Source organism: Polyodon spathula, chromosome 19, assembly GCF_017654505.1.
Source record: "Polyodon spathula isolate WHYD16114869_AA chromosome 19, ASM1765450v1, whole genome shotgun sequence".
In the NCBI taxonomy this organism is placed as follows: domain Eukaryota; kingdom Metazoa; phylum Chordata; class Actinopteri; order Acipenseriformes; family Polyodontidae; genus Polyodon; species Polyodon spathula.
The window spans coordinates 3,203,008-3,254,535 of record NC_054552.1 but is presented as its reverse complement, the minus strand read 5'-3'; the positions used below and the strand labels follow the sequence as shown (position 1 = coordinate 3,254,535).

Genomic DNA, 51,528 nt, shown 5'->3' with positions numbered 1-51,528 from the left:
GTTTACTCGATAAGTGATTTACAGCTGCTCACCTCAGATTCATTCCAGGGGGAAACTTTGAAGCATTTCACATAGTTTTAAAAAACATTTAAACTTAACAGTAAAAGTGGAGTGGAGAGGGATATACAATATAGAAAATACAAAAAATATCTCTAAAGACATGAGTGTTTTTGACAAATGCATAAAAAAAAAAAAGTCATCATTTAAATGCACATAGTACTGAATTATTGATGCCAATGTTACACTTTTGGAACACAGCAGACCTTCAGATTTTAAGTAACTTGCATATATTTAGCATAAATAGCAGGGAGCAATAAAGCTTCTAATATAAATGACACACCTTAAACCTATGCATATAAACCTAATTTACTGTAATCCCTAGCTTGGATTAAACAGTTTCACACTTGGTAAGTGACATATTCCAATGGTTTCAAAACAACCAGGATTTTTTTTTTTTTTTTTTTTTTTGCAGCCTTTAGAGTTTTTTTCAATAGAAGTTATTTCAATAGAAGTTATCAGGAGATCAATGTGCCTTATCTATCTATCTATCTATCTATATATATATATATATATATATATATATATATATATATATATATATATATATATATATATATATATATATATAAAACCTGTAAAAGTGCTCACTTCTATCCCCGACACTGTACCTCCGCTTAGCCATAACTCCTAAGATAGAGAGTAAAGGGTTAATAGGTCGGAATCTATGACCTTCATGTAGCGATTCATTAAAATAAAAAAAATATTTTTGCATGGAAGAACAGTTTTAAGAGATGGAAACATTCTTGATTACAATTTGTAAAAAAAAAATAATAATCTGAAAAGGACAATGCATTTTATTTTTTCCACTGTTATAGTATTGTTTAGTGTTTGGTCATTGATCAGTTTTTAAAAACTGTCAATTAAATCCTTGATTCCAAGATTAGCTTTTTTTACACATTTTAATAAGTGCAACAAAAAAAAAATCAGTTTCATAAGGATCATAACCAATGACAGCAATTTTTTTTAATTAAAAAAAAACAAAACAAACAAACAAAAAAATAGGTTATCAGCTCATGCCTGGAAATGAGAAGCTATTTCTAAAGGCTCATCCTTATCATGCTGAGTAAGCTGCATCTTTAAGATATATTAAACACATTTCCCTGTGCTGGATTGTTTTGTGCAAAAAAAAAAAAAAAAAATGTGTTTGTAATGTGGTCCTCCACATTTGTAAGATCATTGAGTTAACTGAACAATGACAGGACTGAGATCGGCAGTTACACACTGACACAACTCGTACTGTGATGCTTTCTTCTCAAGTACATCATTCTATGGAATGCCCAGACAAATAACATTTTGAATGTTATGTTTTTTTTTTTTTTTTTTTTTTTAAAGCCATCTCTTATACATCAATATTTTGTGAATGCAAAGAAGTGCTGCTCCCCTTGTGGCATAGGGGTCGGTTCATAGGACTGTGGTTGTTACAGTTCTCCTTGCTCTTGGGTTCCTTGCCCTTTGCTATCATGTTCTCCAGCATCTGCAGCTTGCCCCGTTCTTCTTTCATAAACAGCTCCACCATGAGTACCTTCTCCTTATGGATCTGCACGCTAATGTCCTTGGGAATGTCTGGGATCATCCAGTCCACAAAGTCACTCATGATCATCACCAGATTCTGGGAGAGAAAAAAAAAAACATTAACAAAACATTACATTTTATAAAGGTTAACAAGATTGTAAAATACCTTCAATACTAAACAATTAGTTATTTCTAAAGAGGGAGTGTTTTATCTGGTTAAGGTGCTGCCGCTAGGAGCACAGGATGAGTCACAGCCTGGATGGTGCCGGTTCGCGTCTGGGCTGCGCAAAGAAGGGGGATTCACATTGGCTCTGACGTTCCCAAAACTGTGGCATGGGAAACCGGCATGAACGCCTTCTCATCGTGCCATACACAGAGCAAAATTCAAAGTGAATAAAAAAAAAGCAGGGCTGATCTCTGTCCGCTCACCTCTGCTCTGGACTGCAGTAGGTTATGTCGCTACAGTGGGTATTATTGCCATGATGAAACAATTTTGTTTTGCATTTTGTATCAATATTTATGGATCACATTACAGGGCTTGAACTTTTCTTCTCCATTACTGCTAAGCTACAGGGTTTGATTTGATCAGCACATACATGCCAGTATAAGCCACAGCTGGATTTTTGTAGAGCATTGTACTGCACTGGGGAATCACCTTGTTTACACCAACCACCCATCCTTGGTTCTACTGGGATTCCCTGAAAAAAATGTCTCAAACCAGGTGGATTCCCTTGCACTGCAAAACGCTCTTAAAAAAAAAATACACACACTACAGCTGCGATTTGTCCCCGTCGGGTATACAGCTATGGCCAAAAGTTTTGCATCACCTAGAATTTAAGGATTGAGACTATAAAGCTATATCAACATAATTTAGATATTTTATTTAACATCCTGTAATCAAAGAAACTACACAATGATATTGCTAAAGTCTACCGGAAGCCATAACAGTAACACAGGATTTCATGTTAGATTTCAAAATGTTAGCCTTACGGTGAAACATTCCTTCTCTGTCTAGTTTTGCTTTCTTCTCCTCTCTGTTTCTTGTGCCTTTGCATTGGTCTCCTCTGGAGTGGTAAGTGCGGATCCACTCGCCCGACCACAGGTCAGCCGAGCTGCCTCGTCCTCGTTCTAGGGGAGTTCTCACCGAGTGAGTCAGAGAGGACCCCCTGCCACACTATCTTTGAGCAGCTCATGCATCTATTCTACCCAGATTAACCCATCTCTCTCTTTGCAGGTTCCCTGTGGGACGCCTTCTCGCTCCCGGCTTCAGAGGCCTGTGTCTCACCTCATGCGAGGGCAGCACCAAACCAGTCAGGGTACCCTTTACTATCTCTCCTTTCAGTCCTAAGCTGCTGGACTATTCCTATTGCTGTGAGAGGCGCCTCTGCCAAGCAGAGCCCTTTTATATGTTTTCAGATCCACAGGAACGTGACCTTCGGCCAAGCTCTGTCTTCGGCAATAGGAGAGCTGTCACATATTTCAATTTTCGTTGTTTTTTTGTTAAGCATATGAAAACTACAAAGCTGTATGTAATTCAATGTGTTAATGTAACATTATTCAACAGGTTTAATTCGACTTTATGAAGCAAAATTAGTTTATTCTTCAGGGCGATGCAAAACGTTTGGCCACGGTTGTAGTTGAGCCACAGTCTTAAGCAGACATCCTCCAGTAAAACAGATCTTAACCACAACACTCACCTGGAAGACAATGACAAATGCTAATCTAGCTGCCAAGACAGCCCAGAATTGTTTAGAGATGTCGTAACCATTCATTGACCAAGGGGGCTCTCTGTAGTCTTTGAATCTGCAAAGCAAAGGATGCAGTAATTGTAGATTTTACAACAACAACAACAAAAGGCTTATTTTTAAAACGCTGTAATTTTCTTAAATAAATCAAACACATTATTTTAAATTACAATTCAAGCAAGAGACATGATGTTTGTTATAGTATATCGAATGTATAAAAGCATTTCTCCATTTAAACTAAAAATACAACGACTGCTTTCTTGAGCAAATGGTATTTCACTACAGAAAATGGAGCTTGCCCATGTTGAATCCCAGAACTTTTACAGTGTATTAATCAAACTACTGGGGTTTGGACACAATATAAAGCCTTTTTGTTGGCTGTGAACATCATCTAATATCTCATAAATTGCTTTAATTAATTTCCAAACAGAATTCCCCGAAAAGTCTGAATAAATCCTAGGAGCAGACCAAACGATGGAGATTGACAGATGGGAGTTACCTGCAAATTTCCACCTTGTAGCCCAGCTCCATGGGCTCAATGGGCTCAGTCCCTGACTTGAAGTCGCTGACATTGAAGTAGGACAGGGTGTGGTTGATGAAACCATGCATGGAGCCGTCTGTGCTGTACATGTACAGGTACACCAGGCGCGGGATGAAGTCAGACGTGAACGAGATCACAAATGCCTGGACAGTCAAAATGAAGAGTGACCAGTCAAACAGCAGCAGAATAAAACAAGTCACACTTCAACATGCACATACTTCTCTTGTAAACCCAAACCCACCAAGAAACTGCAAAGTAAAATCAGTACATCTTTCCTTCTCCTAAAAAAAAAAACAACCTTTTGTATTCCAGTCTGGTTTATGACCATGTAAAAGGTGCCAGGCCCTCAAACTCTTTCTGCTGAAGTCAACATAATTATCAGTGTTGTAGGATTAACAAAAATAAATAATAATTAAAATGTGTTGACATTTAATTATTGTTGATAGTGTCAGACTGTATAAGCATTGTTCCTTAATAAAATTACAGGGTCTGAGAATCTGACAAGGGTACAAACGGCACTGAATCATAGGTACGATAGCCAATCCAAACACTGAAATGCTACAGCCGACAATATGTCATTTGCTATAAGTGCGATTCCCAGAAGTAACGTTAATGGAACATGACTGTTCTTTTTCTTAGATTTACTGACAAACTGGAAGCAAAACATGCTGTCTTTGCCCATAGAAGGCTCTCTTCTGTCTTTTCAACATCACATTACTCAGATGAGTTTTAAGGTCATTTTAGTGTTGTCTTAAACAGCTTGGAGTCTGATCTCGTCACCTCAAAGGGCTAAGCAAGGTCGAGAAATACTTTGATGATTGACCTCCAAGAAAAGCAAGTGATGTTTGAAATGCTTTTGGTGACCAGTAGGTGGCACTCTTCCATTTTGTCCAGATTTCTGACAAGCAGCAATGTATGAGGGCTGGGTAAAGCTGAGAGAACACAAAGCCATTTTTTCAGAAAGTGGCTTGAAAACTGGTTCCAGGAGACCAGGACACCTAGTTTGAGGCAACTTTACTGTATCAGTGGCCTAAAACCACATTCAAGCTACAAAGTGGCTTTTTGTTCCTTTGGTGCTGGTGTGATCAAAACTGCGGCAGGTCTAAGTACTGTTTCTGAGAATTAAGATTTGTCATAAATCAGATGGGGAATGAAAACATTTTTCAAGTTTCTCTGACTTAAGATATGCACTGATGCTCTGACTGAAATGAGAAGTTGTTGTGGCAACAAGAATAATAATAATAATAATAATAATAATAATAATAATATAATAATAATAATAATAATAATAATAATAATAAATAAAAATAACACTTACATTAATGATGACTGCCAGTTTTGCCACTACTCTTAGAATATTGTACCAGATTCCTAAAATGCAGGAGGAATAACAGGTGAAACCCGTAGTCTGTTTGCACCTCTGAATTTGGGTGTGACAGTAAGTGAGTAACTGCTACAGGAATGGTGTTGTTTAAGGAAACCACAAATACAACAAGCTCCCAGATGATAAATAATATTAAGGTTAAAGGGTACATAAGGACCTTTGTATTTTATTGTGTTACGTGTGCCCATGTGTTGCTACAACTGTTTCTGTAAGGTGTGTGTGTGTGTTGTTTTAATTATTATATATTTTTTTACATTTTAACCACTTTTTAAAACTTTTATATTGCATTCCCTGCATCAAGATGGCTTCCTCACATGTACCCACATGGACCTCTCAGAACTACATTTCCCATCATCCTCCTGCTCACATATGTAACAGATGGATTTACCAGTTTGCAGGAGGTTGATGGGAAATATAGTTCTGAGAGGTCCATGTGGGTACATGTGAAGCCATCTTGCAATTTGGCAATTTAGTGGTCAAAATGTAAAATAAAAAAATTAAAACAATACACACACCTTACGTAAACAGTTGTAGCAACACAAGGGAACATGCAACACAATAAAATAAGAAGGTCCTTATGTACCCTTTAAGGCCCATTAGAAATAAAGGGGAAGTCAAACTATAACAGGAAAATAAAATAAAAGGATATATATATATAGACACACACACACACACACACACACAATTAGTGATCACTTACCAATATCTTTTGCTCGTGCAGCCACTGGTCTCCTGAGTTCTGCTACAAACTTCTTAGCATCCAAACGAATCTCAATTATGTTGTTTAACAATGCAAAAAGGGGAGCCAGCGGAAATGAAGCCACAAACAGGGTAACGAATCCAAACTGTATCACTAAAGAAAGGTGCCTTTAGTTATCAAGTCTGTAGTATGACAATACTCTTTTGCATGTATCGGTATAAACTGTACGGTACTGTAAATGCAAACAACATTAAACCAAACCAAAATACAGGAACACACAGGAAGAGGCTATCTATATTTAATATAACTTAGTCAGATGAAAGACCTTATCCAGTGTGATTATAACTCATACAGCCTAAACTGATATGCTCATATTAGCAGGATTTCAGCTCACCTATAACGTGACTCAGCTCCAGTTTGAGCATACTGAGGACACTGTATAAAGTGCTGTTTATCTATATGAACAAGGAAAGCTGACCTAATTAGACTGAAACCCAGGATCCCCCTTGATGCAGTGCCAGTGGCAAGAACTGCGGCATGTTTTTCACTAACACCACCAGATTTATCAGTCATGCAGCTGATGAGGGTAAGTTAACTGTGAGGTGCAAACAGCTGTGGAATAACCGCCCCTGTCCATCAGAACCAAAACACCAAAAATAAGTCACATCAGATGCTGAAGGAATTTAAAGTACGGACCAACCCTTATTTAAAATGACACAGTCTGCCTTGGCTTCTGAAGAACAGTTAGACCAATGCTTTTGTTTCACTTATTAAAAACACTTGACAAGACACTAAGTAGGTATCAAGTAATTGTTTAGATTTCTATATACAAACAGCCTTCCTTCTGCTGATTTAAGCTACACTTAAGTGCAACTAATTATATACAAATTAAATGAATAACTGTTTTCTTGGATTTACTCTACACACCCCACCCCCAGTTCATGTCGGGAATTAAAAACACAACATGAGATCAAATGAAGTTATAGCTACTGTAGTAGACTGCTTGTTTAGGTGAAAATGACATTGAAATTTACAATAAAATTACACCTGAAGACCTGCTATAACCAGTTCAAGTCTTAGCACTTATATGAGGATGTGTTTTTTTCTTCTTCTTTTTTTAGTCACTAGGTGTTTCACATCTCCTATAGGCATTCCACCTTCCTTCCCTGGCACTCGTCCCCCTTGTTCAGCCGAACAGCCTGGTCTGCTCAATAAGCAGTACCAAAAACCTATTCCAATCCACACTGAACAAGCAGAACATGTCTGCTCATCTTATGAAAGTCTGGGGTAAGCTTGTCCCATATTTATATTAGTGGTGTAAATGCCATGCACCTACACTAGAAGGGCACACAGTCACAACAAAGCCCTAGCAATAGCAGTCAGATTCATACAAACATCTTGATTATCACGTTCCCGTATAAAGGAGAACTTTATTAAGTTTTTTATTTTTTTATTTTTTCAGTCTAAAAAACAATAATTGTTACTTTTTGCCTACTTGTTCCAGAGTTCAACCTCTGACTGATAATTTCTATTTGGTAACCCTGCTTGGTACACCATCTGTTTAGTACATGCATGTAACCTTAGAGCTAAAACAAAATCTGTTAACGTCGTATTTTAACACATGCTGATCTCAGGACTTGTCTGCTCTGCAGGCTCCGAGTTAAAACAGGATGCTTGCTCAACAGCTCCAAGCCAGCTAATGGTTCTGTCATATGTAAGCTATGTGTGTTTTTGATCTGCTATTCTGTACACTAGTACAAGATTAATTGTAAACTCAACCAAAAGGTCCAGGAGTTCGCCAAGGGGCCTTTAGGGTCAGTGAAGACACCAAGGGTTAAGATAGCAGGGTTATGGATTCAATCACCTGACAGCTGGTAGCAGCTGGACTCCACTGCTCTGCTGATGTGGGGGGTCTGGATTGCATATATTTATGGTTTTAAAACGGTCTTGCCGATAACTGCGTTTCTGAAATAACTTTTACACAATTAGGACATTCTTTTCAAAGCTTTTACAATGTACGTTTATTATTGAATTGTGCATTTCTCAAACAAGATTTGTAATTAAAGAAAAAGAAAAGTTTTCCTACTGCAAATTACATTTACTGTTTACTCAAGTCGATGTAACTGAACCTAAAGATAGAAATTCAGCTGTGTTGTGCAACAATTGCTTGGATACTGCACTCTGAAGGCAGGCATGCAATACTTTGTTTATGACTATAATCTAGACAGCTACAAATCAACCTGGGTGTTTCTGTCACTGGTGTCATTTTCAATAAGGTTAACCCTTGTGATCTGAGAATGTCCGATGATGACCTGTACCCTTGTGGTGATTATTAAGAGCTGGGATGCAATGTATTTACAGGGGCTGGGTTTCTAGGAATCTGTGTGCCTGGATCCAGCACGTATTATCTAAAGATGTAAGACAGGGGTATCAAACACAGGGGACAAAACGGGCTAGAAAGACACCCCTGTAAAGGTTGGGCTGATTCGATTTGAAGTTCTTTTTTTAAAAGTCTGATAAAGGGTGCAAGAGGGTTCACAGAAAGTGACTGTTTTGTTTCCCGTTACTGTTAAGTGGTACAGTGCCCTCTGACTATGAAAGAGATGCCAGGTGGAATTTGAAAAGCTGGCTGAAATAGTTTCCCATGTGCTTTCAACAGCCTCCCTGTGGGTTTGACTCACTCATTTCCATGTACTCGGGCGTAAGCCCTGCAAATGGCTCCAGGTAGTAGTCAACTTCATAGCACTGTAGCTTCTTGTTGTGTTCCTCCTCTGGCACAGATGTTCTTTTTGACTTGAAGTATCTGATCAGTTTCTTCAGTTTGCTGCAAAGTCGACAGTGTGTCCATTTTAACATTCAAATTATTTATGTCATATTTCCGTTTGGAGAAATTCCTGAGGATTACCTACCTCAAATAGCCAGGAAAACGAGGTTGTATTAACAAAAGCATTACTGATACAGTGATATCATAATGGTAACATAACATCATGTTAGCAAATGAAAGCATAGCCTGGGTTTTCCTGTCATATTCCCTGTATACAGATACATGATGGAAGCTTGTTGTCCGTAAGATATGCAGAGTGTAGATGGAGGTGAACACATGTTTATATGTATCTGTATGTTATGGAACATCTGTATTGCTAAAGAAGCTGTATGGCTTAGCTAGTAAAGTTTATCCTCGTTCCTGACACCAGGTTTGTTAAGAGAAAATAGATTTGGCTGTGAAACTCGTTATTTGCTTTACATGAGCCCACAAAATACACACAAAATGAGACCTATATTTTGGACAGAGGAGAAATTAAACATCCTCACATTGTTATAATCGGTCAATGAAAACACAGTAATGCAGGGAGTAAGAAGGAGGTGGATGATGTCCATATTAAGAATGCTCGTTTATAACCCTTAGTCAATAGGTCCCAGTGGTGTCATTGTTTGAACTCCATCAAAGCGTTTTACTGCATAGAATGACTTAGATTTTTAGCAAAATTGTGAGGGTTTGTGTTTGTTGTATACCTGGAACTGTTGTCAACACTTGGGGCAGTTAAGTGGAATTTGGTCAGAATAGGAGAGAGTATATGTCAAGGTCATTACCAGGAATACATTTTAATAATGGCATAGCTGTCCTTAAAGCGTCGTCTAAAAGCTACCAAATTCAAATTCAATGATCTGTGATCATGGGTGGATTTTCCTCAAGAACAGACTGGTGGTTTTAGGTCTTTTCAAACATTGAAAGTAAAAGACTTACGGAATTCCAATCTCAAACAGGTTGTTCTGGATGAGCTGTTTACCCAGCATAATGATACTGAGTTGAATACATAGCTCCATGAGGCATCCTCCTGGCGCACACTAACCGACAGGAAAGAAGAAAGCCACAATCAGGAGAACTGAACAGCCTAGACGTGAAAGAAAGAAACAAAGAAAGAAACAAGGAAAGAAAGAAAGAAAGAAAGAAAGAAAGAAAGAAAGAAAGAAAGAAAGAACCATTTGATACATTACCTCTTCCATTCGGAAAGATTGAAATGCATAGACATAGTTTCCTGGACGGCCAATGAACCTGTCCATAAAAAAAGGGCAAGAAATAAAACTGAAACTATGTTGTGGCAGATTAATCAAAATCACCACTAACGATGTAGGAGTTATACAATTGTAAAAATGATAGTAAATTGAACATGTAATTAATGGGCGTGACAAAGTTAAAAGTTCAGCAGTATTTGTCCTGTAATCACACTGTTATTATTGTATTAGTTTTTTTTTTTTTTTAAAGACCCACCTTCCTTTGAAGAAAGCAACATACATTATAGGTGTGAATGCGTTCACAAACTTCAGTACGAATGCCTTGAAAATCAACCTCTCCTCAAAGCTTTTGTCAGTTTTTGGGACCTCTATAATAATAATACAAAAAAAAAGAAAAGAAATGAAATACATCTCACTGCATATACACATATATACAAACTTTTATACATTCCCAGATATATAAACATTTATACATTATATGCAGATTAGCCAGTATATTGCACTTTCAGTCTTACTGAAAAGCTTTCAGTCCACAGCCACAACTTACTATGGCTACATCCACTACATAGCTTCCCACTTTATATAACCTGCATAATCTCAGCCCTGTATCCACTAAACATAAAATGATCTAAAAAAACATATATGCACAATCTTTTTTTTTTAACATTACTTCCACATATCTCTGCTTTTTTTTTTTTTTTTTTTTTTTTAGCAAACTCTACATAATCTTACAAACTGCAGCAGCATGCAGATGATATCCTAACCTTCTGGTATATGACTCAAAAATAAATGTGTATTTTAGCTGCAAGATCACTGTCCTAAATCTGAGGCCTGGCCCTGATGTTTGAAATGTCAGGAGACAGTTTACAATTCAGTCCTCATAGACCTTTGTGTGGAGAAGACACGTGCCTTCACCAGTACATACTGTACACATTCAGTCAAAACCTGTGCAGCCCTCAAAGCAGCGGAGCCCACATGCAATTTGGAATACTTGCAATAGAGCTTTGTTCCCTATGCAAACTCATAAAACCCTTTGCAGTTTTGCACTGATGTATAATAGGTAACACACAAACAACTACACAGACAGCAGCCTAGTATTTACCAATCAGAGTCAACCATCTGGCAATGTACCCGTAGAGCTCATCCAGGATCAGGATGACCACCAGGTTGATGATGACCGCTGTGGCCATGACAGTGACCCGCACATTGGACTTGGTGCTGGGGCTAGAGCTCATAGCCAGCGCTGCAGCTGTGGAGATGCGGTAGAGGATCACGCCAAACACTATTGCAAATGTCAGACCAATCTGCATGGGAGAAAAAGAGAAGATAATGGGCAATCCTGTTGATGGTACAGTAAATCTGCAAAATTCATAATGGTATTGTCATTTTGCTTGCACTTGCATCAGCTATGGGATACCCTTGTAAATGAGGTGCAAATAAAAGAAATGATTTACCTTTGCAGCAAGCTATAGACACAACTGGTACATTCATACTATTTCCATTTGATGCGAGAATTAAATGCTTCAAATCTCAATTAGAACTAAATTAGAATAGTCACAGCAGCAGCATAACGCACTCACTGACAGGCAAAGTCCTAAAGTTTGTTGTTACAGGTGAGAGACATCAGCTTGGGATTTGTACATATTGAGTACACACTTGTAAGTCATTTTTATAGCATTGCTTTCAGAAAATGCATTCTTACCATGAACAGAATCATGACAGCATTTGTCATGTAGGCAGGGAATCTGTCCCTCCAGGTCAGCTTCTCTTTTTCAGTCTAAGTTAGGCAAGGTGGGAGATATGTGTGTTATTTTCAGTAATGGAACATTTCACAGTTGTAATGTAGGCATACCCATCCTGTACTGTAGCACTAGCTCAGATCCCTTTATTCTTGTCATTCTTCAGTGGGAGTTTATAAAACTCTTGCTAACTTTGCAGTTTTCAGGCTTTTTCCATGGTTATACTGTGCATTCCTTTTACTATATTGAATTATGGCTTCAGCCTAGAGAACTTGCACCTCGTCTACTTCAGTGTGCAGACCCCCAACCCTAACCCAACCCCCCCATTATACTGTGCATTTAACATAGTTTACCATGGTTTGCCATTTTTTAAAATGTGCTTTGCCATACCTATCTGTGATTTAAAATGCTTACCAACACCTTACCCTGCTTTTACTATGTTTTATTACTCTTTTCTGTGCTTTTACTAAGGTAAACTTTTATATATATATATGCTGCATTCATGTGCAGCATGTACTTCAATTGAAAAATATTCTTGAAGCTTGAAGATATATTTAAAAAAGTATTTAACCACAGTACTTCTGTCAAACAAAATCTAACCATAACCTAAAAGCAATATTCCTTTTTTCTCTGTCTAAAGAAGCAAGTGAGTCACTGAGGAGAATAGGCAATAGGCAACTACCAAACATACTACAGTATTTTTCAAACATCAAACCAAACTTAATCCAATGGAATATAAGTAAACACCATAACCATGTGATGGAAATATACAAACCATTTTTACATATCATGTACAAATTCAAAACTTTTTTTTTTTTTTACTTAAAAGTATAGAACACACACATTTAAGAAGGGGAAAACATAAAAACAGGGTTAAATGCGCACATGCAACTGACAAGTGTACAATATGCACAACAACTAAACATCACGTAGATCATGAATGAACACTGGGCATGCAGATGAAACAGGATGCACACAGACACATAGCAATACAGCCACTACTACTGCTCATGGCATCTCCTTATCATCTGCTACAGCAAGGCAAAAGTGGAGAAATAACTGCCTTATAGAGAGCAGGAACTGTGGGGCATGGTGGGGAAACAAAATAAAAGTGGGATCAAATTGCATTAAGTTTTATATTAGGTTTGTCAATAAAAATAAAAAAATACAACAGTGTATTACAAATGAATGATTTTGATTTCATTTAATTTAGTGACAGCTGGAACTTGCCCACTCGATGTCACAAATTGGATATTAATAAAGAATCAACCGAGACTAGGAACTAGAAACTTGTTTTGGCAGACAGTTTCCTTACTGATCACTGCACCTGAAAGGCAGTAGAAGAAACAAATTGAATTGAAGCTGATATTGTTTTCATTTTTCCCAACTTGATTTTTTTCGTGCATGAATCTCCTATGTCTAATGACTAAGATATATGGGCGAGAACGCAAGTTTCACTTTTCTACCCAAAGTAATTTCTTTACCTGCTCAAATGCTCTTGTTAATGTATTTGACTCCAATATTTGTATTTCATATTATACAAATAAATTAACGAGCCCATTCGGGCATCACATTATTGCATTTATTATCTTTTATTTATTTATTTATTTATTTTACAATTTTTTTTTTATTGACAAACCACAGTGAATAGAGTTGATATTTAAAGTACCAGCTTGACCCCAGCCATGGCAGTTTCAACTGTTTGTTTCCATTTGTTTGTTCCCTCGTTCACGACCTCCGGGTGTTTCTGATGTCAAGCAGAGAAAGGAAAAAAAATAGAAGAAAAAAAACAAAACAAGGGGACGCAAAACACGCGTTAAATACGTTGTACTGAAACTCTTCAGGTACAACCTTTGTGTGGAAAAAAAAAAGTGGTTTAAGATTGGTCTTCCACACAAAGATGGTGCAGTAACTATATGGTTATAAAAAGTCTTTATAAGTTTGATCAATGAAGAGGGAAACCAGTCATCCTGTGTCAACTGTAGTATGTTTTTTTTCCAGCTCAATCCAGCCAAACTCATGTAACAATCTTCACTAAAGTAAGTCTTTACACAGGGCTACAGTAAATGCAAAAAAACCCCAAAAAACCCCAGCATAGCCAGGTTTGATTACAAATCAACTGTGATTATATTGGTTCTGCTGCAATAGCATGTTAGGCTGCATGCTATATCCAGTTATATATAAGCGGTACAGAATGATATTGTGTACCTCAATCTTGAACTAACCCAGCACACTAGTTAAACAATACCAGTGGCAGTAAACAATCTGACGATACAGGGTTACTGCTTTGTTGTTTTGCTTTGTTTCCCGTTTCAAGGCATCAGTGCAGTTACATGTCATCTTTGTAAGTGACTTAAATGAAGTGTCATGTGTCAGAGCATTACATTTATGGTGCCAAATTACTTACAGCAAGAAACCGTTTATTCTTTTACAATCGCAGCCCAACAAAATGGTAAATAGTTTGACACCAATCAAAGTTACAATGAACAGTCACAATCTGAATGTTTTCTGCCTTGCTACTGACGTTTAACATTAAAAGAAATAATAAAATACTATACAGAGCATCAGGTAAGCTAGCAGACATTCCTATCACACATCTAAATGCTGAAATATAAGATACTGACATATAAGATTAATGCTGCAATGTTAAAGCATTTACAAAGATGATAATGGAACAGTTTCAGGTTAGCAAAACTTCACTTCAAAAAAATCAACTGCCACCATACCTTTCTCTTTCTGTGCTCTTTTTTCATTGATTTCTTCATAACTCTGGACTCGTACTCAGCTCTTGGGTGGTCCTGTATAAAAGCAGACACTAGAGGATTTATGCACAGCAAAAACATGATACACTGTCAACACACCTAAGTAATGGCAGCACAATTATGGAGTGTGCAATAATTAAGAGCAACAATTCCACTGGCTTTTAATATAAAATGCTAAAATAATGCACCAAAATCATTATAAATCTGTTTTCCTAACCGAACATTTTAAGTGAACGATTTCCAGTAATGGAGATGCGTAAGAGTTGTAAGATTCCTCATTTAACAGTTTTTAAACTTGCGTTTTCTGAAAAACAGAATCAGTTGACCAAGCTCCCCGATTCAAAGCGGCGAACTAAAACAGTTTTTTATGAATGTAAGTTAATAGGTTACTTTTAAAAGTTATTTTCAGGGTAACGTTTTTTGTTTTTTTTCCCCTACATTTGATGTTCCAATGTACAGTAGGTGGAAAAGAAAAAGCATTGAAAAAGCACTGTGAGGGAATTGAAGCTGATGATCCTTTATGCATCAGTTTCTGCAGAAAGTGGACACTAAGCATTGTCAAAATAAGTCCTTAAACTCTCCATTCCCTACATCTTGAACACTATCATCTGATTAGTATTTTTTTTTCTACTTTTTGGATTCATTTGGCTTTTTTGTTTATTTTATTAGAATTACTAAATAAAGAAACACTTTGACAATACTTGTCCACAGGAATGCAAAGCCGCCCCACTAAATATCAAAAAAAGAGGGAAAAAAGGAATGAGGAGGAAAAGACCAAAAGAAAATTACAAGAAAACTTAACCAGAGCTGCAAGATTACAAAAAAATATATAAATTACAAAAGAAACTTGGAAAAAAGATGTTGGAAAGCATCAAGACCAATAACGAAGAATAGCCCCCGAAGTTCCCTTCTGGTGGAAAGAGTGCGTTGCAAGCAGCAGGAGAAATCTTACAGGATACGCTTAAGAGAAAAAAAATAAAATAAAACACACAATAAAAAAACCAACAAAACCCAAACCTTGACTGCTTCCTTCAGGAAACCAGAGTGGAAAAAAAGAAGAAAAAAAAAATTAAATTACTGAATTATCCCATGTTATTATACAGTATATATGTTAAATATATACATAAAAAAAAAAAAATACTGAACTGAAAACTATAAAAAACCACCAGAAAAAAAAAGCAAACTGTTGTAGGACAGTACCAGGAAATATCTTATATTGTGATTTTTTTTAATGCTTGAAATAAACTTCATATTCATATGTTAAATAATTTATTCCATAAATGTACAGCTTTGTGAATTGGGCCCATGAGATGCTAGTTGTTGTCTTGGTGCATGGATCACACAGTTAATTAAAACACACAAACCCCCCCCTCCCCAGAAACACACCAGGACAGTCTGCTGCATATTAACTTAAACTGGACTGTTATTAAAGGTACAGTGGCACCTGTATGCCATAAGAGACAAAAACTAGTTGTTATATAGTATGCTATTCTCATTGCTGATTTTTAAAAGTTCATTGCAGTAAAAAAAAGTCCATTAAAAACAGAGTTAATGTGAATATGTCTTTAAAATCAGGTTATCAATGATGTGTTACTGTCATTCGATTTTTGTCCCCTGCAATTTTTCGTGAAATGTTTTTCCCTGCTCAATATATTTATAGGTTGTTTCCCCAATTAATCATGGCAGTTAAAATATCGTTAGCCGTTAGTTTGTTAAACCACTTCTTCAATTTTACTAAAACGCTGCATAATTCATTACATCGTTTTGTTCTAACTTGCATTCTCATCACTGTTTAATGTTCTGTATAGAACTGTTTAATTGGGCTGCACTTATCAGACTGGGGTTAGATTACCTTCTGACACTAACTTACAAACTTCTTCTTGTAAATTCCTCAAGCTATCTAACACCGCCTGAGAGACATTTAATTGCTTGGAGATCAATAGAAAAGCAAGTTAAAGACTCTTCAATGTCAGAGTAGGTAGGTTAACCACGTATCATACCTCACAGTGTTATTAAACTGATACTTATTTTAATGAACTGCTATATTGATGTTCTGTTTTTTTTTCTCACATTTTGTGTTTCTCGTACTGCATTAAATTTGTTCAATGTTTATCCTAACACCCACCATACACCAAGCCTCATGCATACAGTGACTCATATACAGTGCTGCTCACAGTATGACACTTGATACAACAAATTATTTTGGGACTGACAAGATGTCAGAGTACAGTATATGCAATGTCAGCAATAGTTTTGCCCAGATGACATCTGCAAAAGGACCGCTCTCTTAGAGGCTTTTATTATCATATTACACCGTGTAACAATTTTTTTTTTTTTTTTTGTTCCTGGGTAGTAAGTGTTATTTCCTAATTGCTTATGCCTCACAAGTATAGAAAATGGCTATTATTCCCCACAAACTTTGCTTTTGTGACCAGGACAGGTAAATTTCAAAATATCACTATTTCCAATGAGAATTTACAGTATAATCGTAAATCTCGAAAAACTACTCACTTCTAAATCTTTTGCAGTCATTTTTGTATTACTTTAGTATAAATACATGTTAATTTGAATTCATATGTTGTTTTTTTCTGACTTTATGTGAACGAAAAGACACAAAAACGCCCGTTTTCTCATTGGAAATAGTGATATTTTGAAATGTACCTGTCCTGGTCACAAAAGCAAAGTTTGTGGGGAATAATAGCCATTTTCTATACTTTTGAGGCATAAGCAATTAGGAAATAACACTTACTACCCAGGAACAAAAATTGTGTTACACAGTGTTATCACTTCAAACAAGTGGTTTGTTTTTTAAATTTCTGCAGTCCCTTTAAAACACAAGAGAAGCGAGCAGACAATGTATATGAGCTCAAAGTTGTTTTCTAATAATGAACTTTTTTTTTTTTTTTTTTTTTTTTTTTTTTACAGTGCACACATTTGTATGAGATTTTCCATTTACAAACTGCAAAAACATACAGAACATAAATAGCATATTAAACAAGTAAGAAAGTCAATAGTTGGATAACTTAAATTATAAAGTATCCCTTTAAGGGCCTTCTTCGTATGCATTATGTAATAGCTGAACCGCAATTTTTATAGCGTTTATATGGGATCATGATCAGTCTAATGGGAATGCACTCAAATAGAGATCACTACATTCTAGTCTACCACTATATAGGTTAACAAATTAGTACAAATGCTTTCAGGGGAGTATGTGTTTAACTGTAGGACAGAAAGGAAAAACTGTGTCTCACCTCCTCTTCCTCGAAGCCTGTCAGATCCCATTTGTAATTGAGCCGCATTTGTCTTCTCTTCCAGTGCTCCATGAACATGGCAGCTAAAAACAATAACATAACCCTAAATATTTATTAGCAGGTAGAGAAGGGAGATGGGGAGAAGGGGATAGAATTTCCTTAAGATAAAGGACATCAGTTGCATGACACACCGCCTCATATGATGATCTGCTAATGGATTGTTAATTGTTAAGCTGAGGCTTCACTGAACAGAACACAGATACAATCTATATTAGAGCTTCATTAGAATCCTAATTAAGTCAATGGCACCAGCCTTTCTGACAAGCCTGAGGAATGGCTGTGCCTTGGCGCAAAGTAGTATAATAATGTGCCTTGTATGATTTATATGATTTAAAAAGAAAAGGTCCCATAAACTGTGGAAGAAAGCTAAAATAAAATAACATGTCAACTCAAACAAAAAGAGATGCATGTTTTGTTTGTTTTACTGGCACGCAGGAAGTCTTTATAAAAATAAAAAAAAGTGTCCGGGTTTTATTTGTTAAAAAATCTTAGTTTGTAATATGAAACTGGTTTGCCTTTAAGACCATAACTCTGAAACAATGTTAAACGAAAGATGCATAACCAGGGGGTTGATACTACAGAGTAGACCGTTATGAAAGGAGACACATTTTGTCCTGCGGGCGCAGCAGAGCTTGTTGGTTACAGAGGAAAGCTTAAGATTTAAATAGACATTTCAGAATAAACAAGCATTTTTCAGTTTTCAAGCTTTTGGCTTTAAGAGGTTCCCACAGACATTAAATACAAAGGCCTCCTCCTTTACTGATTGCTTCATTAAGAAAGGTTAACTATCTGCTGTTATTGTACATCGGATTGGATTAGTAGGTGGAAAAAATAAAATCTAGGCTCTATATCAACACCTATGGATAAAGGTTCTGCTTCTGTAGATTTATAATAAATGTTTAAACTGGATGTCTTCACATTATCCCGTAACCAAGTAAAAAAAGAGCTGAACTTATAACTGGAGAAGCTGTTGTTGTTTTACCAAAGCAGTCATTTCCTGCCTTCGTTGAGGAGTGTATTATAGTGACCTGTGACGATAAACAGGGTAAAGGAATGTATAGAAAAATGTTTGTATATCCAGCTCCTGTAAAAAATATATTCTTCTGTATCTCTGAGAATGTGCAGAGCTATTGGCAAGACACTGCCTGATAGTTAAACCTGCTGTCAGAACTTAGATTGAATGACAATAGGCGTGCTCCATAACTACAAATGAGATATTAGCCCAGGAAAACTAAAACGATGTCTCAATGTGACGTTACCAGCTAAAAGTGCTGCCCTTAACTTTAACCAAGAAAAACACACATGTTAGCAATTGTATTTAATTAATTAATTAATTAATTTAAAATAAAAAAATTAAAAAATTGGACTTGATTCTCAAAAAATGCAACCAATGAAGATACCAAACCAGAAATAAGCAATCCTTAAATGTAAATATGGCACATCTTTCCAATGAACAAATGCTTCTCTGTTCTAAAGATTAAATATACATGAAAAAAATGCTGAATATTTACTCCTGTCAACAGGCATGGTAGCAGCTCAGGGGATGCTGCTGGAGTGGAAGGAATGGTTTGATGGCAGACGGAATACCATAACTTCCTAACAGAACTAACTGAGAGGCTACCTCTTGAGTTCTGCAACACTATTAAAAAACAGAACACTGCTTTAATTGAATTGCATTGCCAAACCTGGACCACTGTCCCGAAAGTAGGAGGCATTACCAGCACAATCTACATGCAATGCAAGTGTAAAGTAACTTTTCATTAGCCTCCAACTGTAGGTTTGGTGTCCGATCTAATGCTTCATTGACTCAGTACTAATTCACATCATTACTAAAGTTAGACTGATCTTAACTGCAATGACTCAGTGTGCATGGATTTCATTTTGTTTGGGTATGGTATCACATCACCATAATTTAATTCTTGGTTTATATTACTGCAAAGCTTTGTTTGACAGCAAACAATCTGACAGGCTGTCATCACAATGGAAACAGATCCTGCCAGAGCATTATAATGCAGGTTTTTTTTTTTTTTTACAAACCCATAAAAGTAATTTGATCTTGGATGTGCTATCAAGATAAAGACTATTCATTACACCTGCACGATTGGTTCTGTGTGTAATAGAAGGGATCTGCAATCATTTTGTCTATTAAAGCGAGACGGTTGCCATGGACACTTCACAATTTCCACTTGGCAACTCTTTGGCCAGCTCAGTTAATCACTGTCAGTAGAAAAAAAACATACATGGTCACAAACCATTCACACTAAAAGTCAATAACAAACGATTTACCCATTGATTCAAATTACAATTAGTAATACACACATTAATTAACTCACACCTAAGCAAACATGAAACACACACCACCACTGTTTAGAACCACTTTTCAACCTTTTCATCTCAAGTGGCAGTGTTTCCAACCGAGACCACCAGGTGTATCAGTAACTATGTGCATTCTTAAATGGCTGTTGTAAAACAGAGACCTACCCATTACAAACAGGTTTTAGTTTTTTGGGTTTTTTTTTGTCTGCAAGTTATCACTGAAAATGTGATGGCATCAACTAATTATTTGACAAGAGTTATCCATAATCAACAACACAGAGTGGCTGCTTTGGTATCCCCGTCAGTAAAACAGACATTTGAACATTGTTGTCATTGTTTGTCATTGTTCTGTGATTCAGTCGTACAAATACAATTGATACATTACGACACGATTAAAGGGAGTATTGTGGTTGAGGGATCACATCATCATAAAGAGCAACTGCCAGTTGCAAGCTTGTCCCATACGAGGACTGGCACTACAGGTTGAAAACCACTGGGTTAGATCATTAAAATAGGCCAGTAGGTGTGCCCAGTGTGGTCTTGGTATTAAACTGCTCACAGAGCACAGAGTTCAAAGGCTTACCCCACAGTGCCATGAAGATAGAGAAGAAGACAGTGGCCGGGTTGTCGAAGAGATGGCTGGCACGTGCCGTGGCACAGGCGGTGCTGAGCTTCCAGTAGCTGCAGGTTCGATCGCACAGGGGGCACATTGTGATGTTGATACGATCGTCACACATCTCCATGCTGGGCAGGACAAAAAACAAAGCTTAATTTCAATGTATTCAAAACCTCTTTTACACAATTTTTTTTTTTTTTTACAAGGATTTTTAGGTACAGCATTATTTCTCACTTTGTACCATTTTTACTCCTTGTAACAGGATAGCGGCAGCAAAGACTCGGATCAAAGAAGCTACAGTTTAAATGCTAACGTGCACTTTAATAAACAAAACTAACACCAAACAAAAGGGCACAATGGCCAAAATAAAGGTTTAACAACTAGAAAATGTAGCCCTGGCTGCTCTCTTATGTGATGTTGCAGCTCCAAATTAGCACTAATTATTCTTTTAACACTAGAAGCGCCAATGTAGTCATTTCAACGGTTTTCACATTCAAAATTTAAATTACTCTGTGTGTGTTAAAAATTCCTAAATACATGTATTAAATACCCTGATGGCGTTTGAAAGTCAGAATAGCAAAAAAAAAAAAAAAAAAAAAAAAAAAAAGCTATAAGCACTTCTACCTAGAACCGCTTTTTGACAGCTTGTTACAGTACATACTTTTACAATCACCGGTGTCCAGTTGCTGTATTTTACAATGTACTGGACATAGCAGGCATCAATTCCTTGGTTTTGTACAAGGAATGCACAGGGGAAAATATCAGTAGGAGAGATTTCATCTTGAAGCTAGCCACAGCGTTTCGGTAGCAACATTTCGATCAGAAAGCTATAAAGTAGCAGGGAAACCCAGCGAAATCTGGATACAGTGCGCACCAAGTGACACACGCAACAGAAAACAATGCCAGGTAACTAAATGCAATAAAAATAAAACTTCTGATATCTGTGCCCAGTGTGAAAGAGCAGTATGTGGTAAATGCACATGACAAGTTCTTGTGTTTTACATCTGTGTGAATTGTGCCAATACAGGGGCGACTTTGAGGTATGTTTACCTGAATGTGCATTCACGTTACACAATGGAAATTGAGTTATTTTCCTTTTTTAATTTTTTTATTTATTTTTTTTTATAAAAAATGACTTTGATTTTACAATTCTATATGTACATATACCAGTTTACAGCTGTTTACATAATATTTTCTTTTCAAATGTTTATTTTATTATAGTTTTTCATTTTTTTAAGCGTTATATGTGCACATTTTGAAAATAAAGCCTTTTATGTTTATTTTTTCATTTAAATATGGTGTTTCTGCTATGCAAATGTTAGCATGATGTTCATAAATCAAACTTTTTTGTCTGAAATGTACCCGTCAAAATGACTGCTAGGTAGTAGCATAAACCCGGCGGTTCTAGTGTTAAGGTGCAGCCACATTCTCACTTGTTTTTTGGCAGGGACAGAAATTAATCCCATCCCTGACAACCACCACCAAACACACAAAACACCACAATATTTACAGGCTGAGCTCTCACTCCTCTTTTGTGGAATAGTGGAATTCAGTCTGTTTGTGTTATGTACTGCAGAACCCTACTTGCAATCAATTTTTGAAAGATTACACAAACAAACAAAAAACACTGGACGCAACTCACTTTCCTGTGCGGTTTGTGTGGTTTAGAGTGGCCCCAGAGCACTTCATTGACAAAATCACGTAAGTGCTGCATAGCTTAAAATCTGCAGCCTTTAAGAGTACTCTACTTCATTTTGACTGGCAAATGAACCACACTGACAAATTCCCTCCAGTTCCCTCTCAGGTATTTACATGCTGATTACAATCAACATTAAGAACGTTTATTTTTTTTCCTGGTTTGTATGTTTTTGTGTGTGTGGGTCATTTGTAAGAGTTTTTTTTGTTTTTTTTAAATGTACAACAGATTCTAAATATGTAAATATATTAGAGGTAGGCATTCAAACATGTTAAAACCCAGATCATAGAACAAACAAGCTTCATTTATATATATATATATATATATATATATATATATATATATATATATATATATATATATAGAGAGAAATAGAGATAGGAGAGAGAGAAAGAGAGAGAAAGAGAGAGATGCAGTATTATATACTACAATAGAACTACATTATAAAAGACAAAACTGGGGTTAAGATGACTTCAACATACCCATGCATGCTGTGACACACCACTGATGTTCTTGTAAAGAGTATTTATCAAGACCCAGTTTAGAGGCATGGAAGTACTGTATACTCACCTAGGGATGTCATCATCCACAGTAGCACAGCCATAGAGGAACACAATAATCCCAACCAGGGATGCTGGGATAAGCATCTGTGTGTAAACGCCAAGCCAGGCAAAGTACAGACCAATTTTCTCCCCAAAATATTTTCTAAAAGAAAAACAACATTACAAAGCACACTTAAACATGCTTTTTAGCAAGGTAACTTAAAAAATACAGTACTGTCAATGCAGTCTTTTATCGAACAGCTTTAGTTCATGCAGACAGGGTGCAAGTTCAAACTCTCCATTCGGCCCAGTGCCAACTAATATAACACTCGGTGTAGCAGATAAGCGCCTCAATTATTCATCACCACTTTAAAATGCACCTTGAAGGTCTGAATTCAGCTTAGTGGCTGAATCAGACTGATCTTTAGTTTGTGTTCTAAAACAAATAGCTATGTGACCTTTGTTTCCTACCTGATCAAATCAATAGGCTGGTATTTGTAAAATACACTGTAGCTTGCCCATTCTTCATACAAGAGCTAGAAACAAAAAACAAAAAACAGAAATTAGACATGTTACAATTTTCCTTTAACAATGGAACAAACACTACAAATTAGACCACTGAATCTTTAAATACAGAGACTGTATGCTATAAATACATCATCGACCATTTTTGCATAAATATCATTCACCACAAACAACTTCTTCCAAACCACAGCATACTGTTAAGGATGGTATTTTAAAGTACTGTATGCCTAGTTATGATTTTCATTTCTAATACAGGCTCTCATTGGGTTCTCACACATCGCAGCAAAGAGTTACAGGTCATGGGTTCAAATATGTTTGGCATTCTGCAACATGGCTTGACATTGACCTGTTATTATCACCATTATTGTTGGACTTTACCAGGACAAAAAAAGCCAACACAGACAAGTGCAGTCTATTTATATCTGTGGCACTGTTAACCTGCACAGGGCAGAACAGTACAGTTGTCCATTTGATATTTAAGAATACCCCTGCTATTAACACAAGCTAGGAATGTTTCATGATGGATGGAGTTCCAAGTGCAGAACAGACAATGACATGGACAGGACGCTGAGATTGTTTACTGCAGGTCTACCCCAGTGTCTGCACATAATTCTGTGCCGACTATAAATACAGTATATATGGTCCTACGTTACATCATTTGGACAGGCCAGTGTTGGCAGCTCTTTGAGAGCTGGCACTTGATCAGTCTCTGGTAGTAATGTGATCTTTGCATGTATTCGTGTGCTATGGTGAAACTCAAGCCTGCATAGACACTCAGATTTCTATGCAACATCAGAATTAGAAGGTCCTTTCCCCTCAGCACTGCCTTCCCTACAGTTGCAGCCAAAGGGTTTTAGGGTTTGTTATACTGACTCAATCTTAAGGCATGAGGTCAATCATCCACAAGACTGTAATCTCCAGAAAGACAAGAAAGAGTCACTAGTTTGCACGAACCATATCAAAAGCAGCAGAGAGATTGTTCTTTTGTGCCAAAGCCGCCTTATTTAATCTAGCTCTGCATAAGAATTTCTAAATATTTTCGTAATGACCACGTGGGGTTCCAATGGACCATTACACCCTATGGATTAAGTCACATCTCAAACCGTCATGTCCTGCAATGTTAAACAGTCTGGATTTCTTCTAACAACTGATACTAGCTAACACAATATAAATTATATTTTGGTGAGCTTTCCTTTGACTATGTTGTATGTATTTTGAAACATTTCTCCTGTTTTGTTTTGTTTTTTTTTTTTTTTATATAATGAACCATAGTTATATTTGATAGTTGTTTATTGCTGAAATTGAAACTTCAATCTGTTTGCTTCCTGTTATGGACATCTTAATCGTCTTTACTGCAGCCAGACTGAAGTGTACCATATATCTTTGTTAACGATCTGTTCACTTTGGATGGTGCTGGTGTGTTGGATTTTGAGTGCCCCTATGCTAGTCCCACTGGTATTTTATGAGAGGACACAAGCACTGCCAGGAATAACAGCAAAGGATATTCTGCTGCCAAGTGTAATGGGAAGTTAACATATACAAATTTATTTCTGTTCTTTATTGAAATATTTCAAAAGAAAACTTGAAGTAGATACAAAACAGATCTGCAAATGGGAGATTCTGATCTGGATATGAATTTCATTGGAGCTCTTAGGCATTGTTATTAAAGGACATCTCCCATTAACCGTCAAACCTGGAGACATAGACATGCAATCAGGCTGAAGGAACACAGAAACAGCTTGCTTCCACTGTACCTCATTAAGAGGTTTCCTTCACATTTGTAAACACTTGTCCAGTCCTGTGATTTAAAGCCTATAGCACTGTGCACAATGTCCCTTCACCAACTACTCAAAGAAGGATGTAGGAAATATCTCAGACACAAAATCTACAACATACCTTGTGCTAGGCACAGCGTGGAAAGTTAAAACAGTTTAAAACAAACGTCCAATCCCAACTCTGTATAATCCAAGGACAAAAATAAAATTAAATCATAGTCTGAAATGAAGATCAGTGCAGGTCATAACATTTTTTTGACTCAATATTGGGTTCTGCATAGCTTGCAAACAGAATAAACTTAGCAAGACAATAGATGTGTTCTTACCTTTCTGTCATTAGGCTCTGCATTTTCACCTTCACAATCACCCTGCAAAGAACATCAGTTATTAAGCAAACAAATAAACACAAATATCTAATACAGTAGCTATAACACCCCTCACATGATGGCAGTAACCAAGTGACATTTCAGGTTCTATTTTTTCACTATAAATACACTAAATCAACATTTCAGATCACTGATATTTAACTCTCTCCGTTGAGTTTGCTACAAAATGAAAATCTCAAACTCAAAATTAATTCACAAACTAGAAAACATAAATCACAACACTACACTTACCCACAGAGTCAATTTCCTTTATCTTTAAAATAATGAATCAATTTCTATTTCAAATTAGACATCTGACTGACTGCAGCACTAAACACTGCTAAAGAATCAGAGTCAGTAAAGTAACCTACATCATGTAAGGGATAGGCTGCATTATAAACTCCATTGGCAAGCAGGCTGGTAATCCCTGTAGAAAGACAAAAGGATTTGAAACATTTCTATATAGAGTTGATAAAGTAGCTTCATCTTGGAGACGTAAAGCTACAACTATAACATAGACTTGCGTACTTATAATGCATATTGCCTTATAAAACAGACCTATATCTTCATATATTGACGGTGTATCCAAAAGACAGTTTCCCTTATAGCCATAATGCTGCCTGCTGCTGTTGATTGATCATACTGAGCTTGTACTTCAAGTCTATGACGTTGCACTGAACAGTTCTCTAGTTTGACCCTCGTTTCTACACGCTTATGAGGTGGGATCTGTTTGTTTTCATTCTATAGCTGATTAATGTGAATATGAAAAATAAAAAGTAAACCAATCCTGATTATGTTGACAAAGACAGCAACAGTAAGTACTGTAGTGATGTTGTTCTAAACACAACACGGTGCTTGCTGAAAAAAAAAAAAAAAATTTACCCATGCTGTATTTGGCTTTGGTACAAGTTATCCTCTTCAGTATTTCATAAACCTAACAGAGACAGGGACAAAATATGTAACTTTCATTCAAAGTCACTTTATCTTTTCCATGTAAAGCTCTGTTTTTTTTATTTTTTTTTTTTTGCAATCATAATGCAACAGTCTTCTTGGCTACTTTCCAATCCTGGTAATCTGTTTTCTTAAAATAATGAAAGCTGTGGTATAGACAGAATGCAGATAACTATAGGCTGTAATATCACAGGAAGCAGTACCTCAGAAGTGAGATTCCATTGGTGTGGTTGCAGAAGCGTTTTGATGCTGTTCATTTTTTAACATATCCAGCACTGCAGCCCAGTGGGTAACACTATATTAGATGTATCCATATTGACCCAAATACAAATCACAGTAAACTTTGGTAAGGCTAAAATATAACTGACTGGCCTTTTTTTTTTTTTTTTTTTTAAAAAGCACTTTTTTACTTTATTTTCCTTTTTTTATAAGCAATTCTTCTTTTACTAATAGAAGCCAATTAAATGCCAGAGGGGAGAACCAAGTGAATTATCAACCCCTTTTAAATTTTGATTTTCCTGTTGAAATTCAACCACAAAGAATTGCTTTAGGCATGGGCATGCGGTCCTAGACACTTGATACTTACTATTGTACTTCTCGTTTTACTGTCAAAAAAGGAATCTTTGTCTGATAAATCAAACCTGTTGAAGAAACGAATAATGAGGAATATGATTAACTTTGGTTCTGTAACAATGAACTTTGTGTTGACTTTCTATATAACACATTAAAAGAGGTAATCAAGACACAATTGCAGCGATATAAAGAGTGGACAAAAAAATAAGCGCACTACCATAAACAATAAGGTGTTGTTTTGCAAACATGGCCAAGCCAGAAGGCACTTCTAAACCCGGATCGAAGAGTCTTTACATACAGAGGCAGATATACCGACTGCAATCAAACAGAATATGTGTATAATTAACTTACAAGTGCTGCTTTTCTCTTGAGAAAGGATAGGAGAGGTGCTTTACTGAGGATATTCTTTTTTCTTCCAAGTTGGGGTGAAGTGGTTCTGTTATTTTATGAATAAATGTGTTGATTTTCTCCACAAAGTTATGGCTGTGGTTAACCTCATACACCTGAGAGAATTGCACAATTTTACAAAAAGCAAAACAAACAAAACAAATTGTATTATGAATTCTGTCAACTGGCTTAACATTAAAAACAAGAAAGATGCAACCTACCTTTTTGGTTGGCATTTTGAGCTTCATAAACTCTGCCTCTCTACAGAGCACGTTCCAAGGAGCGTGTATTTTCACAAATCCTATCCCATAAGTTTTTGTCTGAAAAACAGAGATTAGATTACTACTGTGAAAGCCATGTTTAATTTTTACTGACCCTGAATATATATATAGGCCTACATTATCAAATGACCTATGCTATGTCCTATCTATTCGGATCACTGCAATAAGCTCCAATTTACTTTCTTTTTTGTAATGTCTTATTTTTTATACAACCCTGCTACTTTTCTTAACCCTTTCATTGTCATAATGAGGCAGTTCAGTAACTCAAGCCTACTGTACCAAAAAAATAACCTCATTAGCAGATTCTGACCTTGTTTTTAATTCCATTTATTTACATAAGCGGTTACTACAATCGAGCAAAGCTTTGCTGAAAATAATATTTTGCATCCATGTATAGTTGGCTGATGCATTATGCTCTGTTAAAAATAATCTCTGCACAATTATATGACATATATCAAATAAATACCAACTCAAATATACTTGTACATCAATTAATTGTTGCATTATCACAGTTTTTTTTTTCTTAAATTAATTTTGAACCCAACAATGGGAAACACGGTTGAACTGCAAGTCTAGTTTTAGTACAGTATTCTCCTAGAAGTGTATCGGAGACCTTATGTAAAGAACACATAAGACAGGAGATTACAAGCAGAAAATGTTTTCTTATGCAATTTAATTTATGAGGTTTGTGATGTGTATTTAGATAATTCGCATGCATTTAAAACCAAGAATGTGCAGAATGCCGAGTGTATAAACACTGCAAACTTGGGAATGTCTTACATTTGATGAGATAATTATGGAATGTTTTGGTAACTCAGCTTAAATTATCTAACCTTTGGTCTTGTGTCTAGAAAATGAATTGATGTTATAGGGCAATTCTTTTCTACATTCATTTAATAAATCATGATAGTTTGTGAAGTATAAGCTATAGTTTCAAAAACATTTCAAGAATCCTAAATAAAACCTTTTGAACTCTTACAGTCAGATTTATTTTTTTTTCATACAGAAGTTTTGTGTTTTTAGATTTAGTCAATATTACACCAAAACAGCTAATAATGCCAATTTTGGACATAAGAGTTCAATGGTATATAGGCCATTATTAACTCAAAAGGACCACCGATGACCTGAAACATCACAGCTCTCCAAATCATTTCCCACAACTTAATATAATGTTTCTGATTGCTGTTGTCATACCCTGAAAACTGAAATAATATCAACAGTGGTACTTTAGCAGAAAAATGGCCAATATATCATTTTACATGAACACAACTCAACAGTTTTTGAACAGTGTGAACTGTCAGCCAAATCATAAGGTTTGGAACATTTCAATGAAATATTATTCCATACGTGAAAACAAATGAACTTGTCATACCATGTATTAGCAAAACTGTGTAAATGTTCTGTTATACTGTACTCACAGCAAAAAGAAAAAAAAAAGATTTCTCACATGTGAGATGTATGGAATAATAGGGTTATTCCACCAATACTTTTTTTCCCAAAAAAGTGGAGCTTGCCCCATGTTCGTAAAGGGCCATTCTATTGTATTTTTGTCTCTTGAACCCATCTTTTTTCAACACTAAAAAATACCATGGAATGACCCAACCATATTTAGTCTTGAATGGGAAACTGTCAGGTCTGGCAGAATAACTATTTGATATAAACAAACTCAACAAAACTGCAAACATTTAACCACAACTACTACTGCCAGGAATGAATAACAGTAAATATCTATTTTATCCTGATGTACAATGACACGGTGATACTGTTATTCACTAAAATGACTCAAAATAATGAACTTAGAGACACACACTGTCTAAAGGAAAATAAGCACGTTTTTATAAAATGAGATCACCTTTTTGAGAAGGAATGTTTTTCACATTACAATATCTGTGTAAAGAAACCCTTCCATATCATTTAGCCTGTAATGTTACTTTTTTTTTTTTTTTACTTTTCAATTATTTGAAAAAACAAGCCGCTTAACCGACATGTCTGCTTGTATTCTTTAAAGCACTGATATGTAATCTCATTATGCACTCCAGTCATTACTTGAATGAGTCATTTGTTTACCCTTGCTAAGAAGAAGGAGAATAACAACAAAAAGACACACAGCAACAGCAATGAAAATGCCCCTGTGATGAAACAATCAACTGCAGTCACTTGGCTACTACAAGGTGATACTCCTACCAGTGTTTGATCCGTCGGAGAGCCATGCTCAGAATCTGCATCTCTGCAGGACTGCAGAGCCAGGAAGCAAAGTCAGAGATGGAAGTAACAGCAAGAAACAAGACAACAAAAAAACATGTGACAGGTCCTGCATAGGAGGCAAACAGCCGGTTGTTTTTTTTTTATTTTTTGTATGACATATTTTTATACCAGGCAAGATTGTTTTTTTTTTTTTTTTTTTTTAATCTATAGCTCAATGCCTCTTTCTGTGTGTAGCAAACATTCCATAGCTAAAAAGATTACTAAGTGTGATATGATAACACTCATTGAAACCCCTCTAGTAAAACCAAGATTATATCGTCAGGTATGTTGGTACACACAAACATGTATACAAAGAGAACTGCTAACCCCTATTGGTAACATTACTGTACCATTTACTTGACACAATACTAGCAAGGTTCCAGGCCTTTTTGTTCTTTGAAAAGACAGCACCTCTGTGACACTAAGAAGGGGATGGGACTTAGACAAAGTAAAATGTGCTTACTTGTTTTATGAATACTACATTCTATCATACTAGCACTGCGAACAGGACAATGTAGAACACAAAAGGACTGCACAGGAACAGCTCAGAGTCATTGTATTGAGTGTATATACTGCACCTAAGCGCAAGTGATGTCACAGTCGTGTTGGCATGTTTTTGTGTTCTTGTGGCATAAGCTTTAACTCGTGGGCAGTTTTTAAGAAATTCAGATGTTTACAAATATATTGTGTTATAAAAGCCACCTTATAAAAAAAATATTTGAAAAAACAAAGCCTCAAATCTCAAAGTTCAAACAAAAAGAGAAGAAATGAACGATACTACACTATTTTAAGAAATCTATACAGATCATGCAATGTACAGGGTTAGTCACAGAGTAATTTTCAGTTATGAAGAGTCTCAAGTGGACAAATAAACCATAGGATGTAACAGAAGCTTTTCAAATTCTTTAAGTTCCTGTTGACAAGTTTGCTGACAGTCTGCAGTATGATGGTAAAAGAAAACAATTTACCAAGGAACAGGATTCCTTCACTAGTATTGCCTGCTGCATATACATAAACTCCTAATCATACGACATGCCATTGCACAGTAGTTTGTTAACAGAGTGGCTACATTTAATAAACAGTTAATACATACATGATTACCACTGGCTTCATGGTGTCAACATATAATTTACACTTGCCATTACAGCATCTGAACTCATACTTAAGAAGATCTGAAGCCGAGATCTAAAGTTATCTCGTAAATATCAGCTTTCAACAATTTTAAGTTTGTCTTGTTTGAACCAAAGCCATTCATTACATCCTTGCCGTGTTATTACAGTCACAAAGACATTTTAACATCCCCAGGGAAACTCCTACCTAGAACTGCAAAGGGTGTGACTGCTCTACATTAAGCACAATAAGCCTTTAAACACATGATTGGGCATCATTGACAGATATGTTGCTGTGCTTGGCAGCCATAGAGATGAATACAACCCAGAAAAATGAGTCTAGCTGATAGTAAAAAAATAGAATATATAGCACAGGCTGCAACAGCCAAACTGTTGATCTCTATAGTGGCTGGAGTCTTTATATTGGGCATTATTTTGACAGGGGCCTTTATGCAAAAAGGAAACAAAAAAAATGGACATCATTGGCAACTGCAAAGCATCCAATTCCAGCCACAAATCAGAGCACAATCACTGTGCTTCGTTAAACCTTTTATGAACAGAAAATACCATTAAGGAATTTGGTCTGGGTACACATTTCTGCTAAATGCACGTTGAGAACGTTTACAGAAGGAGCATTTTGTTATCCATTCACTTGGGACACATGGAAATTCCTGTAGTTTCCATTTTTTTTTTTTTTTTAATTAATTTAAAGGCCATTTAAGTTGATTAAACTTAAAAAATAGTACTCCAATATCGGGCTACAAAACCACCATCAATGATGATTAGAAAAGCTCTGAGAGACCTCAAGAGTGCATGCATTAGGTACTGGCTCATGTCAACAAACATATTTAAATGTGATCACATGCACGTAGTCATCATTACACCACATTATGTTCAATCATGTCTGCCTTTACATCAGCCTGCAGAGTAGTTTGCTGGTTACATAATGAATATACCTTTTTAAGTTTCCTACACTTCCGTAGAAATGATTCCAGATGCTAATTAGTTCAATTTAATCTCTCCTGTAAACAAATTGAGTCATATCAACATGCGCTCCAATGATCTGAATATCTAATATGGAAAGTCTGCCTTGAATTAACCTCATTTAAATGTAGCTCACAAGATATAAAATTAGGATTAATCATCAAAATGCCCTCCCTTTCTGTAAAAAAGACCACCTGTATTGCATGGTTGACATGTAAAATTGCGCTTTATACATACATTGTAGTTCATGGCGTATAATATAGGCTATTTACAGTGTGCAATTTTTATTCATATTAAGAAAAAATAGCGCTTGAGCACTTTTAGTTAGTGATGGGATAAATATCCGAATATTCAAACAAATATTTCTTGACATGTATTCGGATACAAAAATCAGATGTTTGTATTTGCTAGAAATGACCAAAATACCTTGCCCTTATTTCCAGCCTCACCAGAAGTTGTGCGACAGTTTAAAAATGTACACTCTGCTCTATAGCTTGGAGATAGTCGGTTCGAATCCAAGTTATGCTACAGCCGACGTGGAAAGGAGTTTCCAGGGGGCGGCGCACGTTGGCCAAATGCTGCCCAGGCAGGGTAGGGGTTAGGTCGGCAGGGGAGTCCTCGGGTCACTGCACACCAGTGACCCCTGTGGCTGTCTGGGCACCTGCAGGCTGGCCTGTACGCAATTCAGAACTGCGAGAACTGACACTGTAAGTTCTGAATATGGCTGCACGGTGGGCTTGTCGAGCAAAAAAAATAGCGGACGGCTGACGGCACACATTTCAGAGGACACAAGTGCTCGTCTTCATCTCTCCCAAGTTAGTTCAGGGGTTGCAGCAGTGGAAAAAAATTGGAAAATGAATTTAAAAAATGTGTTTAATAAAATAAATTAATAAGTACTCTCTGACCATTATTAAATTATTAACCAAGTTAAAAACTGAAACAAGGCAAAATGTGATTTTGTAACATACGTTTAAAGCAAACCAGTCCAGTGAAACATGTAAGAGTTATTTACAGTACTGGGGTTGTTGTGCTATTAGTGAAGATACTGGAATCAGTCTGCAGGTGTTCAGTCACAGTTTGTTATTGTTTGAAGACCCGTGAAACAAGTTAATGGCCAAGTTGGCAAAACACCCATGAGGCCTCACTAGATCTCTCAGAGTGATGTCTAATTCCAAGTATATCTGGTATACCACAGTGTAACCATTAATCTATCCCCCTGCAATACTTTTGCTCTAGTGGATGAACGAAATACATTTCCGAATCCCATAGGAAATTCCCAGGCATTAAACAATGCTTCACTGATTCCATCACCGTTCGTTCCACTGATTGCTCGTAATCTCATAATGTGAGTTTCACATGGAATAGATCAACATTAATGAGAAAACTTTCACACCATTCACAGAAATCTAAAAGAAATAACACTGGGGTTACCTCCCCTGGTGAAGGAAAGATCAAAATGTTGTATCATCATTGATTAACTAGATGGAAAGCAGATTAGATGAAGAGCATTTGTGAGAGATTGATAAAGTTGATAAAGCTGATGTATAATCCCTGAGTCACTAACTAAAAAGACAAGCTGAGAGGTTATGGTACTCTGGGGCGAATGCAACGGTTTTGAACCAAACAGGGAAGATGAAATTGCACCAAATGCTCAATCTTGAGTTTCTACATAAAAGCTCCAGAGAGTAGGACATCAAGCAACAGAAAGCCCCACTAGATACACAACAGGACTCCAATTTCCACACTGCTACACTGTGAACATCAAATCCATGTCACTGACACTACGATGTGTTGGGAGATATCGCTGTGTCAGAATGTCTTGTGCCCACACATGCAAAGATTCAAGTACTAATACAAACACAGGCTCAGCACATATTATATGATTAAAATACTCACTGTTTAAGTTTTGTGCATGGACGTTTTTTTTAGGAACCTGAATGCCTTGATCATACCTGACCCAACACCTTTTAAACCTACAAAATTCTCTTCCTACGTGTTTTGATAACTTGTCTCCATGCATGCCTTCTTACCAGACCCGAACAACAGGAGAACAACAAAACACATCTCCCTATCTCATTCACAGAAATAGGTCCAGTTTTGCATCTGCACGTTCTAAAGCCATGGAAACTTAATTCAAGAAAAAACACTTGTCCAAAGATGGTATGGCAGCTGCATTAGAATGTTAAACTTCTGCAAATTGATTAAAAATCAATCATACACTGTACTTTTATATTTTTGATCCCTAATCTCTTCTCATGTCACACCACACTAGTCAGAAATCTGAACAATTTAGTGCAACTCTGACATTATGAAACAGATAAGATTAGCTAATTTAGCTCATGTCTATCAGCCAGCTAATAAGTATGGGTACCATATATACAATACATCTTTTGTCTGTTTTTTACTGTTGTGGTGACAGCAAACAAGCTGACCTCAGCTCAAAGAAAAAAATGTGCTGATCATCACCCCATTGCAAAAAGCAGACTGTTCACTTTGTTGGCTGTTGTGGAATTATAAAGGATACAACCCATATTTCTAAAAGTGAAACAAAAAAATGAAGAAAGCAAAACATATTTACATCTTCGTCCTTCTCCAGTTCTAGGCCAGCCTCCAAGAGGTTGCCTTCAAACTCTTCCCTGCGGAATCGCTTGTCATCCTCGTGGTAATCCATACTGAGGTCCTGTTCTCCAATCTCAGGGTCATTTTTCTTGCTTGGGAGAGGCTGGTCTTTCTTGGTGGAACGGTTACAGGCATTGTCTCCGTGGCGCGTCGGCTGTTTCCTGAAGGCCCCTGATTTCTTGATCTGGTAGGTAAGAATGTAATCCACCCTCCTGCTCCCATCTTGGAAGTACAAGCCTTGTTGGCAGCTGGAGTCCTGTTCAGGAACCATAGAGTTTAAAATCTGTGGGAGGCAGGAGGAGAAAAATAAAGTAAAGAATCTTGCAGAACAAGTTGGTTAACTATAGAGGTTTTTTTTTTTTTTTTTAATGTAGGCTTCAAAACGATGTGACTGAATTCCACCCTGATTTTTCAACCCAGTAAAACACAGGACTCTGTGACCATTTTTCACAAACCGCATCACATGGAATGCCTGCACTATCTCAGTTTTGACATGGAACTGACTTTCTTTTATTTTTTAATTTTTTTACATTTCAAGCTGAAAATGCATAATTGACCAGCACGAGTTACTGCAGGGCTTAGGTAAATTTGATACCAATGGCAATGCATTCGAATTTCATTAGACGTTTATTAATTTTACATTCATACTAAATGCCTAAAAATAAATAAATAAATAAATAAAACAATATTTGGAGGCTTTTAATTAATAAATAAAAGCTTATTTTATTTCCAGTTTAGTGATATTAATCTGGTAAAGTGCTAGTACTGAAATTTTAAACACAGATTTCCTTTCTGAACAAAGGGCTTCAGTTGCCTTTGTTGTTATTATGAGTTTCCTTTATTTATTGAATAATATTATTACATTTTAGAGAAGGTAGCTATTGTTTTTATGTTATTCACAAAATGTAGTTAATAGAACTGAGATTAAGGCTTCTGCGATGCCATAATGTCCAAGCAGAACGCTTTTGTTAGTGTTATACACATACCTACACACTGCTACCCGGTTGACACTAGGCAGATTACATTTTCGCAGGCTCCATCATAACAGATATATTTTAAACCAGGCTCAACATTTATTTAATAATTTCACTATTCATAAAAAAATAAATACATAAAAAATAAATCACAAGGTTCCGTGGCTTTAGATGTACCATTATCAAGTTATAAACAGGTTGGTACTTGTAAAGTTATCCCAGGCTATATAGTTATATATAGTTATCTAGTAACAGGTGGCTGCATGGTTAACATTAATTATAATTATATTATATAATGTTTGTATTTATCTGCACAAATTACTCGTTTTTATACTTCAGCACAACATAGCCTACAACATAAAAACTATCTTTATCTGGATTATCAACCAAAACTCATTAAATTACACAAACCAATCTATTTTAGTGTTTTGCTGTTTAAAAATAGTGCGTGCAGATAGGTAACAAACTGATACATAAAAATTGCAAACACCCGCACGCTTTGCTCAAAACCATGTTTTTATTTATACTAGTATTATAACAGTGTTTGCTTACAAAGACTTCTAATTGGCAACTTTACAAGGTTAAGCTTAAACTTTACATGCATTACTTACATTAAACTTTCCATGAAAAACAACATCCCTTAATAAATCTTTGTGTTTGGACGTTGGGTGAACAGAAATCCCAAAGCTTTCAGGTTCAACAGTTGCCATGTCTTCCCATCACCAGGATGATTCCTGGAATTAAAACAGGACCCCTTTCTCTGCTGGAGCTCTATCAAATCGTCACTGGGCTTGCAAGGTATACCCTTGCTGCGGGTTGGACTCTCCGTACTGTATAGTGTGCGTTACTTGAGACGGTAAAACCAAGAGCTAATATTAGACAGAAATATAAAGTCGCAATCTAAACTCTTGAAGAGTTCAGTCTCAGTTATGCTGTAGCTTTCCTCCACCCTGTTATTTCATTTTGAGAGACACTGGCCCATTGATACAGAAAATCTGTTTTCTCATAGATCTACCAACAATTGTAAAATGCATTTGCAGCACAGCAACAGAGTTTTCTGAAAATAGTAAATTAACCCTTTGCCCAGATGCAATATTTACAGGGCTTTTTTAAAAATGTAAATTAATATTAAACCAGTTTATTTTAAGGGTTATTTCCTGAACTGCTCAACCCTACTTCCAATACCAAGTATTATATACCTATGCTTCTTAACCTTTAAGAGGCCTATAGTATAACCATGTTTTAAAGTTTGCTTTTGTTCAGTAACTTGCCTTGACTCTACTTGGTTTCCTGTTCCCATTCAATTCAAAGATGACCACCAACAACATAATGTATGGGATATGCCTGCCCATTGGGTAGGTGTTGCTGAGCTCTCTATACCAGAGCTGCCGATAGGCCCCTTCCTGGGATGACGCGTTCTGACCTGTTTCTTCTAAAGACGGAACGGTAAGACCTCTGTGTTGAGCTGAGCGTGTTGATAAAAATGAGCTGTCACTGTCGAGTGATTCCCCCAGCCACCATCTGGCAGCTGTAGTGGGACTGCTACAGCGCTAGTGCACGGACAGACTGCTGCACGATACATGGCATACCCTCCGTATGCGGTGTTTGGGCGTCCAAAATGCCACCTTGGCCCTCGAGAGGTAGATGGCCTGCAGTATCTGTGTGGCTGTTCAGCACCTGGTAAGGGAAAACAGGTTGGAGAGTGCCATGATGGTGAGATCCGGATCCTCAGTGGCCTGACCGTCGGTGGCTCCTGGAGTTCCTCCTCCATGAACTGACCCAGGATCCCCTGCTGGACATCCCCGACGCGCAGGCGTCCCATCAACGATGCAAAGAGTCGACTTACACCGGTTCAGTGCACGACGTACTTGGGGCTCTGGCTGGACTCCAGTACAATGCTCGTATACCTGTCGGACGACAGAGTTGCATCTATCCAGGGTTGCCTCTACCTGTTTCGACAGGGGTCGCAGGTCACCTTCCTATTGTTCCAGAAACTGTTGGGTCTGATGGCCACATCCACATCAGCCATTCAGCTGGGTCTATTTCGCATGCGCCCGCTACAAACGTGACTCAATGCATTCAACCAACATCCAAAGTGCGACACTCACCATCGGCTCATGGATCTCCTCAGTCAGGCGAGAGGCACTCTTTGGCACCCAGAACCGGACAGGTTTCGGCTATGTGTCTGGCCTCTGCTAAGTAGATCCTTGAGCTGCAGTCACAGTCGATGCACAGCTCCTGAATGCGCATTTAGGAAGATGGCAGCAGGGTGTGTCTGTGCACTGTCCCTGCTTTCCTCCCCAAGGTGACCAAAGCCTGTCACATCAACCAGTCTGTGGCACTGGAGTCCACATCAATTTTCTACATCGGAAGATGAGAGATTGAATTTCCTCCTCCCAGTGTAGCTAGGACAATGGCATCCTTAGGATGACAGTTTTAATCCCTTGATAGGCGGGACCGAAAGCGTCATCCCAGGAAGGGGCCTATCGGCAGCTCTGGTACAGAGAGCTCAGCGATACCTACCCAATGGGCAGGCATATCCCACACATAATGTCATTGGTGGTCATCTTCTCTTTCAGGGAACCAGGGTTACGGTAAGTAACCTAACATTCTGTAATAAACTAAAAGTTTCTTAAGCTCTTTTAGAACTGGTATCTAGTTCGTTTAATAATAATCTTCCCGATTGAGATTTGTGTCCCAACATCCCCCTGGCATGTGTAATCTCAGAACAAAGAGTTATTATCTTTATTGCTTTCTCCTTGTTTATCATATTGCACACAATACAGATTACTTTTTACAACTCATAGGTCAATATTAAACTGGCCATTATAACACAGTACTGAAGAATACAGTTTACTAAGCATTTAAAGGAGTCATTAAGGCCCGTTTTCATCCAATAATAAAAAAGAAAAAGAAAAAAAAACATTAGCTATACAGTGGAGTTAAGTATGGAAAAGCAATGTGTAATGTGGTCTGAAATGAGCTATAATGAAAATATCTGTGCAGGGTAAAATGTGGGGCTTATATTATTTAAAAAGTTACAGTCCATTGATAATATAGTACACTTGTTGGACACCATATTCAGGTTTGCCTTATAATCCCTGCCACTTCACTTCATTCATTGCTCAACAACTCTCTTCAATACCAACAGCATTGTGCTCTCTACAGCCTAGACTAGGTCAGGATGAAACCCAATCTGATCCTTGTTCCACTCACACTTACCAACGTTCTTAGTTACTCCTTTACTTCTGAAGCAGTAAAGTGTGAACATGGCTTTGAGGAATGCGCCACATGCGTTTCCACTTTCTACTAAAATAGCTTACATTTCTGTATGTTTCATCTTGTAAATACAATTAAACAAAAATATGCCTTTAATGCCATGCTTTTATCATTTTCACTGTCAAACAGACAGATGTTAAAGCTAATGGTTCATGCCTAAGGGGACAAGTTCTAAATCAACAGTTATTTTCTGTTAATAATCTTAAATGGGTACCAAGGTTGACAGATGACCCAAACAGTATAACCTTACTGTAGTCTGAATACCCTTATGCAAACACAGACAGCGAAAACACACATGGGTATGTTTGATAAATGATAGCATATCAATTTTACATTGTTTATTAGAGCATTTTAGCAAGGTTTTTGAAGCAGTTTTCAGCATTTCAATACTAATCATGTTTTGGCAGGCAGAGAAAGTCTAATATAAAAAAACCGACAAGGATAATAAAAAAAGTTTTCTACAGTACCAGTTGCTGAATTGAAACTAACAATATTAAACAAACTAATTAATGCTGCAATAAGTAGAAGCCATTCAGAATGCCAATTATCTGACACTGCGACTGAGCAAGCTTGTTCTCGGTAGCAAAGTATTGCTGCTTGTTACTGTGCATGCAGCAAAGCACTTTGCAGGTCTGTTACTCTACAGATTTCAGGAAAAGTTCCAGGTGTTCTTTATTAATGATTTGGTGAGAAAAGGGAATGGCAGAATTCTCGTCCCTAAAGACCCTTATCAGTGTGGTATGAACAGAGTCAGGTGTAGGAGAATGCGATGACACTAACTTCTTTACTTAGACTAACAATGTTTTGTTTTTTTGGAGTGGTGCTTTAACACCACCTAAATCTATTCTTCAGTTCTAGTTGCCAGCCATCGATATACGAATCACAGGCTAGATCTGCCAAAGACAACAATGCAGAAGCAAACCACTGCAGCTGTTCACTAGATGGTGCTGGTTCTTACTAACATAAAGACACTGTGGCTGATCTACTCTATACTACATATGTCTTGACTGTAACTAGAACTGAGGAGTAGCTTCTAAACTCAGTCCAAAGCACCTAAGCACATAGTGTATAAAAAACACAACAACAGATTAGGGTATTTGTAATAAGAGCTAATCAAAATGAAAACAAACATCATTAGAAGTAAATGGGCGTTACTTTTTCATTATTATCAACAAACTCCATAGTCCACAAATATAAACAAAATACAGTGTATTTATAGTTCAGTGCCTGACTGTGCTTGAAAATAAATACTTCAATGTTCAGAATAACATCTGATGAAGCTGCTCTCTGCATACCACAGTAGGACAAACATTCGCTTATTATTGTTTTTAAATATTTTAAAGACATAGCACCTTGAGCTCTAGGTTGAGGTCATTTCAAACCATATCAGCTCTTGATGTCCCACAGCTGACTTACCATGGCATCTGTTTGGACATATCCAATGTCCTCAATGGCCTTGATCTTAATGATGTCCACCTGTTTTTCTCGAAGAGGTAAAGAACCATATTTCTCATTTCTCTTCATCATGGAAGCTTTCTGTAATTCGTCAAGGACCACCCCTGAGATGGTGTGAACAGAGTTACCTCTACCTGCAAGGATGAAGAAACAGGAAAACGTTCATGAATCACCACAGCCAAACCCTTCAAACAAGCTTCATTACATATCACGTTACATGACAATGACACATTCAATGAGCAGTTAAGTAATAACATTTATTATTAACTTTACCATGTTGAACTTACCAGTTGAATTTGTGTTTTTATGATATTAATTAATTCTAGTACTGGTAGGTTAGGTTAAGCAACAATGCTTTGAAAGGCGATTATTCCTTAAGACTATTAGTCTTTTGGGTAATGTAATGAGACACAGGGGTTATAGAGTTTCACTAACGAACAATTAAGAGTGTTTACAGATGATATCAGCACATGGTGCAACATGTAAACTGCATTATTTTAAACCTGTTCCATCTGGTTTCTTAATAGAATTGTTTCTTCTACCTCCTACATAACAAAACCTCTCTACAAAAAAGTAAATGAATGATTCTCATGTTATCCAATATTATGTTCAAAAGTACTCTGAAAAAAAAAACTATGGTAAATGGTTTGGTTAGGACAGGGATGAAGACAAAATAATATATAAATAAATGCATGGTACTTTCAAATGTACAATACTTTTCACTTTTCTGAAATGTAACTTTGATTTCGGTGTTACTGTAACTTCAATAAAAAACTGACTAGGCGTTTGGCTTAGACTCCTGATAATATGAATTACTGATAATAAAAATGCTTTGCTGGGCCCTTGAAATTTTTATTATTCGTAATTGACTGGCTTATGGCTGAAATCCTATCCCAGTTAACCTTACATGTATTTACCTTGAATTCTTGCCAGTATTGTACACAGTGCCACCCGATGGTCAGATGCATTATTGTTACTGTTTTAACAAGTGTATCTGACTTGCATTGTACAAAGAGCACCTGCCCCAGAAACATCCAAATTAATGTATAAAGTGTAGGGCACAGCTTGGGTTGTGTTCTAAAGTTCACACTTCAGTGGGCTTCTTTAGCAGTTCTGCCTGTGGGTAGCTGAGAACTCAGAAGTGCTTGGCTTAGAATGACCTGCTGATAAGCCAGCAACTAGATTCTTAGCATTAACCTTCATAGGACTAAATTAGCTGTCTTCACTGAGCAGACCTTCATTTATTACACTTTACTTTTCACCAAAAAAAAGAAAAAAAAAAAAGATGTGACAACATACAGAAAACCAAACGCATTCCAACTAACCCTCATCTCATTCTACCACTCAGCTAGGTCAAAAAAGCAACTAATTCCCTTATCCACAACCAAACACTAGTTTTGAAAATGTAACCCTTGTAAAGAATTGAGAACACTGAAGTCTAATAGATCACTATGGCAATGTCCTGTGTTCGTTCATTAGCTTCACTTCAAACCTCATTAGCCACCTACTTTATCTGTTCTACCCAGAAATTACTTCCCACCCATCTTTCAAGTTTCTGACAATCTCCCATCCTTGTGCAATGAATCCATGCATGGCTTATTTAAATCACGGTTAATTTGGTTCAGGCGATTCATCTATCTCCGGGTGCAAAGAGTTTTTCATACATCATAAGCCCATTTAGAAAAACACAATTTGGACAACAATTACCAGATTGGAGAGCATAGGAAAGTTGGGATTAAGAAGCACCTATGCCATGGTGCTATACTCTAAGTGGAAAGGTACTTCCTAAATGCAGTTCAGAATTTGTAAATCTTGCACTTAAATTTGCAGCCCATCATCAGCCCAAACATACAGTATATTTATAATTTGAAATGAACTTTCTATCAACACAGCAAGCTGAATTCCAGCCAAAGACTGTCTAAAAATCAATTCTGGCTACAACGTTAACTTTTAACTGGTTCAGCCAATATCTTCAGCTGGGTTATATTTAACTTAATATGTGTATTTTTAGCCCAGATGCCATTTATTTAAATGTCGCCAGCACTAGCACGTTTTTCTTTGTATTTTTAATGACCCGAATGATTAATAGAGTCCTGCAATCCAGATTTAATTTCTCACTATATTTAAACCCTGTTCCAGGAAGCTAGAGATTCTAAATTAACAAATCACATCATCCAGCCATTCGAGTGCACATAAATATGTAATGCATTTAGAGAAGTGACAAGTTGGGGCTATATAAGTCAAAGTCTTTAGAACTCCCCAATAAGGCATTAGGCATTAAGCTTTATTGATCAGAAAGGGGTTTTATTGCTCAATACCAAAGAAGCTTTTTTTTCTTTTTAAATATCTGTAACATCAATACATATTGAACTAAAATCATCTTCAAGATTTGTGATAACACTGACAAACAGCTGAATTATCTTACACTTATTGTCATTCAAACGGTTTACTAGTTGAAATACACTGGGGCAAATGTGTCTGTCAACAGATCTTTACATTAAGAGGTAATTAGATCCCCAATGAAGTGGAGAGGTTTCAGATAACTGCAGTAACACAATTTTAATGTTGTTTTTTTTTTTGCATAGCATATAGCCACCATAGCCAAATAGTGTAAATGTGTTTTATTGCAGGTTGTTTAATTACATGCACTGTATACTGCCTATAACTGAGATCTGTAGAGTTGTTATATTCCCTTAACCACCACTGCAAACAGCAGCAGTGGGAGCTTTCACAAGCTTTTAATTGGGTACTTGGTACCACTGGTAGTTTCTTTGGGACCTTTTTACACACAGAAACTTGGCAAAGATAAAGTTAAATCACATTTTGTCTAGATGTGTGAAGGATTACTTGTCAGAATAATCCATATTTTATTACACATTGTAAAAGTCTGTATAGTCAATAGCCTAAACCTAACAGGGTTTCTGTTTATTACAAGTACAAAGGCCCTCTGGGGTTCATCACAATATCTAGTGAAGAACAGATAATGTGTTTAGACCCTAAGGACTGCAGGATGAATCTCTGGTGAACAGTTTATTCAGTCATTGAACTATAAAAACATGTTGATGCAACCTTGCAGCTGATCAATTTTATTGTATGGATAGCTTCATCTTTTAAGTGTAAATGGTTATATTAGAGCCATGTATGCATAGTAACGACTGACAAAACATGTATGTCTCAAAGCCATGGTTTTATGTTTAAGCAACAGGGGAATATGGGGAATCCTTTGTGTTTTGGGATTGTATCCCCTGACTTCACAAGCTCAAACTACTGATGCTATATAATGGCTTTCTGAAGTTTATAGGCTATAAATGTTTATGAATTTATAACAGGATGACACCAGGGAACTTATAAAAGTTTACCACAGTATTTTTGCAGTTTTATCATGGTTCTACTATGCATTTACCATAGTCTACCCTGGTTTGCCATGTATATTAATACGTTTTCCCATGCTTCGCTATTCTTTACAATTCTTTGACATGCTTTCACTGTGCTTTATTACACATTGCTATCCTTTTACTGTGGGGAACTTTTATGATGGAATTTTAAAAAACAATAACCCTTTTTTTAAACACAAATCTAGAAATAAACGCGCCGAGTATTCCAATTAAAACCCTGTTTACCATCTAAAAAAAAAAAAAAAAGTTTTCCAACGCTCCAATGACTTTAGCTACAATAGTCTATAAAATATAGATTATTATTATTTAAATATTGAAGAAAAAAGACCTGATACATGCTGTAGATAAATGAATGTCTCCTTCACATGTATATATGTTGGTTTTATGTTCCATTGGTTTAGATCTGTTTTGGTACTTTTGTGTGGTATTGCGCACTTATAAGAAACACAACAACCAAATCGGTGTACGTAATCCCTGCAGAATAATGTTTCTGCTTGAATCCTGACCCAGACCCAAATCATGAATATTCTCTTGAAAATAAAAACAAAAGAAGCTGCTGGAGAAAAATCCAGCTGTTTTCTATCAAACTGATATATCTGAGTCCGTGCGCGCGTATGGCTCAGTTTTCAAAACCCCCTTATGTTCGCTGTTACTTTTATAATGATGGGATAGAGTCCAATAAAATGTTTGGCAGCTTAAAAAAGCATACAGCGGGATTAGAATGAGTCTCCGTGGGAATCAAAGTGAAAAAGAAAGAAAAAAAAACAAAGTTAGAAAGGAACTTCCTGCGGTCTAATAATTCGGATACATAACGGTACTAACTAGGCAAACATTGACATCTGTTTATATCCGATAAAGTTAATGTTTTATAATTGCCTCATTGTATTATTATCGTTATTACTGTTTTACTTACAAAGCCAAAAAAATAATTAAATATGTTCAGATTATCCACATAAAAGTATCCCTTTAATCCTCTATCCAAATTGACATACAGAATTAAAAAACAAAAACAAACAAAAAAATAAATAAATACTGTATCTATCTACCTTTTTAGTTCATTTTAATGTTAACATGACCTTTTTTCTCAGAATTAAAACAGGACACACACACTGACATGGAAAATGACAAAAAGGATGTAGATCATTAAAATACAGATGATTTTTATAATCTCGAAACATGAGAATATGTAATTTGCACTTACGTGCTCGCCTGGATCCATTATCCTGGCATGTTTTCTGATGTTCAGTTCCATTTTTATCCATGATAGCCCGTGTCCTCTAAAACCCTACTCCACGGTTCAGCTCAGGCGCCTCGCTTTTCTGTTACTAAGTGTCAGAGCACTGTACCAGATGATTAGCCCCCTCGGGTCTTGCGCTTACTGGTATATACAAACAGAGGACTTTTGCCTGTTTTTACCTTCATCCATCGCCACTCCTATTTGCGTGACACCGCGCTTAGAAGAAAAGAATGAAAAAAAGAGTTGTCTGACTATAACGCCCCAGTTCCACCTGGTGTTAGTGGACCGTTGGATTTCAACAACAAAACAAAATGTGTTAAGTAAAATCATTCAAGGGAACTTTCGAGAAGCATTAGCTGTACCAGTACCCGGCGTAATAAAAATCTAATTCAGTAAGTGAGTAATCACAGACAAGGAAGCGCTTCCTGTGTCTTAAAATAATAAATACTGTAGTTAATTTTATATATATATATATATATATATATATATATATATATATATATATATATATATATATATATATATATATATATATATATATGTATGTATACTGTAACAGCAGTTTTTTAAGATTCAATTTTTTTTACTTACACCCAGTTCTTACTTTTTGAAGATCTGACAATTATATACACTCTTACTGTAGATAAGTGGCTATACAGAAAATGACCAGCAATGGTTTTAAGATGCTACTGTTAGTCATGCGTGGTGATTGTGATGCTGGTACAAGGAATACCATTCATGAATTCAAGCAAACACGTGCATACTCAACTATTACCAGTCACCAGCAAAGCAAAGGAAAAAAAAGGTTCCAAGTGAGAATGACAAGAAGCAAACATATTGATGTGGAAACCCTGTTAGAGCAAAACACATACAAAGTAAATATTATCAATCTCTCAGCAAACACTAACGTTATTGAAGAGAAACATGATAACGGATATGAGAAACTTTAATACAAATGTGATAAATGCTGATAGGTTAACAAAGCCAATAAAGGAAACAATTGCAACAAGACCACCTTAAGTACAAAGCATTTCTGGGCTGCTTGACCTTGCTGGTGGTTCCAGCACCAGCTAGAGTGACAGAAGCAGATGACCTGGAGAGTGAAAACTTCAAAGTAAATGTCACAACATGCCTGTCATTCTGCAAGGTTATCATCCTGGTGCTAGTTAAAATGGGCATCCCTTTAACCAAAGTACTATATTATGTCTCTCTGTCCATTGAAAGAAAAAGCAGTGTTTACATCTGGCACAGGCACGTGCGAGAATAAAGAAGTTCCTAATATGCATGTTTATCTCTGAAGAAAATAGTTGAAATGTCATATTAAGTTGTCATATAATATTCCTCTTCTGCAGAGCCAAAGCTATATTTATCTGCACTGCTCAGCTAAATTTACCCTTTACACCATAGTAACACATAGACACTCAAAGAAACATTTCGCTTTTACCATACACATGCATGACTTACCATTGTTTTACTATGTTTTACTGCATTTTGCTATGCTTTTACCAAGGTATACAGTATTGCAAATGAAATGGCAGATATTACTAAATGACAAGTTGTTGGCAAAGTGCAATTAAATCATAAAAGGAGTTCACCGTCTTAGTAAAACCCAGAATGAAACAGAGCTATATACACAATTGCCACCTGCTGGACATTTAAGGTATTGCAGTGCACAATTATAAAAAGGAACTGACTATAAAATCACATAAAGGTGATTTACAGTTGATCTCTGATTGTATGTCTTCACAGAGATCACTGACTTTTCATTGGAACCATTTATATACAGTCACCTTAAGTAAATAAACAAATCCTCTATTTTTAGGATAATTATCAACTGCATGTGTTACCATTTCATGTGATTACTGTTTTATATTACATTTTGTTTTAAATTAATGTGACGGTTATGTAATCTTTTAACATTGTTATATCTTTTTTTGAGCAGGTAATTTATTGCCTCTATCGATGTACTTTATAGAATAAAAAAAAATCGTAGAATTCAGGAGATTTAATAGTTATGGAGAACTTTTTATAATTTTTTTTTTTAATAGAAGTCTCTCTCAGTGTCTTTAATAGGAAACTCCGGTTTAAACTCTCAGAATTTCCTTCATTCAAAAATACCAGATATGAAACGATTCAAAACACAGTCGGTTAGTGCATCAGTTTCATTATAATGACCAAACCTATTAGGATTTCGACAACCCACAGAGGGCGCACAAAAGCTTTTGAACAAAAACAATTTCAGGAACTCCAAATAACAACACTATTCCAGGAACGCCACTTTCTGCGTGCTTAATTTACATTAACGTTTAATTTATATATATATATATATATATAGCAAATTAATCTAAATTTAATTAATTCTTTATTAGATTTAAATTGAAGCGTCTCCTTTAAAGCAAATCTGTGCTGTAGCTACCCGACTGTAGCTGCTAAAAATGTACACTGGTATATTATGAAAATAATACAAACAAACAAACAAACGGCAGCAGTATGCGTTTGACACAAACTGTTAGACGTTACCATATTTTGGCACAATGTTTTTTTTGTTTTGTTTTTGTTTTCTTGTTTGTTTGTTTTTTTTCAAAAATATAATGAATCAGGTTTTTATTTTCTTTCACATGTTCTAAATGGTCAGTACGTTTAATACGGTAGTAATCAATCGATTCTTAAAACTGAATAAAAACCAGCTAAGTAAGACGACTACACACGCTGCAACTGAGAAGGATTTGTAATTACCTTCACCTGCCCAGTGAGTCCGTCCACAAAGTTTAAGAAATTCACAGATGCAGTCAATGGAATCCCTCAACAAACACACGCTTTCTGATAAGTTGTAGCACGTTGCCGCCCATCCATTCACTGATCACCTTAAACATACAAACTTTCCAGTTAGTTAAAACATTCAAGGGACGTTTCTGAATGTGCTGACAAACTGCAAGAATGAAGAAATGCACCGGATTATATGCCACGCTTCTTTCAAATCCTGGGCACTCTTATCAACTGCACGCAATCTCTCTCTCTCTCTCTCTGGATGTGTAATTAAGAAAACACAAAAGAGAAATGGGATTGGTTTGAAAAACTAAATTTCACTTGAATCACTGGGTACGTTAATAACTGAGCCGCACAGAGCAGCTTAGTGAAAAACCCCACAGTACAGTTATTTAACGCACCCACTGTCAGAACGAGTTAACTGTCAGTGAAGCACTAGCAACTAAAGCCGACTAAATCCGACTGAACGATGAAAGAAAGCACAGACCCGTTTAACCAGTACAAACTGATCAAACCTAGAACATTAAAGCCCAACCCAATTCACCAATGCAGTGTTGTATTGCTGTAGCAGTGTAGTATCACCCCACTGGGGCACCACAACGGCTCAGTAAAATATTAAATCAGCAGCGCGGTGTACTACAATCTGGGTGTGCTCTGAATGTAGCGATGTTCACAAGAAGGGCTGATATTAACAGACAAAACACGTTAGGCTCCTTTTGCCTTGCTTGTGTATGAAAATGTGATTGATGCCCTCTGGAAATGTATAGTATATAACGCATTATTGTTTGTGTTCTTTTTGTGTTATTTGAAGATTTCCCATGTTCCCTCATCAGTTGTTTTTTTTTTTTTTTTTTTTTTTTTAAACACATTCACATTTAAAAATAAACATTATAATTGATCCCTCAGGCTTCAGCAGATGTTTAATTTGATTATTGAATAACTGCATGATTGATATCAGGTTTACTTGTGATCCACCTTAATTGAGATCCACCCTATTGACCCATGTAGGTTAAAGTATGTTTTTAAAACTGAGAATAACGTTTTAACCCGCCCTAAAACAGACGAAAAGGGTTTGTGAAACATAACAGTACAATATTTCATGCTATATTTTGAAATGTCACATTTTAAAATTTGTGTCAGTTGTTTGTTAAGTATATGGAAAACTACAAAGCGGTATCTAATTCAATATGTTAACGTAACATTATTCAGCAGGTTTCATTCAACTATATGAAGCAAAAATATTTTATTCTATAGTGTGCTCTATAAGAAAGAGGTTAGGGTTAAGTTAAAGGTTAGGGTTGTATCATGCAAAATCAGCATTAAACTGCGTTATTTGGAATGATATGTATTGGCCTGTCCTTTTCAGCATGGCATACAGAAATGTGCCTAGCACTGGAAAAGGTGGATTGGTCAGACTATCCCTCCAGACATTGCAACTGTGGTCTGAATGGAACCAGAGGATAAGTAGTGCAGAGAACAGAGCTATTAGGTCTAAGATGACCTGCGGAGTGAGACGATAACACTTTAGCACTGCATCTACCGGCATCCCAAACAAAGTGACCCTGGGACTGAATATGGGGGCCCTTCTCCTCTGAATGTGTTCCTGCCTCAACATCAGGAAGTGTACCACAGCATCCATTCTTAAGCCAATGACAGGTCTCTGCAGGTGTGTGCTTTTATACAGCTCTTAGTTACTTACTTCTAAAATGCTTTACACCTTATCAGAAGAGGTGTAAAGTTTTTGGAGGGTCAGCAATTGCCTAAGTGCAGGGCAAAATCCTTACATCACATTATAATGTTTGCGCCCTCTTAGTATCCAGATGCTGCCAAATGCCAGGCTCTTTTTTTTCATTTGAATGCATTTCAATATAATTTTAATGGATTAATGATGGCAAAGTGTAAATTTGATACCATGTGCAGAACACCAAGTGAACACTCTTCTTTACATGCACTGCATTTTTTGCAGTCGCTAAATTGAGTGTTGCTCTGAATTTACCCGGCTGCTAAACACAATTTATGGCAGCTGTATGGGGGTTTTGCACCCACAAATCACTTTGCCTGTATCCTTACATCCACCCCTAAGTGTATTGTAACTATGCATAATAGCATTGTAATTACATGTAAGTACACATTTTTTTTACTACTATGTAAATACACAGTAATTAAAGACTCTTAATATAAAATGTTACCCGCTATATTTGATGTCCATGAGGAATAATAACAAAATGGTTCAAGAAATAAAAAGTTGTGTCAAAGTCTGGAATGCAGGTCTGTGAGTTGAATGTCCCGGTGATTAACACTGTACCAAATATAGACTGCAGACAGAGCTTACCACATCATTAAGGTGGCAACAATAAAGAGAGCTTGTATACATGTACTCTAAATCAACTTCATCTCTGAAGTGCGTATTTCACTCCAACGCTAATAGTTTTGGGAAACCCTAGGTGTTGTCATATGATTGTGAACTTTTATATACGACCATGTTTCTCTATTGTGCGAACAGAAGGGATTTTGTGATAGAACTTCCACCGTAGAAGATAATGTACCACACCCTATTGCACATACTGTGTTTAGAAAGAGAAAAACTGCGAGTGGCCTTCAAAGCTGGGAATCAGACTGAATGAGAACGGCTGTGGGTTCGATTTTGAAAACACCTTTATAAACAGGAGACACATCTATCTATTCTGTTGAACATGGTTAAACTGAACTAACGTTAACATAGGAAAAAAGAACACCGTGATCTACATCCTTGTTGAGATCAGCCAGTCAGTTATTTGGAATGTGGACTACGTGACTCCCCCCCCCCCCCCTTCTTCTTTCAAACACTGAACACAATTGCAGGAAGGAGTCATTTTTTTCAGGTGGAAAAGGTCTCATTTCTTTGCTTAATTCGGCAATATTAATAAGAAAATAAAATGCATGTTGGCATTAAACTAAACTTGTAATACCATAAAAGAGGTTTTTGTTGCATTAAGCTGTCTGAGTATTATTTCAATGTGAACATTTTTCAATGGCATCAACTTGTAAAGGTCTGTTTTATTTAATATCCAATGTTGGATTCTATCCCCTCTGACATAAATTTACATTTACAGTTACAGATTGCTTTTTTGCACTTGGAATCTTTACTTGTCTTATCTATACAAAGAAACTGTTCAGCTTCTTAAAACAGAGTTTTAGGTCTTTGTTTTGAAACAGTGCCATGTGTTTGATTAAACTGTGTAAAATGTAACCATGGCACTCATATGGGACGTAATGTCTAGAGGAAAGAAATACATCTCACACAGTACAATATAATCCCATTCATTCTGCCCCAAACAACAACCTGTTGGGTGGGAATACCCCCAGACAGATATACAAAAAAAAAAAAAAAAAAATTGTATATTCAATATTCAATTTATCAATCCAAATTGGGAACTTTAACAAGGAGATGAACAGTAATAAAAGAGGAATGCTAATTTTGCAGTTTTCCCATTGCATTTACCATAGTTTACTATGGTTTGACATGTTTTTCAATAAGCTTTACTGTAGCTCTCGGGGATTTATAATGCTTATATATGCTTTACCATGCTTTCGCTGAGTTTTATTATTATTACACTTTGCTGTGCTGTTACTATGGGACACTTTTTAAAGGGTAGGTCTGTTTTTCTAACATTTGAAATACATGTGACTGT

At 36.5% G+C, this 51,528-nt stretch overlaps 1 protein-coding gene across 7 annotated transcripts; it reads right to left on the bottom strand.

Annotated features, from left to right (window-relative positions):
* Positions 1-614: 614 nt before the first annotated feature.
* Positions 615-47,970, bottom strand: LOC121294852 (anoctamin-1-like). Of its 7 annotated transcripts, XM_041218986.1 has the most exons (29): positions 47,828-47,970; positions 45,056-45,307; positions 40,421-40,593; positions 34,711-35,034; positions 29,980-30,030; positions 27,736-27,834; positions 27,479-27,630; positions 27,141-27,195; positions 26,486-26,537; positions 25,975-26,030; positions 25,565-25,606; positions 23,410-23,474; positions 22,967-23,101; positions 20,668-20,828; positions 17,709-17,791; positions 15,475-15,486; positions 14,422-14,493; positions 13,365-13,442; positions 11,659-11,733; positions 11,059-11,260; positions 10,213-10,324; positions 9,939-9,996; positions 9,688-9,788; positions 8,624-8,766; positions 5,943-6,095; positions 5,177-5,229; positions 3,817-4,001; positions 3,270-3,375; positions 615-1,669 (listed from the first exon to the last, which is right to left on the bottom strand). In XM_041218986.1, exons 2-29 carry the CDS (start codon positions 45,114-45,116, stop codon positions 1,400-1,402), a joined length of 3,129 nt encoding a protein of 1,042 aa, XP_041074920.1. In that variant the 5' UTR covers positions 45,117-45,307; positions 47,828-47,970; the 3' UTR covers positions 615-1,399. The 7 variants fall into 7 exon arrangements, with proteins under 7 accessions (XP_041074920.1, XP_041074921.1, XP_041074922.1 ...); XM_041218987.1 differs by lacking the exons at positions 15,475-15,486; positions 47,828-47,970 and having other exon boundaries at positions 45,056-45,458; XM_041218988.1 differs by lacking the exons at positions 29,980-30,030; positions 47,828-47,970 and having other exon boundaries at positions 45,056-45,458.
* Positions 47,971-51,528: the final 3,558 nt, after the last annotated feature.

Coding starts and splice junctions, on each gene's coding strand:
- LOC121294852 (XM_041218986.1), bottom strand. CDS start 45,116: ATGGATAAAAATGGAACTGAACATCAGAAAACATGCCAGGATAATGGA. Junction 8,767..9,687: donor CTGTTTGAGATTGGAATTCC/GTAAGTCTTTTA, acceptor TCGACTTTGCAG/CAAACTGAAGAAACTGATCA. Junction 5,230..5,942: donor TGCACGAGCAAAAGATATTG/GTAAGTGATCAC, acceptor CCTGCATTTTAG/GAATCTGGTACAATATTCTA.